Source organism: Gastrolobium bilobum, unplaced genomic scaffold (assembly GCF_033153095.1).
Source record: "Gastrolobium bilobum isolate Gb01-03AN ecotype WA unplaced genomic scaffold, APGP_CSIRO_Gbil_v1 utg694, whole genome shotgun sequence".
Lineage (NCBI taxonomy): Eukaryota > Viridiplantae > Streptophyta > Magnoliopsida > Fabales > Fabaceae > Gastrolobium > Gastrolobium bilobum.
The window spans coordinates 88,946-161,034 of NW_026895750.1; the positions used below are offsets into that span (position 1 = coordinate 88,946).

At 33.0% G+C, this 72,089-nt stretch overlaps 7 protein-coding genes across 8 annotated transcripts in view; 2 read left to right on the forward strand and 5 right to left on the reverse strand.

The window, feature by feature from the left end:
- Positions 1-6,669: 6,669 nt before the first annotated feature.
- Positions 6,670-8,419, forward strand: LOC133295627 (CBS domain-containing protein CBSX5-like). Its single transcript, XM_061494472.1, has 2 exons — positions 6,670-7,022; positions 7,472-8,419. Exons 1-2 carry the CDS (start codon positions 6,682-6,684, stop codon positions 8,328-8,330), a joined length of 1,200 nt encoding a protein of 399 aa, XP_061350456.1. The 5' UTR covers positions 6,670-6,681; the 3' UTR covers positions 8,331-8,419.
- Positions 8,420-12,995: 4,576 nt separating this feature from the next.
- Positions 12,996-19,860, reverse strand: LOC133295626 (PH, RCC1 and FYVE domains-containing protein 1). Its single transcript, XM_061494471.1, has 7 exons — positions 19,516-19,860; positions 18,579-19,263; positions 17,875-18,084; positions 15,464-15,574; positions 13,920-14,288; positions 13,720-13,827; positions 12,996-13,538 (listed from the first exon to the last, which is right to left on the reverse strand). The coding sequence occupies exons 2-7, from the start codon at positions 18,915-18,917 to the stop codon at positions 13,206-13,208; spliced, it is 1,470 nt and encodes a 489-aa protein (XP_061350455.1). The 5' UTR covers positions 18,918-19,263; positions 19,516-19,860; the 3' UTR covers positions 12,996-13,205.
- A 1,023-nt stretch (positions 19,861-20,883) lies between these two features.
- Positions 20,884-24,523, reverse strand: LOC133295628 (uncharacterized). Of its 2 annotated transcripts, XM_061494473.1 has the most exons (5): positions 24,248-24,523; positions 22,778-22,895; positions 22,331-22,381; positions 21,960-22,011; positions 20,884-21,349 (listed from the first exon to the last, which is right to left on the reverse strand). In XM_061494473.1, exons 2-5 carry the CDS (start codon positions 22,889-22,891, stop codon positions 21,162-21,164), a joined length of 405 nt encoding a protein of 134 aa, XP_061350457.1. In that variant the 5' UTR covers positions 22,892-22,895; positions 24,248-24,523; the 3' UTR covers positions 20,884-21,161. The 2 variants fall into 2 exon arrangements, with proteins under 2 accessions (XP_061350457.1, XP_061350458.1); XM_061494474.1 differs by lacking the exon at positions 22,331-22,381.
- Positions 24,524-27,358: 2,835 nt separating this feature from the next.
- On the reverse strand, positions 27,359-38,871 carry LOC133295625 (plant intracellular Ras-group-related LRR protein 6). The gene is made up of 21 exons (XM_061494470.1): positions 38,807-38,871; positions 38,633-38,696; positions 38,380-38,516; positions 38,178-38,264; positions 37,983-38,058; positions 36,465-36,539; positions 36,293-36,362; positions 36,103-36,180; positions 35,957-36,017; positions 35,751-35,829; positions 35,105-35,195; positions 33,551-33,611; positions 33,404-33,471; positions 33,242-33,312; positions 31,899-32,036; positions 30,111-30,215; positions 29,334-29,458; positions 29,115-29,211; positions 28,473-28,547; positions 28,139-28,194; positions 27,359-27,637 (listed from the first exon to the last, which is right to left on the reverse strand). The coding sequence occupies exons 1-21, from the start codon at positions 38,869-38,871 to the stop codon at positions 27,562-27,564; spliced, it is 1,755 nt and encodes a 584-aa protein (XP_061350454.1). The 3' UTR covers positions 27,359-27,561.
- Positions 38,872-52,145: 13,274 nt separating this feature from the next.
- Positions 52,146-52,346, reverse strand: LOC133295624 (uncharacterized). Its single transcript, XM_061494469.1, has 2 exons — positions 52,300-52,346; positions 52,146-52,227 (listed from the first exon to the last, which is right to left on the reverse strand). Exons 1-2 carry the CDS (start codon positions 52,344-52,346, stop codon positions 52,146-52,148), a joined length of 129 nt encoding a protein of 42 aa, XP_061350453.1.
- Positions 52,347-61,882: 9,536 nt separating this feature from the next.
- LOC133295618 (heavy metal-associated isoprenylated plant protein 3-like) lies at positions 61,883-67,157 on the reverse strand (the record flags this gene model as incomplete). The annotated part of the gene is made up of 5 exons (XM_061494464.1): positions 61,883-62,277; positions 62,373-62,456; positions 62,643-62,696; positions 66,542-66,583; positions 67,133-67,157. Coding segments are annotated over 5 exons (600 nt in total), but the record flags the coding sequence as incomplete, so codon positions are not given.
- Positions 67,158-71,773: 4,616 nt separating this feature from the next.
- The window catches only part of LOC133295617 (beta-glucosidase 18-like), a 3,882-nt gene continuing 3,566 nt past the window's right edge, over positions 71,774-72,089 (forward strand). The window contains exon 1 of the mRNA XM_061494463.1: positions 71,774-72,005. Within this exon, the coding sequence (XP_061350447.1) occupies positions 71,850-72,005 (156 nt within the window). The 5' untranslated portion in view covers positions 71,774-71,849. The remainder of the gene's footprint in view (positions 72,006-72,089) is intronic.

A 72,089-nucleotide genomic window follows, 5' to 3' on the forward strand; every position in this document is an offset into this window, starting at 1 on the left:
GTCAAACGATGATTTAATGCATGTATTTAAAAAAAACTTTGAGCTTCATTCTTGTAAAGAATCAATTTACAAATAATCCTAAGTCCTACAGTGTATTACTCTGAGTTTGGACTTAGTGACGTCTCTTGAAGCTTGAGTCTTGATCTTGTTTAGACTTCTTTTTGATGGTTGCTCCTTGAAGCTTTCTTTCCATGCTTGTTTGTTATCATCGAAATCGTTGAACCTTTATATTCTTTTCATGGAGTGCATTGGTTCCACAGTAACTGTATTCAAAAAAAAAGAAAGATGTAACTTATGTCCTTTTAGCAATTTATAATTATGTATTAAGGGTATATGATTATAGTATTAAATTCATATTTTTTTTCCTCTCTCCGAACACTGTTTGTTTGCTGGTGTAAAATATGAAAAAAAGTACTACTTTAGTATTATAATTATATACTACTTACAGTAAATAGTTATAAATTGTTAAAAGAATGTAAGTTCAATCTTTTAAAAGGATAAACTTTACCCAATGGGTGCAGCTCAGTTGGTAACTTGGCGCTGAGTTAGTGGGGTTGGATATGTGTTCGATTCCCGCTGAATGCATTCTTGGGGAGGGGGCTGAACCTTTAGCCATCACTGTTCCCCCGCACTCCGGATTAGTTCCATAGCCAGCTCAAAGAGTCGAAGCTCGTGGGGATACCGGAGGGAGCCAACTCGTCTCAAAGAGATAATTAGGGTTGGGTAACTCCAAAAAAAAAAAAAAAAAGATAAACTTTTAGAGACAATGACCTTTTTGGCAGAAACTTATCGGATTGTCACGCTAGGAAAATTCTTTGCCAAAATGCCACGTCACCAAACTCGCTGCACTGTGCAACGAGATTACGTGGCACCATATCAGCAAGTTTAAGGCCACGTAATCTCGCTGCATTGTATAGCGAGATTACGGGATAGGGCCTAATTCGCTGTATTGTGCAGCATTTTATGTGGCACCAGTAACAATTTGACACGTGGATTAAGAGGACCAATAAAAAAATCAGCATTTATTGGACATTAAATCATCTTTATCATTTTTCATGGATACTCCATTTGACACTACACCGTCTTTATTATATATTATACTAGTTGATTACCCGTGCGATGCACAGAGAAAAAAAAAATCGGTTTGTTTGTCCCGTAAACGAATTAATAAGAAAATCGGTTTGTTCGTATGACATAAACGTGTAACTTTTAAGGTAGGAACAAAAAAAAGAATATAATAATTTAAACACAGTAAAATCCATGGTTGACAGCAAAATCTCCATTAAAAAAATATAAATGTCATGTTGACAGCAATATAATAAGAAATATGCCCAACCGATACTCACAACAGTTGTAAAATATCGTCCGCCATGCACTATTGGTATTTGCTGCTGTTCGAAATGAATAATAAACAATATATAAACAACATTTGGAAAAGAATAAATTATTGAAGGGAATTATATAGTTTAGGCAGATGAATAATTCAGAATTACAATGAAAAACCTTTGACTTTGAAAAACCTTTCCCACCATCCATATTTAAATTTAAAATTTTAAACCATTTCAAATTTCAGATCAGACGATCAATTCCAACATAAAAAGCAATTAAAACACCTGATTATCCAATTAAAAATTCAAATTTCAAAACCATATTTATTTATTAATTATTCTTTTATGTTTGCCACCACAAATAGTCATTTAATTATTCGATTTAAATTTTAAAATTCAATTTTTAAAAGAAATTCATTTCCCACCATCCATATTTAAATTCAAAATTTCAAACCATTTCAAGTTTTGAATTTCAGATCAGACAACCAATTCCAACATAAAAAGCAATTAAAACACATATTTATACAATTAAAATTTCGAAATTCAAAACAATATTTATTAATTAATTATTGTTTTATGTCTGCCACCACAAATGGTCATTTAATTATTCGATTTACAAATTAAAATTGGATTTTTAAAAGAAATTCTTTTCCCACCATCCATATTTAAATTCAAAATTTTAAACCATTTCAAATTTCGAATTTTAGATCGGATGACCAATTCCAACATAAAAAGCAATTAAAACAGCTGATTTCTTTTTGAATACCAATGTGATGGGCAGTGGGACATTTAATGCCTTGTCTGCCACCACAAATGGTCATTAAATTCTTCGATTTAAAAAATTAAAATTCGATTTTTAAATTTTTTTTTTTCCCACCATCCATATTTAAATTCAAAATTTTTAACCATTTCAAATTTCGAATTTTACACAGATGACACATTCCAACATAAAAAGTAATTAAATCAGCTGATTTCTTTTTGGATACCAATGTGATGGGCAGTGAGACATTCAATGTCTTGTCTGCCACCACAAATGGTCATTTAATTATTCGATTTAAAGATTAAAATTCGATTTTTAAAACAATTTCTTTTCCCACCATCCATATTTAAATTCAAAATTTTAAACCATTTCAAATTTTGAATTTCAGATCAGACGACCAATTCCAACATAAAAAGCAATTAAAACACTTGATTATCCAATTAAAATTTCGAATTTCAGAATCATATTTATTAATTAATTATTCTTTTATATCTGCCACCACAAACAGTCATTAAATTATTCAATTTAAAAATTAAAATTTTATTTTTAAAAGAAATTCTTTTCCCACCATCCATATTTAAATTCAAAATTTTAAACCATTTCAAATTTCGAATTTCAGATCAGACGACAAATTCCAACATAAAAAGCAATTAAAATACCTGATTATCTAATTTATTTTGTCTGTCAGCTCTCTTCATTCTTGATTGTTATGATATTTGAATCAAATATATAACAAAGATAATATCTTTGTTATATCATTATTGTGTATATATTATTTAAAAAATAACCATAACGAAATTGTGAATTGAATGACAATCAGGTCTTCAACAATTGTGAAATTTGTTTTTGTTTCTATTGGTCTCCATGAATAGAGATCATGAATGCATGTCCGTGAAAAGAGTTTTCTTTTTATTGAATTTAAAATTTCGAATTTCAGATTGCGCAAAATAAATACATAATTTTGAAATTTAATTGATAAACCATTTAAAATTTCGAATTTCAGATGAGATGACGCACTCCAACATAAAAAGCAATTAAAACAGCTGTTTTCTTTTTGGACACCAATGTGATGGGCTGTGGGACATTCCATGTCTTGTCTGCCACCACAAATGGTCATTTAATTATTCGATTTAAAGATTAAAATTTGATTTTTAAAAGAATTTATTTTTCCACAATCCATATTTGAATTCAAAATTTTAAACTATTCCAAATTTCGAATTTCAGATCAGACGACCAATTCCAACATAAAAAGCAATTAAAACACTTGATTATCAAATTAAAATTTTGAATTTCAAAACCAAATTTATTAATTAATTATTCTTTTATGTCTGCCACCACAAACGGTCATTTAATTATTCAATTACAAAATTAAAATTCAATTTTTAAAAGAAATTATTTTTCCACCATCCATATTTAAATTCAAAATATTAAACAATTTGAAATTTCGAATTTTAGATCAGATGACGCATTTCAACATAAAAAGCAATTAAATCAGCTGATTTCTTTTTGGATACCAATGTGATGGGCAGTGGGACATTCAATGTCTTGTCTGCCACCACAAATGTTTATTTAATTATTCGATTTAAAGATTAAAATTCGATTTTTAAAAGAATTTATTTTCCCACCATCCATATTTAAATTCAAAATTTTAAACCATTTCAAAATTCAGATCTGACGACCAATTCCAACATAAAAAGCAATTAAAACACTTGATTATCCAATTAAAATTTCAAATTTCAAAACTATATTTATTAATTAATTATTCTTTTATGTCTGCCACCACAAACGGTCATTTAATTATTCAATTACAAAATTAAATTTTGATTTTTAAAAGAAATTCTTTTCCCACCATCCATATTTAAATTCAAAATTTTAAACCATTTTAAATTTTGAATTTTAGATCAGATGACGCATTCCAACATAAAAAGCAATTAAATCAGATGATTTCTTTTTGGATACCAATGTGATGGGCAGTGTGACATTCAATGTCTTGTCTGCCACCACAAATGGTCATTTAATTATTCGATTTAAAGATTAAAATTCGATTTTTAAAAGAATTTCTTTTCCCACCATCCATATTTAAATTCAAAATTTTAAACCATTTCAAATTTCGAATTTCATATCAGACGACCAATTCCAACATAAAAAGCAATTAAAACACTTGATTATCCAATTAAAATTTCGAATTTCAAAATCATATTTATTAATTAATTATTCTTTTATGTCTGCCACCATAAACGGTCATTTAATTATTCAATTACAAAATTAAAATTCGATTTTTAAAAGAAATTCTTTCCCACCATCCATATTTAATTTCAAAATTTTAAACCATTTCAAATTTTGAATTTCAGATCAAACGACCAATTCGAACATAAAAAGCAATTAAAACACCTGATTATCTAATTTATTTTGTCTGTCAGCTCTCTTGATTCTTGATTGTTATGATATTTGAATCAATTATATAATAAAGATAATGTCTTATTCTGTTTTTATTGAATTTAAAATTTCGAATTTCAGATTATGCAAAATAAATACATAATTTCGAAATTTAATTGATAAACCATTTAAAATTTCGAAAATTCAATTTTTTTTTTTTTTGGAGGTTACAAGGAATTGAACACAACACCCTACACTACACACACTCTTAACACACACACCCCACACCACTAGGCTAACCCTAGTGGTGCGGAAATTCAATTTTTAAAAGAATATTGGTATGATAGTTTATCTGATATGATAGTTTTGGTTTTGGGATTTAATTTATTTTGTCTGTCAGCTCTCTTGATTCTTGATTGTTATGATATTTGAATCAAATCTATAACAAAGATAATGTCTATATAACAAAGATAATGTCTTTGTTATATCATTATTGTATATATTTTTTTTTAAAAATAACTATAACGAAATTGTGAATTGAATGACGATCAGGTCTTCAACAATTGTGAAATTTGTTTTTGTTTCTATTGATCTCCATGAATAGAGATTGTGAATGCATGTCCGTGAAAAGAGTTTTCTTTTTATTGAATTTAAAATTTCAAATTTCAGATTGCGCAAAATAAATACATAATTTCGAAATTTAATTGATAAACCATTTAAAATTTCGAATTTCAGATGAGATAACCAATTCCAACATAAAAAGCAATTAAAACACCTGATTTTTTTGGATACCAATGTGATGGGCAGTGGGACATTCAATGCCTTGTTTGCAACTACTATTCGATTTAAAAATTAAAATTCAATTTTTAAAAGAGTTTTTTTTTTCAAATTTACCCAATAAAGAAAGTTCGTATATAACCAAATTGTAGAATTAACCAGGGAGTGACACTTGGCAAAACTTTTCAGCAGTGAACTCTCCTTTATATATATATAGATTTTTCTAAAAGAAAACAAAAACAAATCAGCATTTATTGGATATTAAATCATCTTTATCATTTTTCTATGAATACTCCATTTGGCATTTATCATCTTTATTGTGTATTATATTTTCCAAAAGGAAAACAAAAAACAAATTAGCATTTATTGGACATTAAATCGTCTTTATCATTTTCCCATTGACACTCCATCGTATTTATTGTGTATTACATTTTTCAAAAAGAAAACAAAAAAACAAATCAGCATTTATTGGACATTAAATCGTCTTTATCGTTTTTCCATTGGGTAGTCATTCATCTTTATTGTGTATTATATTTTCGAAAAAGAAAACAAAAACAAAAATCAGCGTTTTTTGGTCATTAAATCGTCTTTATCATTTTTTCATGGGTAGTCCATCGTCTTTATTGTGTATTATATTTTATAAAAAGAAAATAAAAAACAAATCAGTATTCATTGGACATTAATTTGTCTCTATCATTTTTCCATGGACACTTCATCATCTTTACTGTGTATTATATTTTTTAAAATGAAAATAAAAAAAAGAAATCAGCATTTATTCATCCTTTTAATCGACATGTCAAATTATTACTAGCGCTAGATAAAATGCTAGGCTCTGTCACATAATCTCGCTTCACAATGCAACGAGATTACATGGTCTTAAACTCGCTGACATGGTACCTAATAATCTCATTGCAAAGTGTAATGAATTTGGTGACGTGATATTTTGACAAATTTTTTTCCTAATTTGACAATCCAATAATTTTTTTTGCCAAAAAATGACAAAATAATCATTGTGCCAGACTTTTAACTCTATTACATATATCCCTTTTAAAAAATAAAAAAGAATAGAATTAAGCTATTTTACTTTTCTTTAAATATGTGGTAGATTCATTTTAAAAATAGCATAAAATAAGATTAGATAAATTTTTAAATTAGATTAATTAATTTTCCCAAATAAGATAATGAACACCAATTGTACCAAAAAAAGGACAAAACAATAGTGAGTCACACAACTTTGTTGTACCTAAGTACCGTACCCCAATTGCCTTTCAGTTCACACTTCACAATCACACAACTATTTTGTACTTTATAAATACTACCCTTTGCTTTCCTGTCTTCAAACACACACCCTCTCACCAATTCCCCTGCCACCGCCAACGCCACCGCAACAACCACCGCAGCCGCAGCCGCATTCTCTTTCACCGGAGCTTTACCCTTTGCATGGAAGTGAATTTTCTGGCGCGTGAGGTATCTGACCTCTGCCTTGGGAAGCCACCGTTGAGGTCGCTCTCTGCTTCAGTCACCGTCGCGGAGGCCTTGGCCGCAATTAAGAGCTCCGACGACAGCTTCATAAGCGTGTGGAGATGCGACCACTCGCGTGGAATCGAAAACAAGGAACTGGGTTGTTGTGAATGTGTTGGGAAACTGTGTATGGTTGATGTTATTTGCTACCTTTGCAAAGAGGAGAGCCTCTTGTCTCCTTCCTCTGCTCTCAAAGCACCCGTTTCTTCAATTCTACCTAAGGTTCCAAATCTCGTTGTGCATCTCGAACCTTCTTCAAGGTGGTTAACACTTAACACATCTCTCTCTCTCTCTCTATTTCTTTATTTCCTTCTTTTTTTTTAATCATTATAATGGCGACGTTGATTTATTCTTTTTATTTCATGGGTTTTTTCCGAAAAATATTTCTCCCTCACATTCACATAAAAATGAATGAATTGGATTCTCTTGTGAAAAGAAAAGAGATAAAAAAGCAAAATCAAAAATATTTTTCCTTGTTTCATTGCTTAATTGTTGTTTAAGTTTTTATTCATTAAAACATGGATTGAATTAGCTGAATCTAAAGTTTGTTTTTTTTTTTGTTTTTTTCTATTTTGGGGTGTTTCATTTACATGGTTAAAAAAAAGTCTAATTATAAAAATTTTGAAGGTGAAACTTGAAATTCTGTTTTTGTTTGTGTTTTAAGAATTAAGTTGATTAACCCCTTCATTTTGTTATTTTGATGTTTCAGTTTGTTGGAAGCAATTGATCTCATACTCCAAGGAGCACAGAATCTTGTGGTGCCAATATTGCAAACAAAGAGGAGTGGCATTTCAAGGAGAAAACAGCCTCAGAAGGCCTCTACAATAAACAGCCATAATGGTCGTGAGTTTTGTTGGTTAACACAAGAGGATGTGATTCGGTTCTTGATTGGTTCAATTGGCCTATTCACTCCACTACCTGCAATTTCCATTGATGCTCTTGAGATTATAAACTCTGATGTGCTTGCCATTGATTACTACTCCCCTGCATCTTCTGCAATCGGAGCAATCTCAAAGTCCCTTATTCAACAAACTTCTGTTGCTATTGTTGATAGTGATGGTACTTTCATTGGTGAGATTTCACCCTTCACACTTGCTTGCTGTGATGAGGCTGTTGCAGCTGCTATCACCACTTTATCTGCAGGGGACTTGATGGCCTACATTGATTGTGGTGGTCCTCCAGAAGATCTAGTGAGAGTTGTGAAGGCAAGGTTGAAGGAGAAAAATTTGGAGAAAATGTTACAAGAGTTTACAATTTTGTCATCTTTGGTCAGTGACACATCATCAGCATTATCATTATCTTCATCTTCTTCTGATGAGGAATCATCAAAAAGGACAATGATGAGATCAGGAAGGTACACAAGGTCATATAGCTACTCAGCTAGGATGGTGAGGAAGGCAGAAGCTATAGTGTGTCATCCCAAGAGTTCTTTGGTTGCTGTGATGATTCAGGCAATTGCTCACAGAGTGAACTACTTGTGGGTTATTGAGGATGATTGTAGCTTAGTTGGCATTGTAACTTTTTCTAATATGTTGAAGGTGTTCAGAGAAAATGTAGAGACTATTTAGATGACTAGGAAGCTGTGACAAAAGTTTTGGCTTTGGATTCTCATAGAGAAGCATGAACTAAGGTCTATGAACATGAGCCTTCTGTTATGAATATTCGGTTGTGGCTTGTGTTGTTTGATTTATTTCAGTGTATTTACTTTCTAATAAAATTCCCTTTAATGCCTTTCTGTGTTAAGCACCAGTTTTTCCCGTGTAAGTTTTCTTAGAAGTACTTAAATTTTCCCATCTCCATGAAAATGCTTTTTATGTTAATAAAATAAAATGAGATTGATGCATAGTAGGAAAGCAACCAGACTTGTACACCATTTTGGCTTCAGATCTTTTGTGGTAAAGGTTAGAAGCATTAAGTTTATTTTCAGCGGTTTATTTGATAACCCACAAATCCTCTTAAAACAAAAATATTTTCTAAAAATGCGTATATGCCATGTTGTTTGGTTCTAAGTGTCACGAGAGATGAAGACAGCACACACTAAATCAATGTTATTAAATTGGATTTATATGGATTTATATAATAAATATCGGGGAAAAAATATATTTAATGTTACTTTAAAAGTATAATGTTCGTTTGTTTTGAGTTGAAAAATTAAAAAATCAAAATGATAAAGATTATTATAATTCCGAAATAAATTAAAATTACAAACACATCATGATTTTCGACTACAATGACATCATTTCGGTGAACATTAGATAAACTTATCTAAAGTAACTGTGACAACCAAGTTGTGTTACTACCAAGTGACTACAAATCAATCTCACCGTTAGATCGATTATATTGATCCAACGGTTATATTTATTTCCATCTTTGTATGATCATGATTCCCCATATTTAATACTTTATATTTATTTTCACCTTTATATGGTCATGATTTCCCATATTTAATGCTTTCACTTTAAATATGGGGAATCATGACCATACAAAGATGGAAATAAATATAACCGTTGGATCAACATAATCGATCTAACGGTGATATTGATTGGTAGTCACTTGGTAGTAACACAACTTGGTTGTCACAATATCTTTCCCCATGAATTTTATCGAAACACTTTTCGTTCATTCCCCTAAGATTACGGAAATACCCTACATTAATTCTAAACGACGTAATTTTATCATTTTGAATTAACGAAAGGTCTTTTTGTAATTTTGTCTATTTTTTAATCATATGAATTTTATCGAAACACTTTTCGTTCATTCCCCTAAGATTACAGAAATACCCTACATTAATTTTAAACGACGTAATTTTGGGAGTCATTGGAAATAATTTACCCATTATATTTAGGGGAAAGATATTGTGACAACTAAGTTGTGTTACTACCAAGTGACTACTAATCAATCTCACAGTTAGATCGATTATGTTGATCCAACGGTTATATTTATTTTCATCTTTGTATGGTCATGATTCCCCATATTTAAAGTGAAAGCATTAAATATAGGAAATCATAATCATACAAAGGTGAAAATAAATATAAAGTATTAAATACGGGGAATCATAACCATACAAAGATGGAAATAAATATAACTGTTAGATCAACATAATCGATCTAACGGTGAGATTGATTGGTAGTCACTTGATAGTAACACAACTTGGTTGTTACAATATCATTCCCCATATAATATTAGAAATCTTTTAACAACGGAAAAAAATTTGGTGCTCTTGATCCCATATTCCCATGTGGTCTTCTATTCAGGGAGTGACAACAAATTTTTTTTCCCCTTTCTTCTAAGAGGGTGTTTGGTAAAAGTTATTTTTTAGGATTTTCGGGAAATTGAGATTGATAACCTTATTTACCAATGTTTGGTATGAAATTTCTAAAATTTTATCAGGAATCTAATTTTTCAGGGATTTTATTTTGTGTGTAAAATTTTCTGAAAAGATCATCCAAGAATACCACATAAGAGGTGGTATTCTAGGATTTCCATGGAAAGAAAACATTTAACACAGCCAAACATAACATCAAAAAAATTAACTCAACATTTCATGGATATTTTGGCCTACCAAATAACTGTTTGGTAATATTTTTGAAAAACTCATTTTCCCACCATATTATTGAAAATCGTGACTTTCGGGTAAAAAAATTTCTCTTCTACCAAATGCGTCCCCTTAATTTCTCATATCTCTCTCTTGGAGCCCATCGAGGGGGGATGTGCTCCGGGAGCAAAAAATAATAAAGCTCTTTAACAACAAAGTTCTAGTGCTAAGTCTTATTGGTAACCATCAATAGGACTTGAACTGTAATTTATAACCAGTACACTGGTTTGATATCAAGTTAATTGAACAACTAATTTGCTGACTGAACCAGATAAGGGTCCAGTTCGATTTTGATAACAATGAAATATATTACCTTCCGAGTGAAATAAGTCTAATTTTAATACATTTAGGAATTGAAAGAAACTATTGAAGAACTGAGTTTGTACTAGAGGTGCCCCCTTAAATAACAGATTATTAAAGTCCCTTTTCTCATACAAACTTGTAGACAAGTTTAGATTTGGATAGATGGACACCATTCTGTCATTGGCATTGAAGTACTTCATTGAAATTAACAGTGTCTGGCTAAATTTAGCCTTAGCTGAAATTTTAAATCAATGCCAACATTTGAGTGACAAACAATGTGGTGTGGTTCATAGGAAACAACGAACACATTTTCTTTGACGGATTTAAGTTTAGAAAAAATCTAGACAAGGAGTTTCGCTAGAATAAGTCAACAATATTTGTTTGAGTGTGAGATAATTGAAACTCAGTTGAACATGGACACGCCATTCCATTTTGACGTCGTGTTCACGTGCTAAACATGGGCATGACATGACACGACCCTTGTCCAATACGAACGACATAAATTACTTACGTGTATTTTTTCTTTTTCTTTTTATTTACTCCAACACGGGAAGACAAGGTATAGGCATAATCATTTAATTCTTTTTAGAAAAAAATATTAGAGACGCGGACTGTTTTAAACTGTAAGCAAATTTTGATAATAAAAAAGGAAATAGGGCAAGGGTGCTTCTGTTACTCTAGTTAATATTTTTTTGGAAAATCATGCTCTCCTATGACACGAAGCAAAAAAATTTCTTGCAAAGAGATCGTTCCCTGTGCTAATCAATTTTTATTTTTTTTTAGTAAATATCTTTTTTGGTCCTCAACAAATTTTACGAAGCCCGCTTTAGTCCCTAACAAATAAAAAAGTCCATTGTGATCCCTAAGAAATTCAAAATGGACTCATTTAGTTGAAATCGAGGTCCCTCACAAATTTAAAAAAGACTCATATTAGTCCTCAAAAAGACTAAAATAGGTCCATTTTAAATTTCTTAGGGACCACGATGGGCCTTTTTATTTGCTAGAGACTAAAATGAATTTCGTAAAATTAGCTGAAGACCAAAAAGAGTATTTTACTCTATTTTTTTTTTGTAAAGTGTAAGATCCATATTTGATTTGTCTCTGTTTTTTTTTTATTTCTTTCTCTTTATGTTGTCTTGTAACATAAGAAAATATGGATCCTTTTTTTTTTTTTACATATATGGTTTTTTTTATAAAATTATTTGAAAAATATCAATAAAAATGATTCTCTATATTAGTATTTCTGCTGCGAGAGATAAAAGTTATCCCATATAACTTAAAATGATGCTATTTTTAAGTTTCAAAAAAAATTTCATATTGCAAGCAAATTTTCAAAATGTCTGACATAATTTTTTTTTTTTAATTTCAAAATCCAAAATCTGAGTCGTTTTGAAGTTGCAAAGATAATTTTAAGCTTAAACTGAATATAATGTTACAGGAATAAAGAAAAGTTATCCTGCTGAAACATCGATAACTGTGCTTGATTTTTAATTTTATTTTTTTAAAAAAATATGTGGGCCCAAGTTGTTGTGTCAACAGGATAACTTTATTTTTTTACTGTGATAGGATGCTTGTTTAACCCATAATTTTATCCTTAAACACTTCATTTTTAAAATGTGTTTCCAAAATAAAAATTAATATATATGCAGATATTATATGAAGATATAATTTATAAAATTTGATGTATTTTCAAATAGATGTCTATATCACTTAATGACAGAACATAAAAAAATAATCCTAATAGTTGCTAACAATTTTTGTTTTAATCTTTAGTTTTTTTAAAAAAAAAATTCAATCTCTATCTTTATCCGAATTTAAATTTTTAATTCCTACTATTAAAGCATCAACCGGCTATATATTTTTTTCTCATTTAATTTTTAATCCCTAATTATTAAGATATTAGTATTTTTATGAAAAACTGATTATTATGATTCCACTTATCAAGGCATTGGTCTCGAAAGACCAAAACTCAAATAAATAAAAAATCAACTTAAAAAAACTATAAATATCACAAACCCAAATGAATAGAAATTATAGAAACAAAAATATTATCAAAAAAGTACCTGAAAGGAAATTAAATCTGACATGACACTGCATTCATTATCCATTAATAAAATGTTGCAGGAAAAAAAAAGATTAATATTTTTCATATTATAAGAAATAATTTTATCTCCTAATATACATAAAAGTGTAAAAAAATCCATAATTTTTTCTCTCTCTTATTTTCACATGGCCCATACACTTTTTTTTTTTTTTTTTGATAACAGGCCCATACACTTTTAGGTATGTATAGAAGATAATCTCCTACTAATCACAAAAAAGAAAGAAAGAAAGATCCAGGATTTTCATAGCAAAATGAAATCACACCCTATAGCATATTGAAAAATGGGGACAATGTAACCTGTTATTATAATTACTTTTTTAAAAACTATAATACAATATAAAACAGAAAAAGTTACCAGTATTTATCATAGTAGAAAAGTCAGGGAACTGATATGCCAGAACCATACATAAAAAGAGGTGATTTGCTTTTGAAGTATCTCACTCAGATGCTTTCTATATCTTCAGATGTATCTTTTAAGAAAATTTGAATGGGCTCAAGACAGCTTCTTAATGTGTCATGACCAAGTTGTGCTCTCTCATTATCTCCAAAGCCAAAAATTTGTCCACGGCTAGTGATTGCTACAGTGTGGTACAAGCCAGTGCTAATTTGAGAAACATGGTGACTTCTCAAGGTATCTAATATTCGAGGTTTCAAGACTTTATTATCAGATATCCTTCTATCCAGGAATCCCAGGCTACCAAATCCCATTGAGCCAAAGCCATAGACTGAACCAGAATCAACAAGAACAAATGTTTTCCTCTTTCTTGCACACACCTACAAGTAACAAATAAGCATTTAAAGTATGAATATTATAGGACTAAGCAATCTCATCACAATAAAAGGATGAAAAACACTTGATTTTCAGAAAACCAAATTGCAAAGAATAGATTTTCTTATTGTAAACCATTTTATCTCAATACAAATTGAACAAATTTAAGGATATAAATTATAATACCTGAACAGCCAAGTGACTCTTGAGACTAGTCAAGATCTCTGGAGTTGTCTTCTCAATCTCATCTCCATGGCCTAAAGCACCACAGTATCCCATGCCCCATGTATATACCTGGACCATCAGTAACAGAAACATTGGAGCAAACAATCCAAACCAAGTATAACAAATAAAGTTGAAAATTTATCTAGTCCAATGAAACTCACAAATCCATTTGAATCAAGTGCCACTGCATGCTCATCCCCAGCAGATACACGGACAACATGAATACCTTTCCTTCTAAATTTCTGAATAGCACGTGGCTGAAACTCGTCGTGTGGATCGCCATGGCCAAGACAGAAATTAGCACCTGATCCAAAGGAGTACACTGCTCCATTTTCCATGACAGATAAGATATAGCTTGGTCCGGCAGCAATCTGAACAACTGAGCCAACATTACCAAGGAATTCAATCATTTTGGGGGTTGGTCTGTCCTGAGTGTCACCATGACCAAGTTGGCCATGTGTGTTGGTTCCACACGTATAAACATGACCTTGTCTAGTGAGGAAGACTGTGAAGTTAAGCCCTGCTGCAACCTGATAGACATTCATGTACTTCAATATCTTAAAAAGGAGACCTTAGAAAAACACAATTCGTGCAACAAATAAAAAAAAATAAAATAGAATTGAAAAGCTCGTCCCTTAATGGACATGCAATAAAATTGGAAGAGTATGATGAGAAAACAGCACATCACAGCAAACTGGTGTAACATCTTATGCCTATCAGCATGGACAGTTGTTTGGACTCAACACAGGATTTGCAATTGAAACAACACAATGTCTCGAATATATGACAAACCACTTTTATCAAAGAGATAAGAACCCCCTTAAAATAACTTAGTAAGAAACTAAAACCATACTTGTGAATAGCCCCGCTATAGCGCGCTAAAGCAGAGTTGCATTGCGGTGCAGTGGCCGCCCACCACAAACAGCGCCACGGCGGTCAGGCGAAGTGTAGCAGATGTAGTGACCGCTATTACAGCTGAATCGCAGTGCTATTGCGCCACTACAGTAGTTTCTACAAAAGTGTTCTCGTCGTAGAAGGAAGAGATTTACAACTTAGATACAAGTGGAAGTGAAGATGAGATTTGGATATTCATGATTTCAATTATGATTAGTTCCTTAAGTTCTTTAATTTTGACATTTTAATTAAGTGACAGTTTGAATTTTGACTAATTTTACCACTTTATTTTGTTGTCTTACATTATTTGAGACTTTAATTCCTTCAATTTGCTTATGATTTGAATTTTAATGTTTGAAATCATTTATGTTTGAGTTTGAGATCCTTCAAATTTGTTTTTTATGTCACATTTTCATATTTTAAGTTTTATATTTGTGAAGTACAATTTAGTGTATCACTTAGATATACTTTGCACAGTAGTGTTGTAGCTCTACCCGCTATAGTGCTATAGCAGTTTGGAGGGTCAGTCGCTACGCACCGCTATCCAAGATTAATAAGTATGACTAAAACAAGTAACCAACCTTGAAATATATCAGACTAAGATCTAAACATATTGCAAGGCAGAAAAAATTATAAATAATAGAAGCAAAGTGAGCTTTGGAATGAGCTATTTATTCCGTAGACAAAAGTCAGATTAGCCACCCCATGAGATTAATATTAACATATAATACGCTACCAACCATTAACTTTAAACTCAGCCAAACATTCTCATCTATAAATAATATTTTGATGGTGATGAGTGGCAGTTTACCTGCTTGCAAGGAATCCCCTTCAGGGATTCAACAAGACGTGGCCTAAAAATTGGCCGGCTTGTATCTCTATGCCCACAGCAAGAAGATGAATTATCTCCGCATGTGAATACCTGCACCAGTCAAAGGTGAAGTCGTGAGCTTATGAGGGAAACAATTATTAATCATTTTACAATCTGAAACCATCCTTTTCAATTCCAGGAAAAATAAACAACAATAGATATGAGTTGTCACTATGGAACATGCAGAAAAATCTATACAACTAGCAGTATATATAGAGCTTTTATGAATCATAATAAATTTGCAGCTAAGTTGAACCAATTAAACCACACAGTTATTCTTGAACATTAATGAGTGAAGGTACTGCATACATCATTTCCAAATCATTTGCATTATCCCTCCAGACTCTTGATATAAAACTGAACCCCAGAGGAAGAAACTGATACGATACTACCTTTGAGGGCATTTAGGGAAAGCAATTTGGATGAGTCAGCAAATGAGTTGTTAGGTGTGACTAAAACAGAAAACGGTAGGGAAGAAATGGAGGGAAAAGCTAAATAAGTAGTGGAGGGACGGGAGCATGAGAAACATCTTGGATATTGCTTGGACATGGGACTTGGGAGAGAGTAGAGCCTCTCTAATTGCTCTACACTATCTTTCTTTTTACTGTAATTTTCCCTTTTCTGCATTACAGTTTCACAAGTAATTGTAGACTCTTTCGTCACTGTAATTCTGTTTCTTTCAAGCCTGAACCATATCTTGTAATTTTCTGTCATTGAAATTTGAAATACAAGATTCCAGAATTTATTTCCCAATTTCTGTGTTATTGTGAGTTGAATTGTTTGGACTTGGAAGGGTTCTATCAGAAAAATCTTAATTGATAGACAAAAATTACAAAATTTTAATATGATGTTGCTCATACTAAGAGACATTAGAAATAGTAAAACCACCTATTAATACCTGTCTTTTAATCATTTTCACAAAACTACAAAGTCAAATCTGTTCCAATCCTAGGAACAAGATAATGTTAAGTGCAGGGTGCACTTTACAGAGTCAAGTGGACCACTGTTAAAGGAAAAAGTGTAAATAAATCTACACCCTGCATTTTAGAGAGCAAAGTGGAAAACATTTAAAATAGAAGTTTCATATTTTGGGAGCAGAAGATTTTCATAAAGATTCTACCAGCAGCCCAATCACTGTTTATTTGTAATAGAAGAAGGATTGCAGTTTTATCTCAATTACTAAAAATTTTCAGAAAATTTATATTCAAGCCTTTAACAATTACTGCAAAAAAGAAGTTTGAAAACAAGCGTGGATGAGTCATTAAATTAATAGACTTCATACTGTTCACCCATTTAACCCAATTCATGTAATGGCACTATAACATTTTTTAATCTTTAGACAACAAAGAATATATTGAAGGACAGAAGTAAAACAGGGGAAAGACAGATGAAAGAAATAATATTGAGACTTGAACCTGCCCTAATGGTTCCCCCTTCTTCTGACCTTACTTCTGCCAACTTATTCTATCCTAGTCCCCAGAGAAAAAATCTTCTTTCTCTTTTCCCATAAAGCTTCTTTACCCGAACCTCATGTATTCATTTTCTTTTTAGTCAATTCAGGAGAAATTTTGCGACTTGACTTCATAATTTGTCCAAATTGGACTCATGCTAGTGTCTACAATGTGTACTTCAAAACATGAGTAAAATTAACACCCTCCTTTAAAAGGAATTACATAAAAGCTCTCCGGCGACAAAGTCAATCAAACTCTAAATTGCAACCTGGATGCAGAGTATGTTGAATTGAACAACCACAACGTAAAATGTTCTGAGCTACTGATGTCTCTCTCTAGTTTGCCAGTACAAAATGACACTGAACAAGCTCATAAATACAAGGACTGGAATGGCACAGGAGTGACAAGAAAGAAACATTTCCCATATCCTATTCCTAGCTTCAAGTAAAAATCTTTAATTTAAGAAGAAAAAACACATTTCTTAGAAAAGCACAATTGTTTCTTTGTCAAGAAATATGTAAAGCACTAAAGCTTTTAGTACTAAACCCCAAAGTGGCTTTAATTATATCTTCTAATATGTTCCCCCACCATCCAAAAGCCTTTCGGGCTTGAAGCATGATAAAGGAGAAGCCTTACCTTATTCCAGGAGAGTGAGGGTGGTAGGTATCAAACTCTTGATTCTAGAATTCTTGGTTCAGAGATTATGTCAAAAAACCTACTTTCTCATAAGCTTAAAAATGTAACATACAAGATTAATAATGGTTGGTTTATTTATATCTCCATTCTTAAAGCTGCTGCATCAGTTGACACCACAACCAGACCAACATATATTTTATGTTCCGGACTAATGACTTACTCATGAGTCATAACTAATTGAGTAAATGTTAAGCCGCTGCATACCTCACCAGATTGCATCACGAAAGCTGCATGGTTATAGGAGGCTGAAACATGAACCACACGTGCCAAAGGTGGTAAATCAATCCGGGTAAACGCTACACACTGTGTTGTTTCAGGCCCTTGACCAAGTACACCACACAAACAAGAACCACAGGAGTAGACAGAGGAATTGCTGATCAACAAGGTGTGATACTTTCCAGTTGTAATTTGCATCTACGAATAAATTTTTTTTTTCATCATCATTTACAACTCCACAACTTTTCTTAAAAAAAAAAAAGGCAGTAAGAAGACTAAAAGAAACGCAAGTGAAAAAATAATAATAAAATTATCCAAAGTATGAGGATTTTTCTTAAAAAATCATTATATAATACGGTGCTATGAAACATATTTTCGTCACATTTAAAAATCCAACTTCATTTATTTTTCTTTTTCTTTTCTGATCATTTCACAGATGCACTATTACATCGCTTATTACATAAGAGACAGAGAGAGAAAGAGAAAGATATGGTGCCAAACCATGCAATATAAGTTCTGTTCAAAAAACCTAGGGTTGAAAAGCAAAGAGGAAACATCCCCACCCATTAGGAACTTACTTCTTATAGGATCAAAATAGAAAATAGCAACTCTTGATTCAAGTAAGAAAATAGTTCCATTTTTTCCCCTCAAAAAGCTAACAAAAGTAATTGATTGATATAATGAAATAGTACATTGCCTGATAATGTCTCCACCATCTCAGAGGATTGTTCCACAGCCTGCAGGAACCTCAAAACTCGCTTCCAGTTTCCTCCACATCGATCATATAGCTCCCTCTGAGAATTCAAACCCATCCTAGAATAGATAACATGGGAGGTACATAATTGAAAAGCAGCAAAGTCCATCAAGGACTTAAACTTGAAAGGGTATAAGCCATGGCTACCACCAAAAGTTTTGGAAGTCAACTCTAAACAAACAAGGTCTGTTGCACTGAGCCTACCGGAGCACAGAATTTCTAAAACCAAATGTGAAGGCAATTCCTCAATGGAAACAGGTCTATAACGATCTCCCATCCTTAAAAGCCTCTTATCTTTTTTTTAGTCCCACCAAAGAAAACTAAATGTGATTCAAAGAACCTGCAGATAGATTCACAGTGACAGCAACCACCTACTCCCCCTTTCCGGAACAAAGCATCAGATTTTGAGACGAAATCTCAGGCAATTGAAGCAGCATATGAAAAACACATCGGAGGGAAGAAAAATATGGGAAATTGAGTAGGAGAAAGGAGGTTTAGATGATGGATAATTAGCGGGTAATGATTGAAACAGTGATTGGAAATAAAACATCAGAAGAGAACTAATCAAACTCCCCACTAAATCACCACGAAAAATAGAAGATCAAAGAGGAACCTTTCTTCACCTGCAAATTGATAAAACAGAAATAGATCCTTATAAAAAAAAAAAAAGAGTGAACTTTTGCAAGCAAACAAACAACAACAACAACCACGAATTAGTATAAATCCAAATCAAACACTGATCTAATGAATTCAATGTGTAACTGCTGAAGAAATTCCAAAAAACAAAAAGGTGGGTGTTTGAGATCGGAATGGACGAGCTTGAATTCAATCAAGGAGCTTAAAATAAAGCAAGTGAATAAGCACTGAAGCCCTACCCAGGAGAGAGAGAAAAAGTGAAAGGAACTAGCTTTTGCAGAAAACCGAAGAATAAAAAAATAAAAATAAAGGTGCAAGATCGGAAATAAGAATCGAAGGTAGTGCGATTGGTTTGGTGGGTCTTTAACGAAAGCACAAAAAGTTAGGGTTTTGCTAGGTGTGTTTGTGTATGGGGCATTTTCCCATTTCTACGCCTAGCTTTCTCTCTATCTAATATTTGTGTGTAGAGTGTGGACTTTGGATCATTAGAGAGAGGAGAGAGAAAACTTGGGGAATCTGAGGGCGTGGAATTTTATGGAATTCTGGAAGCGTGAAAAGGAATGAAAAAAAACAAAAACAAATAATAATGGCAGTTCAATTGACATATGAAACCTGAAAATGTGAGCGTATGTGTGTGTTAAATCATCTTTGAAAGGATTTAAAGTCTTAATAACGTAAATTGCTCTGAATTACACTGATACGAAGCGATAACCAATTGGATTATTAAAAAAAAAAAAAAAAAACATGGTGGCGTTGGTGGTACCTGCGTAGATTCCTTCTTGTTTTGTTCTCGAGGTTGTTCCCGCATGGTGCTCTGTAATGTCGCCACGTCAACAAAAACTGCGTCACCGACAGGGCATTCTGGTTTTGCTATAGTCGCGCAAGTATCCAGTATCCACTAATGAAGCTCGCTTTTCTGTGACGCCAAGTGTCACTTTCTTTTATGTAAATAAAGGGAAATGAAGCATTGTAATAAGAATTTCTTTGCACTATTCATACTTTTCTTTGAGAGGTTTGAAGCTCTTGCATAATTGATGAATTCAAGTTGATTTATTTTATGATATATATATTGTTGGGTCGATTTTTTTATTTTTTTTATACATAGGTCATTTTTTTTTTAATTGGATCACAATCCCTTATACAAAGGGTGGGAATGAATCATCTCATTTTAATTCCACCTTACTAAATCATGTGAATTTTTATACAATAGAGTGTTTCAACCACAAAAATTTTGTTACGTTGTAAATAAGGGATAGGATATTGTTACTATCAAATAATATTACTATCAATATCACTACCATATCTTAACCGTTAATTTTCGTCAATCAATAGTTATTATTTCCATATATCAAACTTATTAATTCACAATAAATGATAATCATTGATTGGCAGAAATCAACGGTTAAAATATGATAGTAATATTGATAGTGACATTATTTAATAGTAACACTATCTTGTCCCTATAAAAAAAATCAAGGTTTTATTCATTTATTTAAACATCAATGGTTAATAATAAAAGTGAAAAATTTCATTTATTTAAACACAGATAGATTTTAAAATAAAAATTACAATTAAAAGTATAAATATAAAAGTAATTTACTATGAAATAAAATACTACTTATATTACGAGATTTTTTTTATCACCAAATAAAATAATAATAATAATAATAATAATAATAAATAATTGAATAAGGCATGTTCCTTAAACATGTATCAAAGAACAATGTGCCCCCTATTGAAAAAGGTTCTCTGTACATATCTAGAATAAAATCCAATGGAAAAAGCTCTCCGCACTGCTGCCACTGTACTACACAAATCACCAGCAAGACATTGCCCACCAAAGTACACAAAATTGCCATCAATTCCCATGTTAATGTTTCGAGTTTCATTTGGCTTTCTTTGCTGTGGCACTCTGAATTTCAGAATCAGGTGATATTTTAAACTTGAGAACCTTATGAAGCTGACACACAGGTCTCACTTGCTTTGTAGGAGGTTGACTTGAATCAATTACTCTTGTTCCTGAGAAAAGGTTCACTTCAGATGGTCCTGTCTCTTCATGAACCACAGGGGTATCTGCACAAAGGGTGTTTTATCAAACAACTTATTTTGGGCAGTTCTCACAAGTGTGAAGCAAATGAAATTAAAATAGTTTCACAGAAGCATGTCTTCCATATAATAATGAGTATCTTAACTGTAAAATTTGAAAGGCATCATTATCAAGCAATTAAAGTCTAGCTATTCTTCTGCCAAAAATTCAAATTCACCAATTGATTGGCAGCTAGAAAAACATTGAAGATACAAAGCAGAGATGTTCCTCATACGATGAAACTTCTGTAAGTTTATTTTTGGGTCTGCTATTACAGATATACTAAATCATTAAGATGGAGTAAATAGTGCATATGACTACAGGAGGTGAGATTCAGCATCAACTGACAGGTGCTACTAAATAAGCTTAAAGAGTGGCTGCGAGAAATTAATTGACCGCGTCACTAAATTGCGCAAATTCTTTACTAGGATAAGTACCAATAACAATTAAAAAACAATGATTCTTCATTGTCAATGAAAACAGGAATCCAGACATTGCAAATCTGTCACTTGGAGGAAATATGGAAGAAGAATCGGCTTTTGGAAATCAGTTCTCTCTTAGAAGGAAGCGAGTATGAAAACATGAAATGTAACTCACCTTGTTCTGTAAAGGCAATACACGTGCCAATTGTCTCCTCATATTCCCCAATCTGTAGTTAACAAGGAACCATAACAATGCTTAAAAGTAATTTGAACTTGTGAAAAGGGAAAAGCAAAAAAAAGTAATTTCAACCCCCAGTTTTAATTCAAATTATCAAATGCAAAATAATAACTTTAACTTGCTGGAACTTCTAGCTGAAATTCAACATTATAATTATCTGCCTATATATAACATTAAAGAAACATGCATTTAAACAAATGGACAGATTTTATAACTACGTCTAAATAGCTTCAACAGATTCATATGAGAGCATCAAAATATTACTTAAAATTCTACATGGCCAAGGAATTTTAAAGCAGGTAACTTACCAGCTTGAATTTGTCATCAATGATCAATACTGGGTTTAATGTATCAAGGCCCTATAATTAACAATAAATATACTTCACTATGGTTGAATATAATAAATGAATAAGGTAACTCATGGATCAACAATTACAAGAACAATACAAGTAACAAAGAAGAAAAAAAAAAAAAAACCCTGTAATGAAAGTACAAGTTTGGTGTTTATCTAGCAGGTAGTATATATCCAAAGAAGTTCTAGAAAAAGTTCATTTATAAACACACAGTTCGATCACTCCAGAAGTCAAACATGTTTAGAAAGCTGAAATGGTAAATGCTGTATGAATCAAGATAAATAATCCTTTTTATCCAAGAAAAGAATAACGGTCTAGTGTTAAAAATTTACAACGTTGATAATTTGATAAACATTCGATGAAAAACATGAAGAAAGTATGTGTAGCAGATTGGGAACTTACAGTTAGAACATACTTTGCATTTGGTGGAAGATCAATTAGGCCAGAAACACCATCCAAATCAAGCAAAATATATTCCTCTTGATCCTCATGATCATGCGGTGGATTTGCCTCCATATTCCTGTGCATCGATTGGAATTAAAAACAAACAGACCATAGCAAATCTAAAAATGAAGGAAGAAAGAGACTTTAAATACATGATTAAATTAAATTTAAAAAAAAAAAAAAAAACCACATTGAAGGGTATTCCAAAACAATTAAAAAATAAATTGCTTTACAATAAAAAATAAAAAAAAAACAGAACCACAGGAAAATGTTCGACTAGTTTCAAAGTACAAAAACCGGAATTTAGATTAGTTCAACTAGGAGCACAAATAAACTTACAAAACAAATTGAATTGGAGTTGGAGATTGTAACACCCCATAGCTAGCTTGAAAAAAAATAAATTAACAAAGACAGAAGGAAGCTTTGCTACCAAAAAGGGGAATCTGAACACATACAAGCATGGTGATATCTCTATAGGGAGACAAACTGTTCAGCAATCTGTATTACATCAGTATGGGTTCACACCCTTAATTACAGACCAAAAACTATCCATCCTATCACCTGTACACATGGTAGTACAACTGCTCATCAAGTTATACATCTCTCCTCTAGGTGATAAGATGAATAATTAACTCAAAATTATCAATGAAGCATAAACTTAGATTAATCTAATACAAAAACAAGCATGTTCTCTGCATCCAGTGGAGATCTTAAATCATCCACCTCACATGCTAAAAAAGTACCATAAGCTAAGGGTCATACAATTTACAAAGAACTTATAATGAAAATTTTATTTCTAAGTAATATATATATATATATATGGGTCATTTTTCAACTTATATATATATATATGGGTCATTTTTCAACGGTATAAGTTGCACTCTTAATCTTGGTTGTTGATCCCATTTATATCTTACTATTCTGAATTATTAGATATTTAAGCCGTTAGATGGAAGCAAATCAATGACTGAGATTTGGAGTAAGATTTTTTATTCTTACACCAATGTAAGAATATCTTGCACACACACACACACACGTTTCAAGCGTGCACTTTTCCACACAGTTCAATACTCAATCATATAATAATACACTAATAAGTTCTGGGAATTACGCAACATGTATGTACCAAAAAAAGTAGCCTTTTTCTAAAATATGGGCTGGTATTCGAATACAGAGCAACAGCAGAAATTTCTACACGATTCTACTGCAAAATACAATCATTAGATCACCTTAATTTACTTCCTTACAAATCCCCACATGCAAACAGTAATAGTACCCACATTAACCACTTCCAAATAATTTCACAACCTACAGTTTAGTTAGTCAAAATTACAAACATGTTCCTAAACTCGAAATTTCAAGATTTTCAGCGACCTACAAGATAAAGCTTTTATTGAACAGAAAGGGATTTAAGTCACTCAAAATTACCTGATACCCTTTGAGATTGCTGAAGATTTCCTCTTACGAAATGTGGAAGGAACAACCTTCAACACCTATTGCTCCAATTTTTAAACAACAAGCCCTTTTATTCAACAGTAGAAAGCTTCCACTTTTCACAAACCCTTCTCTTTTCTTCCCCCAAATTTGCTTCCTTCTCTTTCTTCTCCCTTCTGTTTGCGTCAATTCTTAAGTCATGAATTTGTGTGAGTGAGTTCCAATTTCTGCAGAATTTGGAATGTGTTTGTGTTCTTTGAGAGCTGTGTAGTGTGTGGGTGCATGGTTGAAGGACTTAGTTTTTTTTTTTTTTTTTTAATATAATCTTTCTGGATTTTTTAAACGGATAAATTCAATTAAGATTTTAGAAGATGTTAATGAATTATTTTTGAATAAAAAATCTATTAAGATTCAATTAGCATTTTTTTTTGTTTATTCAATTAGTATTTTTAAATTATCCACAAAATTTATATGATATCTATTTAGGATTTTAAAAATTAGAGAATATCCAAATTCAATAATATTTAATCACGATTTTAAAATTTAAATCAAGAATAAAAAAATTAATATTTAAAAATTTAATGATTTAAATGAATTTTTTTATTAGTATGAATTTTGAAAGTTAAAAACTTGATTATTTTAATAAATTTTTTATTAATGTGAATTTTATGTGACTTTTAAACAAATATATTAAAATTAGGGATGTAAATGAGCTGGGTTAGACTTTGACTTAAATAGGTTGGGTCTAAGTAAAATACTTTCAGCCTGACCTAGCATGTTAGCCTTGTATATACCCAAATTATAAGTATGACCTGATCTATATTTAAAAAACAAAAGTCTTGATCTAAGCTCGTTAGCCTGTTTTTTTTTTTTTTTTGATAAACAACTTGTTATCCTGTTTGACCTTATTAGGTATTCAATAATTAAAATAATATTACTTTGTTAATCAAAATCATTAAAATAATAGTTTTATTTATTTTAAATAAAATAAATAATATGATATAGACCTGACATGTAAAAAAAAGCTATTGATCTGTTTCTAAATAAATTATTTTAAAAGACTGAAATTTTTCTATTTAACTATATGTAATAGATTAAATTTGACCTGATATAAGCTGAGTCGTAGACCCCTATTAGGCCATCCACCCATGTACACCCCTAATTAATATTGTATCGCAATGACCGTGACCCTGAGTTGGACTGTGTTTTCTATACATTAGTGTACTCTTAGAAAAGATTAACCAAAATTCAGATGCAAACTCATCATCAATGTAGTCAAAATCGAGTTTTTACGTAGAAATGAAAAGGGATGGTAGAAACGTAAATCAAAAAAACGAGACGAAACGTAAAGTATTTACTAATTAAGGTTAAGATACAAAATTATATATATATATATATATGTAAGTAAAAAAAAGTTCACGTAAGTCATTACTCAAAATTTAATAAATAACTTTGTATTTATAAAATATAAGTCATATAACTATGGGATAATAGTTTGTCATGTAACATGACACCATTTGTGTCATGTTACAGACACAAAAACACTGTGGGCCCCGTTGTATAGTAAAAAAGCAAAAAAAGTTGAAGTGGGTCCCATGCTATATTGAGTGTGTAGGTAAATGGAGATTTTTCATGTAACATAACACTTGTATTTCCCTATAACCATATAAGTCCAAAATATTAAGAGAGAAATTTTAATTTAAAAAAATGGAAAATAGATTTTTTTTTAATTGAGTTTAAGAAAAAATGGTAAAAAAACATAAAAACTTACGTTTCTACACGGTGTTTTTACCCGTTTCTACTAAGGGCCGTTTCTACTTATGTTTTTACATTGCGTTTCTACCATTTCTACATTTTTATGTTTTCAGACTAGTTTTTGATATCAATGCTCGTTATAATCTTCACCATAAAGTCTTGAAAATCTTCTAAATCAAGTCTTATAAAATCTTAATTATAAAAAAATTTAAAATCATTATATTCCTAAATAACCTTCCAAAATTTACCGGAATTTTTTTTCAATATAATCTTTTAAAATCTTCGATAAATATACAGCCCTAAATTTTTGTTTTATTATACAAACCCATTCAAAACTTCCTTATCTAATGCCGTTTTCCACGTATCCTTGAGGTTAATGCTTATAAAAGATTATATTCCTTTCATGTAATAATGAGAAATAAGCACAAGAATCGATGAGTCTTTTGGAAATTATATTACTCTCATATAACATGAAAGTGATATAATCCATAAAAGATTGGGATGTTAAAAGAAACTCAAAAAGTTGAAACTTTTCTCAAGATTATGAATATAAAGATAATATTATACGAATAATATTTAAAAAGATAATAAATGACAACGCAATTAAACATCTGAACACTTTGGAATTTTGTTGACCTTGTACAGTTTTATACTTTTTAAATAAAAGAAAAAAAATGTTCCTCTGGCAATTTGCCCTTTCAAATATCTTAGAACAGCTTTAGCTTTAGTTCCTTAATCCAAGGCAATCCTCCGAACGCTGAAACAAATAAAGAAGCAAAAATTATAATAAGACATGATCGGCAAATATTAATACACATTGATAATATGCTTTGTTCTTTCGTTGGGTCGTAAACTTTATTTAGCATCTTTCCGAAGGTCACTGGCGAAACTTCAAATGGCGTAAAGATTTTCGTTTTGACTTTTGAAGAACCAACAATGGTTTCCTCTTTCCATCATCAGAGAGGGAGAGTGCATGGTTATCAAGGTGCATATCTCTTCTCTCAAGAGATAACTACCACAATGACACTCACGACAAGATAAATTGATCTCAGACGAAAGCTCACAAGCACAGAAGGTCGTGCTCATATTAAGCTTCAAAGCAATAGATCCTTTTCGAAATGACAACGTAGATGAACAGCAGAACAATTCAACTCACAATTCCAAAACGATCCGATTATAATGTAAAATCCAGTTAAAGTATCTTCCCTCGAGTGGAACCTCAACATAGAGGTGGCTGAGGGTGTGAGGATTGGGATTGAAGCAGTGTAAGAGCGGAGAGAAGATTACAGTGAAACTAATATAATACAAGCGCAGCAAATTACTTTGTAATGTTAAATATACAAATAGTGGAGTTACATGAAATAACACAAATAAAAGCAGAAGTGCCATATGCGGGAAAAAAATGAACAAAATGAAGCACGCGGACACTTAGCTAGGCACACTTAGCTAGGCGTCACTGAAAGAATGTGACACAAAAAAATAAAATAAAAATGAACACTTTAAATTTTGTTGTTCATGTCCAGGATAATACTTCCGTAAATGAAAAATATTAGCTAGTGCTCTGGCAATTTGTCCCTCAAATATTTCAGAACAGCTTTAGTTCCTTTGTCCAAGACAGTCCTCCGAATGCTGAAACAAATGAAGAAAAATTATTAAGATTTAATCGATCAAGGTTATCCGTTCAATTTGGACACCTAGCTTTCATCATGTCGTAAAGATCTAACTGATCTCTATATTTTGTTTCTGCTTTGTTATGAACTTAGGACGCATTGCATTTTACTTTTGAAGGAGTTCAGTTGGTCAAGTAAACCTTTCAACTAGTCAGGTAGTAGCACAATGATAGACATACAAAAACATAATAAAATTGATGAGTCAGTGAAGCATTGAGGCTCCATCCACTTCAAGGGGTACAAAGTTGACAATGTGAGTTAGAAGAAAGGGGGAATAACTTGAAAAATGTATTTCTTGACAGTGATTTTTTGTGTTAATCGTTCTGCATTTGAAAATTTAACCTTAAAGCACAAATATAACAGAGATGCACAAAGCATTTATACTTATCCAGATTATTGTAAGAAAAAGGAGGTCCATTTTGAGAAAGCAAATGGAAAGGTCGGGGCAGGAGGAAGTTACCTTCTGAGTGGATTGCCATCAAGTCTCAATGCCTGAAGGCTTGGTTCCAGCAAACCCTGATCAAATCAATTTCTTAAAATAAATGTAATGAATTGAAGTTATAAAAACAAGCCACGGGTTTTACATATGCAAATGATCAAAATGATGGCATGGAGACTCGGTCAAAATAATTTCCATCTATTTTTCTTTTCTATCTATAGCACCACCTATTTCTCATAGTTTAAGTTTGTAATTTGTATGAAACACAATAATTGCAATAAAGTAATGAAATTACGTTAAAATGAACACTCCTCCCACTTCTCTTTTGGGGGAAGGGGCAATGTGCGTTTCTCACCAGCTCAGATGGAAGGGCTGAGATGTTGTTATCCGATAGGTCAAGCTCCATGAGAGAAGTAAGATTTCTTAACCCCTGAAAGCAAGTTCATAGGTAAGCAATGGCAAAAAAATAATAATAAAATTTCCTATTTTTTAAATAGATCATTGTGTCTATTAGGCAGGTTTTATGTGATGAGTTTGCGTGTCTGCATGCATGTGTATAACTTACCCCAATGTCAAATTGTCAATACATGCAAGAATGATAAGGAATTCAACTGAGGGAAAGATCGGACTGTGACATCTTTCTTCAATTATCAATCAATCGTAGACAGAAATTGGATTTTATGAACGTGCAACTGTAAAAATACATTATCTATCATAGAAAATAACATGAAATGAACAAAATTTGACATGAAGAAACTCCAAAAATTGGCAAGCCATTATTCAAAATTGAGAGAAAAATTAGTGGACTCTAACTTAATAGTGACTGTCAAGCCAATATGAACTTTGATGAGATCTAAATCAAAGAGGCATTGTCAAACCAATATGTTGTTCAAAGATATTATCATAACTTTTCACAGGACCTGAATGAAAAAGAGGCAAATAAACAAACCTAATCCCTTGTTTCTAGCAACCCCACCCTCCCGAAAAAAAATGTTACCACTGGAATTGATTGAAGGGAATTCTGACTCAAGTCCAGAATCCGTAGTTGATGCAACCCCAATATATCTGATGGAATTTCCCCGAGCTGCATTCTTCTGTTATGTTGTGAAGCAAAACTTAAGTACAAGATCCCAAGAAGATAAAGGTATATGAAAGTTAAATCTGTGAGTGTGTGATTGTGTCTTCTCAAGAACGCCATAGCTTTCAACTAACCAACCTCAGGTAAAGTTCTTGCAGGTATGGCAAACTAGAAAATGCAGGACCATCACGTAATGAAGCTGGATTACCACTTAGATCCAGGATCTGAAGCTTAGGCACGGCTTCAAAACCATCTGAAGGTATCTATTATTCAAATGACAGATAAGGTCAGTCATATCACACTTTATAGCAGAGAACAAAGCATATGGACACAGAAAATTTATATTACGGTTGGGATCTCTGCACAATAATTTCTGGTACAAACTGAGAAGAAAATATTTCTAAAAATGTTTAATTAAATACAGCATAGTACATGGCTTTTGCAAAAAATATAACCGAAGAAGTTATAAGAAGTAACAACTAACAGTTTGGACATTAATTAACTTTTCAATTCCTCATTTTTCTTGTTTCGCGGGTAGAGGATGGTGGAAGACCGGAGTTAAGACTCACCACCATACAGTAAGTGTTATTTATGTCATTGAAAACTAAATAGTGATAGACTTTAGTACAAAGAAAGAAAGACTTCTTGTCAATGATACATCCATAAAGGAACAAAAACATACAGTCTTTTCTGTTTAATTTATCTTAAGATAACTCTTTAAGCCATAATAACAGCAATGACCACCAATGAGAAAGGACATGAATTATTTATATGGATTTTATAATGGAAAAAACCATATTAACTACTTATAAAATATTATGTCTTGCAATGGTTCTATATACATGTTGATACCATTATTCATTTATTTTTACAAGAACAAGAACAGAGAGAAGCTCGTAAATCATTAGTCATTACCTGTCGCAGGGGATTGTTGTCCAGCTTCAAACATGAAAGACTCGAAAGTGATTTAAGAATCGAACCTGGCCAGTCTTTAATTTGATTCTTAGATAAAATCAATGTCTGGAAAGTGCAAAACATAAGAATGAATTATAGAACAGTTTCAGATAAGCAGCAGGTCAATTAATGACCAGTGTATCGAAGTACTCTTCCCCGGCCTAAATCAATAAATTATTATAAGTTAAAGCTGGAAACGTATTACCATTAACACATCCGGAAATTGGTTTGAGCATGAATATGTTCACGAAGACATGAAGTAATCACTCAACAGAGAGAAAAGGGTTTACCATATAAGAAATATTTTACTTTATTCAAAGAAAATCTGAAAATGACGAAGAAAACACATTTTCCTTCTTCAGACTTACAGGGAAATTGAGGATTCTTACCATTATTTTTGTTGTAAAATATCAGTGTGTTGAGATATATAAAAACATTAATGTAGCCTCACCCAACAGCTTAAGCTTTTAGGTTGAATTGGTTCTTTACATGGTATCAGAGCCTCGGTGTACCGGGTTCGATCCTCACCGCCCCCCACTTTCTTTCTAGTGAAATTTCTTTCTTCGCACAGGTAGGTGGGCCTGTGTATTGTCCACTCTTCAAGCTCAGTGGGCTCTTATGTGAGGGGGGGCGTGTTGAGATATATAAAATCATTAATGTAGCCTCACCCAACTGCTTAAACTTTTGGGTTGAATTGGTTATTTACACAGTGTAAGAACAAAAACTAGCACAGATAGAACTTACAAAGAAAAAATTGTAAGCAAATAATACTATAGTACACAGAATAATATGAAACCCAAAAGAGAAAATGGTTGAAAAAAATTACAGTCAGTTCACATGAATATATATATGGCAAAACTAATGCAGCTCGGGCTCTTAAAGTACAAGGTAAGTAAAATTAATTACCAAAAAGTATGCCACAAAATCAAGCAACTATTTGTTTTTGTTTTTAATGGAAAAGTAATGCTTTCATAAGATTTTCTGAAAGGTTTCTGTTCATTCAGGGTGTGTTTGGGAGTTAGGAGGGAAGGAAAAGAAAGGAATCAAGGGGGAAGGAAAATGAAGGGTAATCCCTTACCCTTGTTTGGTATGTTAAAAAATCATTGGGGGAAGAAAATAGGAGGGTAGTTAAATTAAAATGATTAATTATATTAAATTTATTATTTTACATTTATTTTATAAAATAACAATATACTTTTTCTTTGGTAAAATTAAAAAAAGAAAAATCTCACAATAAAAGATTTTCTCTCTCTGATGCAAAAATGAAGATATGTAATAAATTGGAATATGGGTAAATAAGTAAATTATGTTGTTATTCCTCCAAATCCCCCCAATTGGAGGAATTATGAAAAAGCCACATTCCCTTCCCCTCTTTTTACAAGACTCCCAAACAAGGGAAAGGCTAACCATTACCCTTTCCCTTCCCTCCATTTCCCCCTTAAAATCCCATCCAAACATACAAGATCACAGGCGAAGGGGTCCTTTGTCACAAACAATAAGAAACATATATTAATTAAACTGCAAAATCATAATAGCTCTTTTTATGGCCTTACTGCAGTGTTTATATCTTCAAAATTTCAATAACTCAAACTACTTATATCATTATCAGTCAACCAACATGCTGATTCAAATTCTTGTTAGTGAGTGACTCATATTAAGATGATGACAGTATCCATCAGAACCTGGAGAAAACTGTATTAACTTGCAACAGCATCTTACAGGAAATAAAATCAGAAGATAAGGTTTAACCTGGAGGGAAACACAGGAAGAAAGTTCAGTTGGCAACTCCTGGATGGAGTTTTTGGAAAGATTAAGTTTTATGATCTCCGCTGATTCCCATACTTCTGATGGAACAGCAGTCAATCCCAGCCCTTCCATAGAAAGTTCCTGAACACAATTAAAAACAGAACTGCAACTGGTTAGGAAATGAGTTCATGCAAAATAAATTGAACAGGAAAATAAAAACAAAAAATAGAGAAGTGCCAGCATCTAATGAATCTCAAACTCAAGTTATCAAAGGTATATGGGTACGCTTGTTAGTCTATTATGTGATTGTGCAAGGCAGAACAAAATAATATCTTTAATGATCCCATTTGTCATACTCACTATGTAATCAACTTAGATGTTAAAAGCAATGATTGATAGATAACAAACATACTCAATTATTTTATATTTTTATCCCAAAAGGATCTTAAATAAACCAATTTTTCTTACCAAAAAAAAAAAAACTACTTGAGTTTGTTCCTTGTCTATTATAAGCTATGATGCACCGACACTGACACGGGACACGACACAACATGCTGACACGTTAATTCTAAAAAATGTCATATTTTGACACGTTGGGACACGTTTTGATATTAAATAATAATTTTAATATACATAATATAATTCATATTTAATACATATAACAACTCATAATAAGTCATATAAACAATCAAATATTCAAATTTCATAACATAAATATAAACAAAAATAATTTTTTCGTACCTTGTTAATTTTTCATGTCAAATTTCATAACAGAAAAAATTGATTTATAAATTATTTTTTTATGTTTAGTTAATAAAATAAAATTGGATACCAATAAATAAATAAAATTTAGACCTAAAAAAAAAATGTGTCGGAACGTTGACCGCGTGCCGGAAAAAGCTGACTGCGCGTCAGAAAAGCGTGTCGGAGCATCGACCGCGTGTCCCAAAATGTTGACCACGTTTCGGAGCGTGTCGGTGTCTGACACCCATTTTTTAAAAAATTTGTGCGTGTCCGTGCTTGTTAGATTATAAGTATTATGGCGTATGCCTGATTTTGATAGTCAAACTTGCACCAGAATATTAAGTACCATCTATTCTCTATTAGCAGAAGAATATACACACAATGAGTTATATGGAAATGCCGTGTAATTTCAAGCAACTAATTGGTACTAATACTATTATTATTGTATATGCAATTACACATATTGGCTTTCTGATCGCATTGAAGAAACTAATGCACATAGTTATACCAACATTCTGACACAGACTATAAACAAATAATGATCAAGAAGAAATCTATGCAATCTATGGAATGAATATTTTCCTTTTCAAGAGAAACAATACCTTTGAAGTGATAGACAATCGGGTAGCCATGGCAATCACGTTCTCCTTTGTGGTTGTTATAGCTTCAGAATCTGCAGAAGAATTTTAAAATATTATAATCTAAAATAATTAACAGACTCAAGCTTAAGTCATATGCAGAATGCATCTACCATTGTAACATACCTTCACCTTCAGAAAGTCTACTTTGGAGAAATTTCAGTAATGCTGGCGTAGGTCCAGATACTAATGAGCTGGTAAGGAAAAAACATTAGTCAAAAACACTTATAAATACAAATAATGACTGCAGAAAGGAGCAAACATTCATTGTACCTTCGAAGTGTCCGCAAAGGATTTCCACTGAGCAGAAGTTTCCTCAAGGTAGTCATCTTGCCTAAACAAGATAAAATACTAACGTATTTATTTCTTCATGTTAAATTATTCCATATTACTTTTTACACATAAATACCATCATATTAAGGAAGTTGATATGTGTTCTGGCCGCCCATTTACTAAATGTTCATATATAACATATAATTGGACATAGTGGTAATGGCATTCATTGACTATATGAAATTGCTGGAGAGATTACCCTAAGACACTTAAAGAGACCTTAAAATTGGTTCGGAAGCAGAATGAACAACTCTCTTGACAACTCCGTGAATCAAAGGTAACAAATTCCTCTTGAGAATGAAAAGAATTTTTTATATTGTGAAGAATAAATCATGCACAGACACAAATGCTAGCAACTAAAATTATTGTTTATTTAGAACAACCGGTGGCTGAGAAGATGAGAGAACATAGATTGAGGTGGTTTGGGCACGTAATGAGAAGGTCTCTGGATGCTCCCGTAAGAACAGAAGTTTGTTACCAAGAGCTCAACACAATAAGAGGTAGAGGTAGACCGAAACTTACTTGGGGGAAGGTAGTAAAATAAGATTTAATAGAGTGAGATATAGATTGGCGGGCGGTATGCCTTAGAACGGAATGGAGAAAAGCTATAAGCATGGTGGAAGGTTAGACTCGTTGTTATTCCTATGTTCCAGATGGTCCCTTTGTAGTCCTTTTCCCCTTCATTTCCCCCTCTTCTTCTTTTCCCTTTCTTTTTTACTTTTATTTTTATATATATATATGGGGAAGGATATTGTGACAACCAAGTTGTGTTACTACGAAGTGACTACCAATCAATCTCACCGTTAGATCGATTATATTGATCCAACGGTTATATTTATTTTCATCTTTGTATGGTCATGATTTCCCAAATTTAATATTTTATATTTATTTTCACCTTTGTATGGTTATGATTTCCCATATTTAATGCTTTCACTTTAAATATGAGGAATCATGACCATACAAAGATGGAAATAAATATAACCGTTGGATCAACATAATCTATTTAACGGTGAGATTGATTGGTAGTCACTTGGTAGTAACACAACTTGGTTGTCACAATATCCTTCCCCTATATATATATATATATATATATATATATATATATATATATATATAATTACTATTTTATTTTTTTATTTTTATTTTTATTTTTATTTTTTTATGTTTCTTTTTTTACAACCTTTTTGTATCTTTCATTTGGGCTCATCTACCACCGACCCCAATTAATTTGGGATAAAGGTGTTGTTGATGTTGATTTAGAACAACTCTTTTATCACAGGGAATGTTGTTTTTACAATTTTATCGCTTATCAGTTTTTTTGCAATTCTTCTAGATACTGAAATTAGTATAAAGAGGGAGTACCCGCTTGTTGAGGTAGAAAATTAGTATTTTATATTTTCTGCTCCTATCCTGTTCTCATTACATGCAACTGTTCGCTCTTCAAAATAAGGCAAACTAGACCAATATCATAGTACGAAAACTTGCTGACCTTACCCATTTCAGGGGGTAACCCACTCAATGAATTATTTGAAAGATCCAAGACTAAAAGAGTCAAATTGCATGCCTCTACTGGAAATTCCTTCAGCTGTGAATGCACAAAATAATAACCAATTAAATTAATAATCTACTGCAAGATAACAAAAGCATCAGAAGACAAAAATGGCAATATACTTAGCCACTATTTCAGCAAAATTATACAAGCAAACGCTCTATTTTAAAATAATAGAAGTCAAACCACTCCCCATGGAACCCCGACTTACAAGGACCGGTAAGGGAAATCTTTATACATAGCCTTACCTTTGCATTTTTACAAAGAGATTATTTCTTAGATTCGAGCATGTGACCATTCAAGGAGCAGCTTTACCATTATTTCAACAAAATAATATAACGAGAGCTCTTTTATGAAATAATAGAAGTCAAATCACTCCCTATTAAACCCCAACTTACAAGGGCTCGGGTAAGGAAATCCTTATACGTAGCCTCACCTTTGCATTTTTGCAAGAGGTTGTTTTCTATATTCGAGCATGTGACCATTCGGTCACCAAGGGGCAGTTTTACCATTTTTCTAGGCTTGCCCTCTCTTTTTATGAATAATATAAGTAATTATGGAAAAGTAAAAATAAAAATCAGTCCGAGCTACCTGGTTGGAATGAAGATCGAAAGTCCCTAGTCGAGAAAGGGCCCCTATCTCCCCTGGTACTGTGGAAATATTGTTATTCCTAAATTTAGAAGGGCAAAAAGCACAATATGTATCAGAAGAGCAAAAGTTTTAATTAGAAGAAACCCAAATGCATAGTATGTTTTAAATAATATGAAGACTTGCATCGGAATAGGTTAGAATTTGACCCCAAATAAAACTCCGTAAGTGAATGACAACCGATGATTGATGAAGGGATTGATGAGATTCCTGCACAGATACACACATACAAACTCTAAGTCCAGATGACAAAGGGAGACACAAAAAATAATTGAACCTTTGTTTAAAAGCTCACTGTTCTGATGGAGGTCAAGACGAATTAAACGTGAAAGGCCTCCAATGCTGACTGGTATGCCATTCAGCAAATTTTTTGCTGCAGCAGTGGTAACAATGGAAAGAAGTTTACCAAATCAAAGGATTTACAAATAGGAATGAAATAATTAATTGAGATCATTTATGCGTATTTATAGAAGAAAGGCCCTTACATGCGTTTAATTCAGTAAGCATGGTCCATGATGAAATGAGACTTTCAGGCATCACAGTTAGCTTGTTTCCCTGATAAAAGACAAAAAGACAATATAATGAGAGCACTGGTTAATAAAACCATAACTTCTCAAAAGTCTAAGGAGTAAGGAGGTGTTTGTTGCCAATTAATACCTCCAAATCTAGCTTAGACAATTTGGAACAATTTGCTAAATCTTCTGGCAAGCTTGCAATAAGATTGTTTGATCCCTGCAAAAAGAGTATCATAAGGCCCTCAAGTAGCATGTACATGACCATATGAATACAGACAAAAAAAATAGCAAACTTTTATAAGATTTCATTTCAATTGCAAAGGCAGGTAGAGTCTACAAGGAAAATCCCACAGCCCCACATTTAAAGTAAGCACAATCTTCATCAATAGATTTAATTATGTCGTATAACCTAAAGCAAGGACCAATTAAATCAAAATATATATTCGAAAAGGTAAAATATAGAATCTATGCAAGGGTAAAGCTCATACAAGAATGGGGAGTGGTTTTTTAACTATCAAGATCATCCAATGAAGTCAAAGGGTCACAAGATGAACAATATCACTGTCCAATCAAATTAAAAATTTTAGAGGCAACGGGAAACTGTAGCTGAAATGAAAAAGATGATAGACAGTCTGCGTAGCATCAGCTTAAATTCATACAAGTCATGTTACAAAAACAGTTTCAAGCTCACTTTCCTTTTTAAGAAATCTGCCACTTTTGTGGTTGTTATGACTCTGGATTCATTAATGCTAGAAATTACTGTAATGGGGATAAGGGAAAAAGGAAAGGAAAATGAAAGAAAAGGAATATATCAAGAAATGAGTACAAGAGGCAATCTTCTTCACAAGGGAATTATTCCTTCCTACTGAGAATATCTCAGTCAACAATCAAATCTTTAAAAAGTGCCTAAACAACAGGGAGGCCCTGCCTTATATACTGGCAACACTTCCCACATATAGGACTAACTAACTAACCATTCAATCCAGCAGTTGCTAACTAGTCTAGCTTACTAACCAATGTTCATAACTAACATAACAGCTATTTGGGTATATTCCTTCAGGAATATTTTTTTCTAAACAGTGGGCTGTCATCCCCTTGTAATGCTAGTCATATCAGTGGTCTATAGCAGAAATGGATTGCACATTATGAAAGAAGGAACTTAAGAAATGGCAGAGTAACTTATATGTCAAAAGTAAGAAGTAGACTGAATTAGAGAAATGCTACACGCATATGTACAGTTAAGTAACAAGAAAGCAGGTTCTTAGGAAGTAATGGGAATTGATCAAATCCTTTGGGAACAAGGAAATATTTAAGACAACAAAATTTTGATACACTACTGTTGTTATCGCTACGGAAACTCCTTCCCAAAAAACATATGATTTTCCATTCATTGAATTGCAGTTTGGATACTGACCTATAAGTATCTATCTCACTGTTACTAATCAGTACGTGCTTTATAACATAGACACAAAAGTATGCCCCCGCAACCAAAATCTATTTATACTCATCCAAAAAGATAAACTTCCTAACATTCCAAGCTTGAATTCACAATAATCACAAGCATAATTTGAGCAAGCCACTTTTATGTCAGATAAGCAGCATAAGCCAACCACACTAACAAAATCTACACCTGGCAGTTTCTGCAACATGAAGTTATTACCTTTAAGTCTGACAATTCTAAGCATCTGCCAAGAGAGCTTGGAAGTTCCTTGAGCCGGTTGTTTGAACAATCAAGCCTAAAAGAATAATGCAAAAGCCGAGTGATTTGTGCAATGCAAATATGCAAATAGGGTACAAACAAATGTCAACTTTCTCATATCAGCCTATCCAAAATGAACATGGAAATACAGCATACTTAACAAGCGATGCAGCCAATCCGATTTCCTCCGGTATTCTAAGTATTGAATTGAATGAAACATCCAACAACTTCAACTGAGGTAGCCTGTGAATAACAAACAACAACGAAAATCCAGCAGGAAATTCAAAAATTGAAAAAAAAAAAAAAAAAACGCGAGACAAGTTAACATAAGCAAAATCCAAACGTTCTAAAAACTCACTCTCCTATAGCAGCGGGAAGTTCAGAAAGACTGTTGTGGCTAAGATTCAACACAGCCAGAAAAGCTAAATTTCTCAGATCTTCCTTTAACGATTCGATACTATTGTGAGCCAAAATGAGCTTCTGAAGCTCCACAGCCTGTAACCACATAACATAAACTACATTTCATTTCATTTCCTTTAATTTCAAAACTTCATTTCATTTCATTTCCATCTTCCTAATCAAATCAAACAAAGCATAGATAGGTACAGTACCTCCCACCACTTATCGTCGCCACCAAGCCCCTCCAGATTCCGGTAAACCTCATCGGGAACTTCTCTGCAAATCGAAACAGTAACACAACAACAACAACAACAATGCGTGAGAGAAGAGAGAGAAGAGAGAATCGATGTAGCTTAGAAATCGATTATAGAGAGAGTGTGCCTTGCCTGAGGGAGCGATTCGAGAGGTTCAGAGAACCAGAGGCTCTTGCCGCTTTCAGCACCCGATCCATAGCACCTTGTTCAGATCAGATCCGAGATCGTGCAATGCGAGGGGAGAAGAGGATTGGCATAGAGATTTCAAATTTTCAAAAGGTTAAAGTCTACTCAAGTATCACAGGTATAAACACATAACATAGTTGAAGAAATTTGAAAACCTATTGTTGGATTCGATAATAGATATAGAATAATTAACTTCTTTTTTGATTTGGTACAATTTCAATTCAGATTGGTGACTCATCTTTTCAACTACGATATTACGAGTAATGACTAAACTAAAGTTTTCACTAAGGCTTGCATTTTTTTTAGTTTTGTTGAAATCATTAGAACTTTAGAACACTCTTTTATTTAAGTCATTATGAGTTGTATCATTCACGCTGATCAATGTATTAGAACTCGCACTTTCAATTCAAGAGGAGTATTCGACCATTTCAAATCGATTCAAATCACACTCATCCAATCGAAAAATCGGTAACCGAATAAATTGAAAATCGAAAAATCGAAAATCGAAAAAAAACTGCAAATTTTAATTGGATTGAATCGGTTTTCGGATGGGTTAATGAAAATCGATCCAATCCAAACTGATCCAATATATTAATTCTCATCTACCTACCTGGGTTTTTCTTCAATCATAACCCAAAAATTTCTAAACGTAAGACTCATTAACCCATCAACTAAACCCAAGAAAAAATCTAGTCACATCTCATCAACAAAATTTTATTTGTGTAGTATTAGATATAGTATCTTACTGTATTGTACCTTTATCCAATGTATCTGCATGTAGCTGATAACTTCCTTTTAGTCAGTTACAATTCTGTATTGGCTTACTGTATATATATCAGGATGCCTTGTATCACATACACAACTGTAATATACAATCTCAGATATTCACTCTTCTCTCTCTCTCTTCTTCTCTCATCTATGGTTTCTGCACTGTATTCGAATATGGTATCAGAGCTCTCATCCTGAGGGCCTGATCCATTTTTCGAGCTACACTATGGCTTCCGCTTCAGCATCAATGGAGAATCGCGCTTCAGCATCAATGGAGAATCACGCGCCTCTTCTCTTCAATCACCAAATCACCGTCAAACTCACAGAAGACAATTATCTGTTCTAGAACCAGATAATTGAACCGATTATTACTTCTCACCAGTTGCATCGCCATCTAGTAAATCCAAAAATTCCTGTTCAGTACAAGACCGTGGAAGATCGCGAAAATGAAATTCAGAATCCAGAGTATGTTCAATGGATTACACAGGACTCGATGCTTCTATCGTAGCTTTTGTCTACTATCTCAGAGTCAGTTGTAAATGAAATCCTTGGAGTCAAGTATGCTCATGAAGCTTGGGATAAAATTCACAAGCTCTTCCATGGCGTGATGAAATCCAGATCTCGTCACCTACGTTCTGAGCTCAGATCTATCAAGAAAGGTAACAGATCTGCTAAAGAATACTTAACTCGAATTAAAACCTTGTGTGATTCGCTCAAAGCCATAGGCAATCCAGTCACAAATGAGGATCGAACTAATTATATACTGGAAGGACTTCCAGTTGATTACAATGCATTTGTTACTACTGTTCATGGACGGGAAAATCCATATTCTATTGAGGATCTAGCTATTGAGTTAATGACGCATGAACAAATGCTTCTAAAACAGAATGAAGCTCTTCTTGAATCAGTCAATGTGAATATGGCTCAGAAACAAAGTAACACTTCTGTTTTCGAGAACCAGAAACAAAGCACTGGTCAATTTACGCAACAATCAGGATTTGATGATTTTTCTCGTTCCAATGGTTCAGGTAGAGGCCAAGGACGTTTTAATGGAAGGTTTAACAGAGGTAGAGGGCGTGGTGCCAGATTACAAGTTTATTGCCAACTATGTCACAAGTACGGTAATGATGTGAAGACCTGTTGGCATCGTTTTGATGCAGACTTCGTACCCAACCTTCCACCTCCTGAAGCTTTATCAAATAGTCAGTTCTTTCCTCAGAGACAGCAACTGCATCAACAACGTTCCTATCAGTATATTAGGCCTATCTCTACTGCACCACAGGCCATGATAGCAGCTCAACCTGGCTTGTTGCCAACTCCTCCTATTCGTCCTGCTCTTGAGTGGTTCCCTGACTCAGGTGCCTCCCATCATGTCACTGGAAATTCAATGAACTTACTCCAGAGCCAGCAGCTAAGTGGCTCTGATCAAGTCATCATTGGCAATGGGTAAGGTTTGGCAATTAAAGCAATTGGCTCTTCAAATTTTGTGTCTCCTTATGACTCTAATAAACATTTGCATCTTAAAAATCTTCTATTGGTTCCTTCCATAATGAAAAACCTCATGAGTGTTAGTCTACTTTGAGTTTCATCCAAATGTTTGTTTTGTTAAATCTCAGGAGTCTCATCAGATTCTGCTTCGAGGAGCTCTTGGCAGTGATGGTCTGTATTACTTCTCAGACATCACGCTTCCTTAGCAGTCTGCCTCTTCAGCTTTGTCATCACCTATTTCAAGTCAAAACACTATCAGTTCTACTGTTTTTCCTCTCTGTAATAGTATACAAAGTAGCAATAATAATGTTGATTAGAATGTTGTTGGTCAATCTTGTAATTCTGTTGATTCTTGTATTCCTACTCAATCTACATATTTTCTCTGGCATTGTCGTTTAGGACATCCCAATCATGCCACAATGACAAATGTGCTTCACTCTTGTAATATACCCACTTCAAATAAAAATGTCAGTGATTTTTGTTCCTCTTGTTGTATTGGTAAGGCACATAGACTTCACTCATCCACTTCATTAACTGAATATGCTAAACCTTTTGAATTAATCTACTGTGATCTTTGGGGACCTGCACCCTTTAAGTCCACCTTGGGTTACTCCTATTACATTTCCTTTGTTGATGCCTATACTCGTTACACTTGGATATATCCTTTAAAACAAAAATCTGATGCCCTCATTATTTTTAAACAATTTCACTCCCTGATATCTACACAGTTTCAGCTTCCTATTAAAGCTTTGCAGACAGATTGGGGTGGGGAATTCCGTTCATTTACTGATTACCTCAAACTTCATGGCATTAACCATAGACTTGCTTGTCCTCACACCCATCATCAAAATGGGGTTGTTGAGCGCAAACATCATCACATTGTTGAGTTGGGACTCATTCTTCTATCTCATGCATCTTTGCCATTAAGATTTTGGGACTATGCATTCACCTCAGCTGTGTATCTAATTAATAGACTCCCTACTGCCTCTCTCGATTTTGGTGTCCCTTTCACCAAACTGTTTAAACAGAATCCTGACTATCAACTTCTCAAGATTTTTGGGTGTGCTTGTTTTCCTTTTTTGAGACCCTATAATAGATACAAACTTGAGTTTCGCTCTCAAGAATGCCTATTCCTTGGCTATTCCACCAGCCACAAAGGTTATGTCTGCTTGAATAAAGAAGGCAGAATTTACATCTCGAAAGATGTTTTATTCAATGAATATCGTTTTCCTTACTCATCCTGGACAACCACTGAGCCTGCCTCTCCACCTATCAGTTCTGTTTCTGCTCATATCCCAATTTTCCCACCTCTCCTCATGCAAGAGAACTTCCTTTATTCTCTCCACCTCATCCTTCCCATTCTGACACTTCACCTAATCCTCCCTTAGAGTCTATTCCCCATTCGGTGCAGTCCTCTCCTGCCACATCAGTTCAGTCTTCCTTTTCTTCTGATCATATTTCAGAATTTTTATCTCCCATTTCCTCCTCCTCTACCACCTCTTCACCTACTTCCTCTTCTTCTGCTTCTGAATATGTGCCATCCGATACAGCTAGGGATGTGTCACCACCTAGATCTATTATTACCAGATCAAAGTCTCGAGCCATGTCTATTGCTTTACTTGCTCACTTTGAACCAACTACTGTGAAACAAGCTTTATGCAGCCTACCTTGGCTGGAAGCCATGAAACTTGAGTACAATGCTTTAATGTCTAACAACACTTGGAACCTGGTTGCTCTGCCCACAAACAGAAAGGCTGTTGGATGTAAATGGGTTTTTAAAGTCAAGGAGAATCCGGATGGTACTATTAATAAATACAAGGCAAGACTTATGGCAAAGGGTTTTCATCAACAACAAGGGTTTGATTACAATGAAACCTTCTCTCCTGTGGTTAAACCAGTCACTGTGCGGATCATGCTCACCTTAGCTCTCACTCATTCCTGGTCTATTAGACAATTGGATATCAATAATGCCTTTTTAAATGGTGATTTACAAGAAGTTGTGTACATGAGTCAACCTCCAGGCTTTGAAAATATAGACAAGAGTTTGGTTTGCAAGCTTAACAAGGCTCTATATGGTCTAAAACAATCACCAAGGGCCTGGTTTGACAAGCTGAAAAATGCTCTAATGGTGTTGGGGTTTAAATCCAGCTGCTGCGACCCATCCTTATTCATCTCCAAGACTTCATCTCACTGTATATATATTCTGGTGTATGTAGATGATATTATAGTGACTGGTACCAACTCTTCCTATATACAGCAGCTCATCACTCAATTACATTCTCAGTTTGCACTTAAAGACCTTGGCTCTCTTGACTATTTTCTTGGTATAGAGGTGAAACCTTATTCTTCAGGTGACTTAATACTGTCTCAAGCTAAATACATCTGTGAATTACTTACTAGAGCTGATATGCATGAAGCAAAAGGAATCTCATCTCCCATGCCTTCCAGCTGCAAGCTGTCCAGATTTGGGTCCAATTATTTTTCTGATCCTCATCTTTACAGATCAGTTGTGGGAGCTCTTTAATATGCAATAATAACTCGCCCTGAAATCAGTTATGCTGTCAACAAGGTTTGCCAATTTATGGGTCAACCTTTGGACGATCACTGGAAGATAGTGAAGAGAATTTTAAGATATCTCAAGGGTACCATCACCTTTGGCCTTGTTCTTCACCGTGCAGATGTTCAGCACCCATTCTCTCTCACTGCTTTCTGTGACTCGGATTGGGCCAATGACCCTGATGATAGACGGTCCACATCAGGAGCTGCTGTCTTCTTTGGTCCCATTCTTGTTTCTTGGTGGTCTAAGAAACAGACATTGGTAGCAAGGTCCACCGCAGAGGCAGAGTACCGTAGTCTCGCTCTCACTTGTGCTGAATTGCTTTGGATCCAGTCACTCCTTAGGGAATTGCAAGTTCTTTTTGCTACTCCTCATGTGTTCTGTGATAATTTAAGCACTGTCTCTTTATCTCACAACCCTGTTCTACATGCTAGAACAAAACATATGGAGCTGGATATATTTTTTGTTAGGGAAAAAGTCCTTGCTGGTGCTCTTACAGTGTCCCACATTCCTGCTTCTGCCCAGATTGCAGATACTCTCACCAAAGCTCTATCTCCTGCCCGTTTTGTAGAATTGCGAACCAAACTCAGAGTTCTTGATTACATGCCTCAAGATCCCTGAGTTTGCGGGGGTGTATTAGATATAGTATCTTACTGTATTGTACCTTTATCCAATGTATCTGCATGTAGCTGATAACTTCCTTTTAGTCAGTTACAATTCTGTTTTGGCTTACTATATATATATCAGGATGCCTTGTATCACATACACAACTGTAATATACAATCTCAGATATTCACTCTTCTCTCTCTCTCTCTCTCTCTCTCTCTCTCTCTCTCTCTCTCTCTCTCTCTCTCTCTTCTTCTCTCATCTATGGTTTCTGCACTGTATTCGAATATGTAGAGCTTCATTTCTCATTGCAAAAAAAAAAATTATATTATATCGTTTATTGATGTTTTTGTATTTCAAAAAAAATAAATTTATAATGTCAATATATACAAAAGATGTTATTTGCACAATAATTATGAAACTAATTTTAGGATTTTCAAAAAATCGAAAATCGATCCAATCCAATCCGAAAAAAATTGGATTGGATCGGATCAGATTTGAAAAAAAATTCAAACCGAATGGATGATTACATGATCAAACTGAAGAGATTGGATCAGATGATTTTTGTTTCCAAAACCGATCAAATCCAGACCGCGAACACCCCTAACTTTCACTTACTTTTTGTCGTTACCAAAAACATTTATAAAAGTAACTGTTACTTTATTTGTTATTCATGGCCCAAATTGTAGCTATTGATAAATATTTGAGAATAAAGATGACTCTCAACCCGTATAAGGTGCAAGGACTTTTATGTATAAGTTCCCATAATATAAGCTATTGATTTGTTTATCTTGTAAAAATTAACACAATTTGCAAAAGTATTTCACTATAATTTATTTAAATCAATATTATGAGGTACCTAACTCCAATTTTTTGTACATGTAGTATGTAACAATGGCCAATCAAATTCAGATAATCATACAATACATGAAGAAGAAAATTTTAAAAGTTGTGCTTGACATCAAGGTAATAATGAAGATGGCCCAACCTGCACTTGCAAAAGTGATAAAAACTCATTACGCGATGCACTTTTGATCCTTGCTCTTGCGGAAAATAAATGATAAAAAATCTATAAATAAAAGCGTAAAACAAATAAGCATGTATATACCATGCATAAGTGTGCAGTCATGCCGTATAACTACAAACTGCAATCAATAGTGTGCTATTTGATTTTACACAATACACATAAATGCATAGCAACTGCATATTGATTTTACATGGATGACTATCAAAGGGAGGACAATACCTTTAGCATGTGTAAATATGTTATCTCACCATATTTCTCAAAATAATTATGCGGGGAAAAAAATTGTTTAGATGCTTGTTTCTGAGATATTTATAGCAGTAAATCCAATGATCTTACCCCACAAAGACGAGGTTACTAGACAGTAAATATATATATATATAAACATGTTGGCGAGTGGGGAAGGCCGTCCCGTCAGATTGAACCCATTTTTCCATCTCTAACTGTCAACATTTAATATCGGTGTTTTCAATCATATTAATATTATATAACTGTGTTTTCAAATTAAAATTATTTTTTTATCAACTATGCATATATTTTTATAGGGTTCGCTTTTTCTACAGTCAATGTAGATAACTTATCTACATTGAGCCCAAAATGACGTTATTTTAAGGCGGAAATCAAGGTAATTTTGTAATTATAGTTTATTTTAGGGATATAATAGTCTTTTTCATTATAATTTTTTAATTTTTCAACGCAAAACGACATCTTTTTGGGAGCGAATTTAGATAATTTATCTACATTCACTTTAGAAACATTAAAGCCATTTTTATAATTTTAAATGTATTTTTTGTTTATTATATAATTTTACATTAAAATTAAATTTATTATATTTTTTTCTAGTTTTATAATTAATCCTAATAGGTGTTGTAATTAAGTCCGACAGACATATTAATAAATATTATTGATATGCTTAAATATTTTCCATGCAGAAAGTAGTGAGAAACATTAAATGCTGGACTATTTTTTCACCTATCAAGTTAAAAATTCAAATTTAAAAAGTTTAAATTATAAATATTAAATCTTTTCCCACCCAATATTAAATATTAAAAAAAGGGATAGGATATTGTTACAACCAATGTTACTACCAATCAATCTCACCGTTAGATTGATAGTAACGATCCGACGGTCCTCATTGAATTCTTAAATAGCCCTTTGTATTTGTTTCTCTCTCTCCCCCTTCTCTCTCTTCCCTTCTCTCTCTTTCAATATACACTCTGCCGCCCGCCGCTGCCGTTTGTGTTTTTCTGACACTCTTATCAAATATCTAAGCAAAAGCTGTAAGTCTATTATGATCCAAGCATCTTTGAGAATGAAACTAAAGATTCAAAAGTTGGCACACAGAATTTAAGTTAATTAATTATCACAATTAAGCTTTTCGGGTTACAAAACCCTTTTTAACAGAATTGGAGAAACCACAAAAGAGATGTTCCGCGATAAAGGTTCACCATCTGTATTCAAATATTAATCGAACTAGAATCGCAATAATTGATCTGCTCAAAAAATCAAATCTGGTAAAAATCGAACCCTAACTCGTGTAAAAATCGAACTAAATATTAGTCGCTTCCATTTGATCAAGTATAAAAAAAAACAAAATTCATTGATCGGATTTTTTTCTCTTAAACATACAACAAATTTCATATGGAAGGAAAAAAACAAATCAAAGTAATATTAGAGTTAGGGATTTAAAATTAGAAGTAATCTGCATCAATCTCAATGGGATAGGGGCCAACATTTTTATTTTTTTGTATTGTGTCGATTTCGGCACTGACGCCGCTAGCGGTGTTGATAGCTTTTTGTTATTATGCACGAGGAAGATGGATACATCTTCTTTATTGTAGGAGTGCTTTATTTGTTGATTGATTTTATATTTTATTGGCCCTCTCTGAGTTGTTCGTCGTTGATAGAGAGAGAAGGGGGAGAGAGAGGGATGACTATATAAGGATCAAATCAGGACCGTCGGATCAAAAAACTAATCTAACGGCGAGATTGATTGGTAGTAACATTGGTTGTAACTTTACTTGGTTGTCACAATATACTATCCCTTAAAAAAAGTTTTTATAGTTTCATCTAGATTATTGTCTATATATAGAAAAATCTATCTATGTTTTCTATAGTTAGACTGTAATTATAAGAAAAAAAATGTGTTGACGGGTTAACCCACCCGTTTAGTGGGCGGGGTGGATCGGCCCTCCGGGCAGAACCCACTTTGTTACATCTGACTATCAGTATTTTACATAAGCATATAATAGATTTTTATATATTCATAAAAAAAGGTTCTTATAGTTGTGTCTAAATTACTATCTATCTATGTTTTCCATAATTAGACAGTAATATAAGAAGAAAAAATGTGTTGACGAGCGGGATGGGACGACCCTTCTGGTTAAGCGCATTTTGCCACCTCTTATCAGCATTTTGTATAAGCATGTAATAACATTAAATATTACTACTTTTTTCAAACGATTATGAGTTAAAAATTAGAAGTTATTTTTTATACTTTTTAGAAAATATTAAAGCTACTTTTTTTAGGTAGAGAAATTAATTAATCCTAATAGGTATAATAATTAAGTTCAATGACATAATATTAATAAATATTATATAACTGTGTTTTCAAATTAAAATTATTTTTTATCAATTATTAATATATTTTTATAATTTTAATTTTTCGTTTATTATATAATTTTTATTAAAATTAAATTTATTATATTTTTTTTCAGTTTTATAATTAATCCTAATAGGTATTATAATTAAGTCCAACAGATAAAACAATAAATATTATTCATATGCTTAACAATTTTTCATGCAGAAAGTAGTGAGAAACATTAAATGTTGAACTCTTTTTTCACTTATCAAGTTTAAAATTTAAATTTAAAAAATTTAAAATTTAAAAAATTTAAAATTTAAAAAATTTAAAATTTAAAAATTAAATAATTCCTCAACAAATATACATAATAATAAATATTATTAATAGGCGTAACAATTTTTCATACAGAAAGTAGTGGAAAACATACATAGAAGGCTGCACATTCTTCAACTAATAGCTTCTAGTTATTCATTCACGACATAAGAAATTGTGTTAATTATACTCTTACATCCAAAGAATGAAAGTTCAATTTCTTTCTTATATATTAAATTAAAAGTTACATTTTATAGTGATTAAATTTTTATAATTAGTTTTTTATAGAATGATAAATGTCAATTTTAAATTTTTTATTTAAGTTTAAAACTTAAATTATTTTTTTTTTTTTGCTATGCAAATTCTTTTTTTTAATTATACATATTTAAAAAAAAAGATAATTCTTTTCTTTTTTAATTTATAATATATATTAAATTGGTTATACATATATATTTAAAATATTTATGTTAATTTTAAAAAAAAATTGTATGGAAAACTATCTTCTTTTGTATTATTTTTTAAGTTAAATTTTTGAATTTATTTTCTTTTAAAGTATAAATATGTCATTTGTTATTTTTCAATTAAATTTCAAATTTAAATTATTTTTTATCAATTATACAAATATTTTTATAATTTTAAATATGTTTTTGTTTAATCCATAATTTAATATTAAATTTAATTTTATTATATATACCAATTTTATAATTAATCCTAATAGGTATAATAATTACGCCCAATAGACATAATAATCAATATTATTAATGAGCTTAACAATTTCAGGTGCAGAAAATAGTTGTATTATTAATATACTTAACCATTACAGATGCATAAAATAATGTGATATTAATACAGTTGTCTGCCTCCGAAGAATGTTGAACTCGTTTCCCATAGATTCTTCGAATATGAATGATAAGTCAGTGGGGGTAAATATAAGTAAGGGTTTTGATATTATAGATCATTTATTGATGCTTGGATCTTGCTTGCTCCGAAGATATGATTTACAGCTAACATGGCCAATTGATACCTGTTAGCTTTTAATTAAGGGAAAAATGTTTCTGCAGTTAATGCAGATAACTTATCTGCATTTATTCCCAAAACGACGTCGTTTTGGTATTGAAATTTTTAAAAATTATAAATATAAAGACTATTATAACCCTGAAATAAATTAAAATTACAAAAATACCATGATTTCCGTCCCAAAACGACGTCGTATTGACTTAAGTAACTGCAGAAAAAATGAACCCTTTAATTAAACTTAAATTAATAACTTAACTTCATGATAATTGGGCTGATATAGCACAAATTGCAGGTGAAAAGTGGGCCAATGTCTAAGAAAACAATCCATGATGGTAAAGTGGTAAAAAATTGGAATTAAGTAATTTTACTCACAATTTTTTTATCACTTGTTTGCAGTGAAAAAGACACATGGATCAACTCTTGGAAAATGAGAACAAATCTATACCATTGGATTAAGCTTTGATGGATGGCACAACTAGCACTTAGGATATATTTCTTTAGTTTTTTTTAGTTAGTGGATATATTAGTTATGTACAGAAGAAAGAGACGAGATTTAGATTTTGGAAGTCTTCGTTATTGCTTTTGAAAAGATTCTGAGTACTGTGGGAGTTTTTGAAAGCTGAGTGCATATGTTCTTCCAATTCTTGACTTCGAAGAATGCTGACAACAAAGCTTCGTGGGAGGAATCAAGGACCTAGCTGCATGCAAGCTTGGATCTGCATTTTATAATTAGTTCTAATTTTTAGAACCTTTGTTAATTCTGGATAATTGGTTTGTACCTTTACCCTTGTTCTTCTTATTTTGGTAATTCTTGTAGAAGTAATTTCATAACCTTTGGTTTGTTATTTTTTTTGGGTAACCCAAGGGTGTCCCCACTCCTTCGGGGTGGAACTAATCTCTTTCGCGGATTGATGGGAATGATTAATAAGCTTTCTCTGCTACCCAAGAAGTGTGTCTCGCAGGATTCAAACCCCAAGCCCTTTAGACTCACGAGCCCGACTTCTGGAACCCAGCCCCCACACCAGTTGAGCTACACCTCTTGGGTTATCTTAAGTTTGTTCCTTGTTAATATGGCTAGCTAATTTCCTCTTTTATAGAATTCAAGATGAGTGGACAACCTCTCTTTTTATAGAACAATGTTATGCATCTTTTTATTTCATTTGATTAGCAATTCTCTTAGCTTCAAGAAATCTTGAGAAAGATTCTTGAACATTCTTGCATGAACTATGATTGAGAAATCAAGTGAATGCATTCTTGCTAATTGAAACCTTTAGGTTAGGGATAACCAGAGGTGAAATTGACATTTTTGTATAAAGAATCAGAAGACTTTCGGAAAAGACCCTTTTGAGGAACAATTATGGAACTGGGAAGTTCCAGATAAACGTGCTTTAGTCGTTCAAATTTTGTGATAAAAGTGCCTTAGTAGTGGAAAAATGCAGGAATGCGAATTGCTTTAGGAAAGTTCATAAATTGAGAATTCCAAAATTTTGTAATTGTTGTTCCAATATATATCTCACTAATTCTGTTAATACAAATCTGAATCCAAATTAGCATCTTTTAGTCTTTTCTTTGTTTGAAAGATTGGTCACTTAAAACTCAAGAATTTAAGAATAGAACCAAGAAAGGAAACTAAAACAACCATTCCTAGAGAACGATTCTAATCTTCGGATTTTACTACCCAACAATACCATGTCTGGGACATTATAAGAGCATCATGGGAACTCGATCTACTTTAACTGTTGTTTCATTAATTTGTGAGCAACTCTTCTCTTTCTTCTTTCAAATGCTGACGTTCAAAGCAAACAAACACAGTGACATAAATTGCTTAAAATTCAGTTTCTTAGACATATTTAATGGTATTCAACAAATTTGAAATAAAATTTTTAGCATTTGATTTACATTTTTATTTAAGGTTATATATTATTACTATTATTTTTATTGTTTTTTTTTTGGAAATTATTATTATTATTGTTATTAACTGGTTAAGTGTGAAAAAAAATTCTGGTTCATGGGGTTTAAAGCAAACACGTGATATTTTTGTTCTTTAGTGGCTTCTCTCTTCTAGCAATAATATTACTCTCTATAATTTTTACTTATTGAAACATTAAATTATGAGGGTTTAGAATGCAAATGAATAAAAATTTGTAAAGACCAAAACTATATATATATATATATATATATATATATATATATATATATATAATAAAAATAAGATGATGAAAATATGTATTAAAAAAAGAAAATATTGGTTTACGGAAAAAAAATTGTACATAATTTTTTATATCGTGCCAAATAGCAACGATATATATATATATATATATATATATATATATATATATATATATATATGAAAAATTATTTCTATAGCTACTTTAGATTAGGTTATCTACAGCTATCCCAAAAACTCGTCGTTTTGATTAATAAAGGATATTTCTGTAATTTTAGGTGAATTAATAAAGAGTGTTTCAATAAAATGTATATGATAAAAAAATATAAAAAATTACGGAAACACCCTTCATTAATTCACCTAAAATTAATAAACACCCTTCATTAATCAAAATGACGTAGTTTTTGAGTAGCTGTATATAACCTTATCTAAAGTGGTTGTAGAAATATTTATCCCATATATATATATATATATATATATATATATATATATATATATATATATATATATATATATATATATTAAACAGGTCGCGGATATGATTTGAATTGATTCGCATTTTCATTTATCGTGACAAATACTAAATAAATTCATTTAACCCCAAAACAAACACATTGTAACGTAGTGCCCTACATGTAAAAATGCATGTTTTATTTTCTTATCTTCATAATTAATAGTATTCGCTGATTATGTACACAGAATTGGAGAAAAAGATTTGCAAAAAAGAAACAGATCTTGCATGATGCACCTATGATCACTATTTTACAGAACTTCTAGCCGCATGTTACACATGGTGCAGTAGTATCTGCGCTTGATCTTATAGCACAATGGTAGAAAACAAAACCTCTAATGGATCTCTACGTCAATGGTTTGCACCATCCCTCTACAGTAACGACACAAGTCTGGTGCGGGTTGCCTCGCCACCACCCTTTCATCTTCGTCGCACACAAACACCAAACACATCTCCTACAAACACAATCAACTCATGCTTACTTCTTCCAAGGACTTTTTACAGCACAACATCTTCATTAGTCACAGATTTCTTTTGTCTAGCAAGGTGTCTCTGACTTCAACATCAAAACTAATTCAAAAAAAAAACTTGCTGTTGTCAGTATACTATATTAACGTTGAATAGAGAAATAATATAAATAATTCACCCAATAAAGTACAAAACAATAAACATGGAATATGAACAAACATGAAGTAGAAAACTTAAACACACATATAATGGGTAAGATTATCCAGAAGAACAGCTAGAGAAGATGAAGCACATAAACAGACAAAAATAGAAGAAATATGTGCACAGAAGCTTATTACCAATGAAAAATATGCACTAACACATATCCTATTTATACACAAATTAAGGAGGTTTTTTAAACTCATTTTTTGTATACCCAAAAAATAATTAATCCTAATAAACATAATAATAAATATTATTAATAGGTTTAAAAATTTTCTATGCAGAAAATAGTGATATTATTAATAGGCTTAACCATTACCCATGCAAAAGTGGTGGGATATTAATACAGATATTTGCCACCAATCTCTTTCCAACTATTTTCCCACCTATGTAGCTTAAAATTCGAATTTTAAAAAGTTGCTAAAAGAAGAAACATTTCAAATTGGTTTCATGTGTGAACACAAAGCTGAAATTGAAGGAGAGAACGACATGTCAGCAAAGTTTTCATGGGTGGGATATTAAGATACTATATATTATGATATTTTTAGTTGTTTGATGTGATCATCGTATAATATAAGCTTATATAGTAGGATGCTTTTATACATCAAAATGATATATAACTTAATCATACCTAGGGGGTGAGATTAGACCTGATAAATGATTAATGTATTAATCAGTGCAATTCTCAAAAGTAATATATTATTTTAATATTAATATATTAAAATAAAAGATAATTTTTCAGTATATAATTCTTTAAAATATTGGATATTTTTATTTTTATAAAAAATAATATATTTTTTGGACACATTGATCAATAGATTTCTATAAAATTAATATCCTATGATATATTTGGAAGAATTATATAAATTCTTTATTAAAAGGTATTTTTGTCAAAAATATTTATTTTTATTTTATTTTATCTAGTATTATACCGTGCATTACTAAGCACTGGATGATATTATCTTGTACAATATTATGTCAAACACTAGATTGTATTAAAATTTAATCAGATATTATATAATCAAGCCTTATACTATCAAATCTTAGAAAAAAGGAAAACTTAGTTCTCAGTGCATTGGAATTTTTAGAATAAAAATAGCCACAAATTTCAGCCCAAACAACTGTTTTGAGAGCTAACCAAAATTGTGACTAGCTCCTCAGAACCATCATCGTGTTTATAGAAGTTAAAAGTAGCTCAATAAGCATAACACTGAGTTAAAAACACAAATAGCTAAGCTACATACCATACTACATATGTAAAAGACATTATAAGATGATTTTAAAATAATTAAAACTTGAGTTCCTTATTATAAATATCAAACCAGTCTATATATAAACAAATTTTTTCAAAATATATTAACTTGAAATATAAAGTTTTCAATTAAAAAATTAAAATGATTTTTTTTTAATATAAAAAATGCATGTTACAGTGAATGCAAATTGACTAATTCATAACTCTGAACATTAGACTTCTTTCTAAGTTAATGGGTTGCTTCCTCTAGCATCAAAACCTGGACAATGTTCAACCTCACCACCTTTCTGCAACTCCAAATGAAAGAAGGCATAAATACAAACACCTTATAGTCAAAAAAGAAAGAGGGAACCATTAAAGAAAAGCAGCGATTTTTACATCTTGGAGAGCTTGTTGGGAGTACCGCCTATGACCTTAGCAACGTAGAGCAAGGCAAATTCGATTTACCACAACGGTACAGCGGTGTTCCTTAGCAAAGGCGTTCGGGTGCAAATCTTGTTGGGTTTTAAACTTTATTTAGAATAAATGAAAATAGAAAATGAAGAGTTTGTGGTGAAGGGTTAAGAATTTGTTAGTGGACATTAATGAGTTTAATGTTTTTAAGAAGTAGTCATTATTATGTTTGGATTTCCTAAGTTGGTCATTAGTATTCATAATCATTTGCTATTGTTTATAAATAGCTCATTGTAAATCTTGTAAAGTGGCTTGGTAGAATCAGTAATTCAAAGAGGTATATTCAGAGACTTGTTTGTGCGTTCGAGTGTTGGAGAGAAACACCAGTATAGGACCTCTGAATTACAAAGAGGTATCAGAGCTATGGAGAGTGTGACCACTTCCAGTATGCCATTTCCCCGCCTGACAAAGGCGAATTATGTGAATTGGAACATTCAGATGAAGGCGTTGCTCGGATCCCAAGATACTTGGGATGTTATTCATGATGGTTTTGCTGAACCTGCAACTACCGCAGGATACTCAGCAGCTCAAACCAAGGCGTTGAAAGAGACGCGTGCGAAGGACAATGCGGCCTTATACATGTTATTCCGAGCTGTAGATGAGTCCGGATTTGAGAAGATTGCAAGTGCGACGACGTCAAAGGAAGCGTGGGACATCTTGGAGAATGTCTATAAAGGAGCTGACTGAGTTAAGCAGGTCCGACTTCAGAATCTGCGTGGCGAGTTGGAAAGAATGAAGATGAAAGATTCAGAGGGTGTATCCGAGTTCATCACCCGAGTTCAAGCCGTGGTGAATAAGTTAAAGCAGAATGGTGAGGAATTATCTGAGACTAGAGTTGTTGAAAAGATTATGAGGTCGCTGACAGACGACTTCAAAAACGTGGTATGTGCAATTGAGGAGTCTAAGGACTTGGCTATGCTCTCTGTTGAAGAGCTAGTGGGTTCTCTTGAGGCGCATGAACAACGCAAGAAAAAGAAGAAGGAAGAGACACTGGAGCAAGCACTCCAGTCAAAAGCAAATATCAAGGAAGAGAAGGCGCTGTATTCTTAGAACGTCCGAGGTAGAGGTCATGGCCGAGCTGGACGTGGAAATGGCCGAGGTGGTCGTGGCCGAGGTCATGAGATGAGAAATGAAGAAAAAACTGAGCTGAGTCAGCAAAACTGGAGAGGTAGAGGATGTGGCCGAGGTGGAAGAGGCCGGTGGTCGAATCAAAATAATGTAGAATGTCATAAGTGTGGGAAGTTTGGTTACTACGCAAGAGATTGCAACTCGGACAGGTGCTACAACTGTGGCCGAGTTGGGCATTTCGCGAAGGATTGCCGAGATGAAAGGAGAGTTGACGGGACGTCAAACTTTGCTGCAGAAGGAGAGATAAGAGATGAAGGAGTTTTGATGTTAGCACATGGTGAAATGAGTTCGAAGAGTGAGACAGAGTGGTACTTGGATACTGGTGCCAGTAATCACATGTGTGGTTACAAACATCTGTTCAAGGAGTTGAAAACGGTGGAAGCCGGACATGTCTCTTTTGGAGACGCGTCCAAAATTGATGTAAAAGGTCGAGGTACGATCTGTTTCTTGCAAAAGGATGGACGAGTTGCTACAATTCGGGACGTGTATTACGTGCCCGAGCTCAAAAGCAATATTCTGAGCATTGGACAGTTGATGGAAAAGGGCTACTCGGTTCTAATGAAAGACCGAGTTCTACTACTGAAAGACAAACAAGGGTGTTTGATAGCCCGAGTTCAGATGGAGAAAACCAGAATGTACAAGTTGAGTTTGAGGAGCACGGAGGTCGGCTGTCTGCAAGCCGGGGTAGAAGATAAGATGGATTTGTGGCATCGACGGTTTGGACACCTTCACTACGGTGGTCTGACCGAGATGATGAAGAAAAACATGGTAGTGGGACTACCAAAGATTAACTCTGAAGGAAAATTTTGTAAGGACTGCGTATTGGGAAAACATGCGAGGAGCCCGTTCCAAAAGATGGTGAGATACCGAGCTAGGCAGCCTCTGGATTTGATACATACCGACCTGTGTGGACCCATTACTCCGGGGTCCTTCAGTGGTAAGAAGTATTTTGTAACTTTTATTGATGATTTCAGTCGAAAGACTTGGGTGTATTTTTTGAAGGAAAAATCCGAGGTGCTAGAGGCATTTAGGAGTTTTAAAGTAATGATAGAGAATGGTACTGGGAGGTACATCAAATCGGTCCGTTCAGACCAAGGTGGGGAGTACGTGTCAACAACTTTCAAGAAGTATTGTGAAGAACATGGGATAAGGCGGTTCCTGATCGCTCCGTACTCGCCCAACAAAATAGAGTAGCTGAGAGGAAGAATCGGAATATCCTGGATATGGTGTGATCTATGTTGAAAACGAAGAACATGCCGAAAGAGTTCTGGGGAGAGGCCGTACAATGTGCAGTGTACGTGCAGAACCGACGTCCGCACTCAAGTGTGAATGATAAAACTCCACAAGAAGCATGGAGCGGTCTAAAGCCATCAGTGGCTCATTTCAAGATTTTTGGTAGTGTTGCATATGCACACATACCGGATCAGTTGAGAACGAAACTTGAAGATAAGAGTAAGAAGTTTGTATTCATTGGTTATGATGAGAAGACAAAGGGGTACAAGTTGTTGGATCCCGTCAATAAAAAGGTGTTGATAAGCCGATATGTGAAGGTGAATGAAGAAGATGCTTGGGACTGGGGTTGTCCATCCGGGGTGAATGTTGAACCCGGGAAAATGACAAGCTCCCTTTCCCCCTTACATCTTCCATATTGGGACTTCATCTGCCTCACAAATACGCATGTCAAATGCATTAATTTTGCGTTCGGGAATTCTATTTTTGTCCTGTAAATTAAGCTTCACTGAAGGTCGTCGACTGATCTTTGGACGCAGACGAAATAGAAATTATGGTTTGTTGAGCGTTAGTTTTAGTGATATATTTTGCACTATGGTAGAAATTTTGTTTTATGTAATTGCAAATTGGTCCTAAGTTGTAAACGAGGATATAAGTAACATTTTTCTTAATTAATGCCATTACTTTGTCATCCATGTTATGGTGATTTTGGTGATTTGGAGAAGTTTGGATTGATTGCTGTCATCTCGAACATGATATATTTAATTTAAGAGCATGCATTTGGAGGTTTTATTTTCAATTCATTTTCAAGTTAATATATATATATATATATATTAAATTCAACTTACCTTGTTGAAGAAAAAGTTATTTTTTTTAAAAAATAAGTTAATTTAAACAATCTTAATATTTAAGGGTTTAGTGTTTAGTGTTTGTCTTTTTAAAGGATATGAAGTTATGTCATTTTAAGTGAGAGAAAGATATAAGTAATTGAAATTATGGGAGAGAGAGTGAATTTTTTTTTTAAAATTTAAATAAAAAAATATTAGATTATATTTTTATCTCTTTTAAAATAATATAATTATATCTTTCAAAAAGATAAATATTTTTTTCAATATTTAAATGGTCAAACAATCTTTTAACTCATAAGGACCTCTGATCCAATGAATCGTAGGCCGAAGCTTTAAACAGCCTGGCCACTACCATTATCATAGATGGACAACGTTAGATTTCAAGTTGCTGTTATATATTAGTCTCTATATTGACGAATCTCGAATCCATCAATGGTGAATCTTGGAAGCATTTGATTGTTTTTTTTTTAAGCAAAAAGCATTTGATTGTTGTTCAAAAAACACGGGAAAAATCTTTGAATTACGTACATAATGAATATGTTAATCCTTTTTTTTATAAGAAGATTATACGCACAATTTATTTTCGTTTATAACCTCTCATAACTATATTTTAACAGATTTTCGCCAATCAACAATTGTCATTTATTGCGAATTAATAAATTTGATTTCTGAAAATAATAATCTTTAATTGATGGAAATTAACGGTTAAAATATAATTGTAAGAGATTATAAATAAAAATAGGTTATATGTATAATCTTTCTCTTCTTTTTTTAATCTTTTCTTATTTTTTGCGGCTTGTTTCTGATTTGGTTGATAAAAGTAAATTATGTCAAAACATTATGTTAGAAGTCAAGAATAATTTCTAAAATGAATTTTCTCATCTTCTTGAGTTCATCATATATTTCAGCTGATATTATGAGATCATGCTTCTCAACAGAAAATTGAAAATGAAATTAATAGTAAATAACAATAATAATAGCATAGGTTGTAAAGTTTATATTATATGCTGGAGATTCCAAAGCATAGAATAGTGTAACAATATTATTTACGATAAAACCATTGAACCGGCACCACCTACGACAAACATAGTATAAACCTATAAACCAAACGTGGTATTAGGTATCCTCATCTTCAGGGGGAGAATCTTTCACCAGAAATCTCATCACCTCCCTTCTTTGAGTTTGAATCTTCAGTGTCTACTACTTTACCTGTGTCTACTCCTTTACCTGTGTCAATGTATCCTCCTCTTGGTCCTGTTCCTCCTGTGTCTGTTTTTCCTGTGTCTGATCCTCCTGTGAGTAATCCTTCTGTGACTGATCCTCCTGTGAGTAATCCTCCTGTGACTGATCCTCCTGTGATTGATTCCTCAAGTACACCAGAGATACGAAAGATTATGACACATGAGTTGGTATATCAAAGAAGGAAACAGCCCACATTGCCTCAGCAGCAACCTTAATCGTCTGAACCACTGGTAAGTCCTGAATCTCATATTTCTGATCATGATGTTAATACTTCTGATGACTTATCCATTACTACTGATTCTGATGATTTACCCATTGCTCTTAGAAAAGGAAAAAGAGCTTGTCCCAAGAAATCTTGTCCATCCTGTCCCTCTTATACTCAATACCCTATCTCCCATTTTGTTTCCTCTGCTAATCTTTCTGTGCAGCACAAAAGCTTTGTTTCAGAACTAGACTCTATTGCAATCCCAAAATCAGTACATGAAGCCTTGAAAGATGGGAATTGGGCTCAAGCCATGCAAGAGGAAATGAATGCGTTGGAGAAAAATAAAACATGGGAGGTTATTGATAGACCTAATGGAAAGAAAGCAGTAAGGTGCAGATGGATTTATGCCCTTAAATATAATTCTGATGGAACTCTTGAGAGATACAAGGCTCGATTAGTTGCCAAAGGTTACACTCAAACCTATGGCATTGATTATGAAGAAACATTTGCTCCAGTTGCAAAGATGGATACGGTGAGAGTCTTGTTATCCCTTGCTGCCCATTACAATTGGGATATAAATCAATTTGATGTGAAAAATGTTTTCCTCAATGGTGAGTTAGAAGAAGAAGTCTACATGGAAATCCCGCCTGGTTTTGATTCTGTGAAGGGAGAAAATAAAGTTTGTAGATTAAAAAAGGCCTTGTATGGATTGAAGCAGTCACCTCGTGCCTGGTTTGGAAGGTTTACTAAGGTTATGATGACCTTAGGATACAGACAGAGTCAAGGAGATCACACTCTTTTCTTCAAGCACTCCCATAATGGGAAGCTTACTGTGCTCCTTGTATATGTTGATGATATTATTATCAGAGGTGATGATTTTGTGGAGAAACAGATTCTGCAAACACGGCTTGCCTCTGAGTTTGAAGTCAAAGACCTTGGGAAACTGAGATATTTCCTAGGGATAGAGTAGCTCATTCAAGGAAAGGAATTTTTATTAGCCAGAGGAAATATGTTCTTGATCTTCTCAAAGAAGCAGGAAAGCTCGGGTGTAAACCCTCTAATACTCCTATTGAGCAGAATCACAAGATAGGCTATGAAGAAGAGAGTCCTCCAGTTGATAAAGGACAATATCAACGGCTAGTTGGGAAATTGATATATCTGGCTCATACTAGACCAGACCTAGCTTATGTTGTTAGTGTTGTCAGTCAGTTTATGCACGATCCAAAGGAGAAACACATGCAGGAAGTAGAGAGAATTCTGCAGTATCTTAAAGCTACTCCTGATAAAGAATTGTTATTCCGACGTGATGGCAATCTCTCTTTAGAAGTTTACACTGATGCTGATTATGCTAGATCCGTGACTGGTAGAGAATTCTGCAGTATCTTAAAGCTACTCCTGGTGAGGACTGTTATACAATATTTTTTTAATGTTTTTTTGTATTTTTAATGCAGCATTAATAGAGCTAACAATTATCCATGCAAAAAATAGTGGGATATATAACAAAAGAAAAGTAGAGGTCTTTTTTACTCATAATATACGACAAAAGAAAAGTAGTGGGACATTAAATGAGTTGTCTGTCACAAAAAATTTTCCAAAAGTTTTCCCACCATTACAAAGTTAAAAATTCAAATTCAAAATTCAAATTTAAACATAAATTCAAATTTTAGAAGAGTTGAGGTATTATTAATTTGGAAATTCCAATGTAGAATGCAGTGGGACATTGAATGAGTTGTCTGCCACAAAAAATTATTCACATAATTTTTCATTTAATTTATTTCCAAATCTTGAAATTTTTTTACAATATAAATAATTTTTTTATTTTACAATATTTTTTTAATGTTTTTGTTTTTTTATGCAACATTAATAGGGCTAACAATTACCCATAAAGAAATAGTGAGATATACAACAAAAGAAAAGTAAAAGTATTTTTTACTCATAATATACAACAACAAAAAAGTAGTGGGACATTAAATGAGTATACTAATAATAAAAATTTTCCAAAAGTTTTCCAACCATTACAAAGTTAAAAATTCAAATTTAAACATAAATTCGAAATTTAGAAGAGTTGAGTTATTATTAATTTCGAATTTATTTTACAATATAAATAATTTTTTTATTTTACAATATTTTTTTAATGTTTTTTTTTTAAGTAACATTAATAGGGCTAACAATTACCCATGAAAAAAATAATGGGATATACAACAAAAGAAAAGTACAGGTCTTTTTTACTCATAATATACAACAACAAAAAAAGTAGTGGGACATTAAATGAGTTGTCTACCACAAAAAAATTTCCAAAAGTTTTCCCACCATTACAAAGTTAAAAATTCAAATTCAAAATTCAAATTTAAACATAAATTCGAAATTTAGAAGAGTTGAGTTATTCCAATGTAGAATGCAGTGAGACATTGAATGAGTTGTCTGCCACAAAAAATTATTCACATAATTTTCCATTTAATTTATTTCCAAATTTCAAATTTATTTTACAATATAAATAATTTTGTTATTTTACAATATTTTTTAATGTTTTTGTTTTTTTATGCAACATTAATAGGGCTAACAATTACCCATGAAAAAATGGACAGATATAACATCATAGAAAAAAAGAAGAAATTTCATAATATACAATCATTAAATTATTGGAAGATTTGCAGCAACAGCTTCGTTCCACAACAACATACAAATTAGACCAAAGTGGGAGAGAGTTTTTATATTATCATTAACATTATGCCCTTAGCCATATGATGTCAAGAGTAATGGCTATTATTTATTAGTTAATCCCATCAAAACCCTTCCTTACTAAGAGCACAAACTCATTTTAAAGTTTCCATTGAATTAATTAAAAAAGAAAAAAGAAAAGCTAAAAAGAATAGAAAGATTCTACTTTCTATTATGTTTCCCCTGCCATCAAATTAGCCAAAGACCATCATCAAGACCCAGTTGAATGAAACCACGGACACCTCACATGACAGAGCAAGCATTTGGGTTCTCATCACTAAACATCTGTGGTGGGTGTGCATTAAACTGATAGTAGAACTGTTCTGGGTGGACTTGCCCATAGTTATAGCCGCCAATATTACCATACCCATAACCAAAGCCAGTTGCAGGTGCCAAATACTTCATCCTACCCTGCTCTATTCTTCCTCCTTCCTCCTCATTCTTCTCATTATTATCTCCTCCACCATCACCCTTCTTCTTCTTCTCGCCACCAGCACCTTCCTTGTCTTTCTTGGGAGGGACCACCTCAACCTTCCTCTTAAGCTTCTCCATCAAATTTGCCATAAGAGCTTTCATGTCCATTGTCCCCTTCATAGTTACAGTGTCCTTTTCCTTGTCTATGGCCATCTCTTGAACACCTACACCCCCGTTAAAATCACATTCTTGCCAAATTAGCCAAATCACAAAGAGAATTAAACCCCAAAAAAATCATTAAAAAAAAAAACACACACACCTTTGGTTTTCAACACAATCTTGCGAATCTTGTCCACACATCCCTGGCAATGCAGAGCCATTTTCAGAACAACAGACGACACATGTTACATTAATCCAACAAATAAATAAGAAGAAAAGAGGAAATAAATTTGTTTAAAAAAAAGGATCAGCATGTTGTGCATTAATTTAATAGAAACAAATTAGGGGGAAAAAAAGAAAAAAAAATACCAGGTTGGCAGTGGCAGAACATATGAAATAAATAATAGAACCGGTTTGGGGGACCAGTGATGAACCTCTTCGTCTTTAGTTTTTTGGTTTTCTGTTTGTTTCTCGGATTTGTTGTCGATCAGAATTGCTCCCTTCTGTTAGGAATGTGGCTTCCATACTCAAGAAGGGGGTGAATTGAGTATTACAAGATTTTCGCAAAAGCCCCCTTCTAGTTTATAAATAATTATTTCTACCAAACTTTGATATGTGGAAAACTAATCAATACATTCAAACAATCTACAATATATAATATGTCACAATTATAGAGCTTATTCTAGCACATACAATATATCAAAGAAGCAATTAAAGTGCTAGAAATAAAGAGTTTAGAGTTTAAAGAATTGCAAACACGATATATCCTGGTTCGGTCACCACCACTTGTGACCTACGTCCAGACTGAAGTCGCTCGATCAACTCTTTCACTAATGGTCAAGCTTCACGGGTGCTTGACAAACCGTTACAATCTTCCAAAATTTCGGGTTCTTAGATACCTTTCAATCTCCAAGTTTACGAGTACTTTGTAACCTTACAATTCACTCCAAATTTACTTAGGTATTCGGTGACCTTTCAAGTGTATAGGGTTCACTCCCCTAACTACTCAATAAACCAAAGGAATGTGTTTAATAATGGCTAAGTACTCTCAAAGTACAAATAACACAAGTTGAAGAACAATAGTTGTTGACACTCTTACTATAATAAAGCTCAAAGAGAATTTATGATCAAGAAGACAAGAATAATGCAAATAGGATGAGAATTAATGAGTAATAATGATTAAGAAGTGTGTCTTATCAATGGGAACAATAGTCTCTATTTATAGAGGGCCCCCATGACCTTTTTCCTACTCATTTTCGCAAACTAGCAGTTTTATAGCCGTTATTTTTGTCTTCTGTACAGTAGGTAATGGATTACCATCGAGTGGGTAATCGATTACCATGAAGGGTAATCGATTACCATTGTTGGGTAATCGATTACCAACCTGTTGACAGGTTGGATTTCTCCCTAAAATGGTTTTCTCTTGATTCATATCACTTTCAAATATTGTTTAAACATTTTATGAACATTGAAAATTGTATTTTCATGCTAGGAATGTATTTGAATGTCAATTGATGATTTAGTGCATGTATTTAAAAATACTTTGAGCTTCGTTCTTGTAAGGAATCAATTTACAAATAATCCTAAGTCCTATAGTATATTACTCTGAGTTTGGATTTAGAGACTTCTCTTGAAGCTTGAGTCTTAATCTTGTTTAGACTTCTTTTTTATGGTTGCACCTTGAAGCTTTCTTTCCATGCTTGTTTGTTATCATCAAAATCTTTGAACCTTTATGTTCTTTTCGTAGAGTGCATTGGTTCCACACCTTCACTGCGAGTTTGTATACGCTTCTGCATCAAACCTATTTAAAAAGATGTAACAAAATAAAAAAATCAATAATTTGAACCTGCGTCAACAAATGAAATGGTTTTGACATCATTTGCAAGAAAAAAAAAAAAAAAATACCCCAACAAAGATGACAACAACGAACCCTTTTTTTCTTCTTATGAATCAAAATCTATATATATGTTGAAAGTTAGGAACCTTCCAAGATCGAACCACCTTAACCTTAATCTTCCAGTCCTCCTTGGTAGGATCAAGATCCTTTATAAAATCATATGTTGAAAACATTTCGCTTGGGAGTACGAAAAAAGAAGGAAAGAAAGAAGCTATTCCTCTAAAAGAAACAGTCAGCAAGAATAAAATACCTGAGGGAAGAACGAAATATCAACTGCGACAGATCTTCAACATCATCGCCCAACGAATCAAAAGGGTTCATCGTCGCCATTTCCAAACACAACCACCGACACAAAACCTCAACTAAACCACTCGTTCCTCTTCTTAACAGATACACACACAAAATCTTAACTCCACAATGAATCCATCGTGTCAAAGAAACAAAAAAACACACACAAGACAGGGATTCACACTAACGAAGAGAACGAAAACGATGAAGGGTAAGTAAGGGAGTGAAGAAGAGTGAAAGGAAAAACCCTAGCAGCAATAAGAGAGAGAAAAGAGAAATAGACAGAACAATATTCCAGTCCAACGTTCCTTCTTATAGACGCAAGCAACAAAAGAAAAGCAGTCAGAGATTAAATCAGTTGTCTGCCACAAAGTATTATTCAATTCAATTTTTTTCCCAACATCACAATTTCAAATTCAAAATTGAAATCCAAATTTTGAAATCAAAACATAATTTGAATTTTAAAAAAGCTGATCATTCCAATGTAGAAATCAACATAAATTTGAATTTTAAAAGAGCTGATTTGAATTTTAAAAGAGCTGATCAATTCCAATGTAGAAGTGGGACAATGGGTCATTGAATGATGAGTAGGACAGTGAGGCATTTAATGAGGTGTCTGCCACCACAACTTAATTGAATAAAAACTTAATTTTTCATTTTTTTTTCGTTTTGTGATTGAAAATATAATTTTTTTAATATTTAATAATTCGAATTTGCCAAAGAAGGAAAGTTTTTAAGTGGGTAGTGGTGTGAACAGAAATTTGAGATGCAAGGAGGGAGTGACATATGGCAAAACTTTCCAACAAATGGGTTTCCTTTATATATATATAGATTACAAAAATGCTTTCATTTTCGTCTCAAAACAACGTCGTTTTGGACACACCAGAGATAACTTATCTCCATTGATGGGAGAAATCCTTTACCCATCATTATATTAGATTAATTGGCAATTTTTTATGGGTTCGCTTTTTCTAAAGTCAATGTAGATAACTTATCTACATTGAGCCCAAAACGACATTGTTTTGAGGCGAAAATCAGGCTTTTTGACCGTTTTGCCCCTAATTAATTAATTAATAACCAATTTGCCCCTGATCCAGAACTATGCACCAACCTGCCCCCTTTTAGTCGACTACCTTGCTTTTTTAGTCGAGCAAATGGTCAAAATTCAGAATGTGGACTACACCAAATTTAGTCGACTAAAAAATCATCTTGATCGACTAAATTTTTGGGATATTTAGTCGACTAAGGCACGATATTTAGTCGACTAAATATCGACGGATTTGTTTTTTAAAAACCCCCCATTCGGCAGAGGGGGTAGTAAACCTAATCGACTAAGGAGGCGGCCCAAACCCCAAATCCGCAAGAGCAGCTGAAGAACGCCCCAAACCCTTCCCTCAGGCGTGTGGATTGCACCAAAATACGGTCCAAATCGTGAAATCTCAAGGATATGTAAGGTTTCTTAACTTGCATTGTGTTATAGGTTTTGGAATTTTTTTTATTTGTTTGTTTTCCGAATTTTTGAACCTTAATCAAAGTGTTTGTTTTAGGTTTTGTAACCCTAATCTACTAAGGTTTATTTTTTTGCATTGTGTGAATTTTTTTGTTTGAAAAGTTTGTATGTGGGAAAAGTTTGCTTTTGGTTTACAACCCTTATGTTGCAAGTTTTCATTACCATCATGACATGTTTCATATAGTTAAATGCTGACATGTTTCATTGTAGGTACCCTAAACAAATGACGAGCCGCAGAAGACCAAGCGATGAGGGCAATGAGTCACTTGAGAGACGCACCAAGCATAGGCAAGAGCGGCCTTCTTCGTCAAGGCCACAAGACGAAGAGCCTGATACTGTTGATCTCCCGTATGGGTATCTGTTTGAGGACGACCCTGCCGTCCACGCTTCATTCGTACGTGACCATTTGAACCGGCCATTATGTGCTCCAAAATCTTTGGATACAGCCTTTTTTGATAAGGAGGGATTTGAAATTGTGGGGGTGTTGGAGGCGGCACATCTGAGGGTGTTGGCCGAGACCCTATGTCCGTATTCAGAGCTTATGGTGCGGGCCTTCTACCATAACCTCAGCTACGTACAGGGCGAGCTGAAGTCGAGGGTCTGTGGAATAGAGATCATCATGACAGCACCTGCATGGTTGGAGATACTCGGCTATGATTTTGACTCTTCTCAGACTGTGGCGTATGACGCTGATAGTGGTGTAGTACTTCCAGGATATGTACGAGAGGATGCCGTGCAGGAGCAGAGAAGAGTCCGTGGGGAACACTTGCACTATACGGTGGGGTTGCTTTCTGTGGAGTCCCGTATACTACACTATGTCCTCACCCACGTTCTGTTTCCGCGATCTTTTAATCATTCCAGGGTGTTGGAACATGACATTCCCATTATGTGGGCTATCCGACATGCCCAGATGGTGAACTGGAGGCACTATATCTGTTGGTTTATGTTTAAGGCCAAACATAAGGGTCATCTTCCATACGCCTGTCTGGTACAGAGGATATTGGTTCACTTTGGTGTTCCCATGGAGACTGAGCTGTTGAAGAAGACCACATGCTATAATTGCAAGTTCGGAAAGCGTCTATTGGAGCAGTGCAAGATTACTAAGAACACAAGATCGGGTGTGTGGGAGTTTAGTGGTATGCCCCAGGTTGAGGTTCCTTATGTTGCCCCAGATGACCACATTGTTGAGCCAGAGGCGGAGGATGAGGAGGAGGAGGAGGAGGATGTGGCTGAGGTTGAGGAGATAGCTGAACCTGAAGGTGGATTTTCACTGCGTGATGTCATGAAGGGCATAAATGCAATGACAAAGAAGATAGGAAAGACGGCGCTGGCACATAAAAAATGGAGAAAGAAAGGGAATGAAAGGTTTAGACATATACAGGGAAGGTTTAAGGGTGTGGAAGACAGGCTTGCTCGTCTGGAGCTTGCAAGAGGTGGGGAGGTAGCTAAGGCAGCAGGGGATGGGGGTCATGTGTCAGATGAGGACGACTCGGAGACGGACACAGACGGGGATGAGGAGTAGATTTAGGGTTTACATCATGTTATTATGTTTTGTTCATGTATTTCCTTTAAGTTGTTGATGTCCCGTAACTTTTTTTAATGAATGCAGAATTGTTATGTTTTTTGGATCTATGTTATGTTGTGTAATGAATTGAATTCCATTTCAATATTGTATAACTTATGAATGGAACCTTTTTAGCAATTTGATCATCACGGCACAAAACAATATTAAACAGGTCACATTCGTCCATAACACATCACAACAAATCAGTATATGTGTTTAAAAAGGCTACATCTTGTATTGTTAACCGTAGACAAAAGTTATGACAACATACGACTTCGTTTTAGGAATTTAATGTCCACATCAGATTTTTGACTCGGAAATTATGCTCCCTAAGTCACACTCCCTTAGTGGATCAATGTAGAGTGGAAACCAAGGGCAAAAAATATGTGTAATTCAGATTTGGGGTCCTAAACCAACAATTTAGTCGATTAACCTGTACTGGTAGATAGTTCTGGATCAGGGACAAATTGGTTATTAATTAATTAATGAGGGACAAAAGGGTCAAAAAGCCCGGAAATCAAGTTATTTTTGTAATAATAATTTATTTCATGGTTATAATAGTCTTTTTCATTATAATTTTTTAATTTTTCAACCCAAAATGACGTCGTTTTGGAAGCAAGATGAAATTGGTTCTAACTAGGAGTAAAATTGGCAAGTTAATTCGTTCAATTATTAACAATATTAAAAATAGACTTAGATGAAAAATAAGTCCACAACCTCCGTAATAATCTCTGACAATAAAAATGTCTATTGCTAGTTTCAAACTTTATATCTTCGAAAAATATATTACAAATAAAATATAAATATATAAAAAACAAGATGAAATTAGCTACAGTTACACGATAAAAATAATGCAGGTGGGAAGTAACATATGTATGGGTTTGATGGACTTATTTCACACGGATATAATGCTCAATTCATGAATAATTTAAGAGACCCAATAGTTAAGATTTAAAGATTAAGAAAACATGTTTATCCCACAACAATGTTATCCCGCAAACATATACCTACACAATATCAACAGCTCATAACTCTACAACTACCTTAATAGCCAATAGTTATGAGATAGACACTTGGTTCTAAGTTCTAACTACACCTATAATATGCAAGAGCCACTTCTATCCATTACTAAAACAACATACAAGTGTACAACCAATCACTATTGAGCCCTGTATAATGAAAGCTTGAAGTCCAAGTATGATCAATCCATCTTGACTTAAGCTCTTAGTTCATATACTGAGTCCGCTTGGATGAACACTTTTTTTTTCTTTTAAAGCTATTTTTTTAAAGAAAAAAAAAACTTTTCAAAAAAAGTATGTTTGGATGCTTGCTTTTAAAAAAGCAGAATGCATAAAAAAAGCCAAAAATAATTTTTGAAGCTAAAAATTTTAGCTTTAAGAAAAATAGAAGTCAAATCAAATATTTTTTTCTAAAATCTAAATAACTTTAGCTTTTATAAAAAAAACATTTTTAAAGTAACAAGACATAAAAAGAACTTTTTTGTGAAAAATCCTAACGGGCTCTAAACTTGAGCATCAAAATATTTTATAGGTACCCCTTGTCCCCGTCAATCAAAACTAGGTTTATTCAAGGTCTGGTTTGGACCGATTTTGAAAGCAAAAATTATCTGATTCAATACATTCGGTTTGATTATGTAATTATCCATTCGATTTGAATTTTTTTTTAAATCCAATCTAATTTTATTCGATTTGAATTGGATCGGTTTTTGATTTTTTTAAAAACTTAAAATTTATATGATGATTTTTGTGCAAATAACATATCTTTTGTATGTATTGACTTTGTAAACTTTGTACGATGATTATTGTGTAATATAAAAGCACCAGTAAACATTAATTTAATAATTTTCAATATAGTACAACAAAAAGTTGAATTATCATCTTTTATCTCCAACAAAAATTTTACAATATGGTTGCTTGAGACACAAAGTAACCCAAATTTTATTATATAGAGAAGTTGTTGTGCAACAATAATCCATGCAATAAAAATATATGATGTATCTTACAAAAAAAAAAGCATAACATAGATCAAACACAATCCACTTTCTCCAACATGATGGGTTAATGGGTCTTGGGTTTAGAATTTTGCTATATGATTTTTGAGTTATGATGGAAATGCCCAAGTAGGTAAAGAGTAAGGTTGCAGACTACATCTTTACCCAAAATAAAAATAAAAAGGTTGCAGACTACATCGATTTGGATTGGACTGGTTTTCACCAACCAAACCGTGATGAAAACTAATTCAATTCAATTAAATTTTTCAGTTTTTTTTTTTCAGTTTTCAATTTTACGATTTTCGATTAATTCAGTTATGATTTTTTCGATTCAGTCACCATAATTTAAATTAGTTTGGATTGATTGTTGAACATCCTTAATCAAAACAAACAACGAGCATCATATTCTCCATGCTATAGAAGATTGCGCTAAAACATTCTGGGAAGGTTTCACCAAACAATACTCACTCTAAAGAAGACCCAAATAACAACTGGACCAAACTCAACTATATAGGTCTAACCTAATCTTTATTGGACTCATAAGGGTAAATATATTCCTGTAACAAAAATTGTTTTTAGACATATATAATTTCATTTAAAAAATTATAATTTTATTGTTCGACATTCTTCAGTAATTTTGACTTTTTTCCTGTGAATTTAAGTGGAGTTGAGTTAACGTCACTCTCAAAGTTTGAGGCTCAAACAATTCATATTTATTATAATTATGACTTTAAAGTTAAAACAATATGTCATATTGATAAGACCTCTAAAGCACGGACACGCCTTTTTTGAGAAAAAATGTGTGTCCGACACGTGTCGGACTCGGACACGTTCGAACACGCGTCCGACACGTGGTTGACTTTTTAGGACACGTTGACTAATGGGACACGCGAATTTGACCGTATCCGACACGCGATCAACGTTTTGGGACACGTTTTGCATTTTTTTTTTTTGTAAAAATAAAAATAAAATTACAAATAAAAAGGAGCAGAAGCAGAGGAGAAGAGACTAGTTGGATTCACGAGACTAGTTGGATTCACGACGCTGGTCGCCGAAAGTTTTCAATTGCATCTCCGCACCCACCTTAGGGTTGACCTGCATTGCACGATGTAAGAGGGTCTTTCTGCAAATCCTTGAGCTCCTTCAAGATGCGTTTTGATGCCATACTCAAACTTCAAAGGGGATTCAGATACGGAGGATTTGGAAAACGAAACAGCGAAAACCAGAGAGAGGGGTTGTAAAATTGAAGATGAATGGACAGAGAAATTATAGGGAAGGGAAAGTGAAAGAGTGAGAGAAAGAGGGTTGCGTTGGTTTCTAGAATGTTCCGTATCCGTATTCTATGTTTGCATAGGATCAAAACGTTTGAAAGGAGCAGAGAATAATAATACCCACACGGAAAAGTGAACATGGAAAATGTCCACATAATGATGTTATTAACTTATAAGGAAAAACAAAATAATAAATCATTCAAATAAATATATTTTTTTAAGTTATACTCTAAGATTTGGTTGATGTTATTTATATTTAATGATTTTTATTTACTGGATATGTGAGTCATCAGTCATCACGTACAAGCAAATCATTGATCTGATTTAATGTAAGATTGTATAAGAATATATTACAAAAAAAAAAAGATTGTATAAGAATAACATGCCACTTTTTTAAATTCATTTGCAAAATATTATTCATCAATATAAATTAATTTTTTTTAATATTAAGATTTTTAAAATCAATTATTTCAACTTTGATTTTTTTAATATTTATATTATGAAATTTAAATATTTAATTGATTATATGACTTATTATGGATTCTCATATGTATTAAATATAAATTATATTATATATTAAAAATTTTATTTAATATCAAAACGTGTCCCAACATGTCCAGATATGACATTTTTTAGAATTAACGTGTCGGCGTGTCGTGTCGTATCCCGTGTCCCGTGTTCGTGTCCGTGCATCGTAGAATAAGACCGATACGATATTGAACTTTTAAGGTGCCCACAAAAACCCATTATTGTTATGTTGCGTAAGCTGTTGCATAAAGGAGATAGTAACTCAACAATTTTTAACGATCTTATATTACTTTTTTCCACGTGTTCAGGGTGGCCTCATATATTTTTTAACTGGATGAAAGCGAAATAGGCGGGGCGGAGCAGCCCACTCTCCACCTCTACTCATAACCACATATATTTCCAAATTCCCGCAACTGGACAAATAATAAATGCAGTAGTTGCAGAATTTAAAAACAAGAAATAAAATAAAAATTAAAAATATTTTTTTTCTAGTTTAAATCGTATCGGCTTTTTCATTAACTTTGTGTTCTCCACCAATCATGAGTTTCATTTGATCAATAGAAACAAAATGGTTATGCTAGCAAGACAGAACCTGTGTGCTGTACTGACACTGTTTTGTTGTGTTCATTTTCATGTCCAAAGTTCCCATGAAGTTGAAGATGGAATCACAGGATCTCAATTCCCAGAAAACTTCCTCTTCGGAACAAGCACTTCCTCTTACCAAGTACTCGTTTACTCTCCTGCTTTTTCTGCTTTCAAATACGTTATAGTTAGTTATGTTTTTTCCCTGAAATACATAACATTTATT

What these genes read in the sequence shown, in the direction of transcription:
- LOC133295627 (XM_061494472.1), top strand. Translation starts at nt 6,682, where the DNA reads ATGGAAGTGAATTTTCTGGCGCGTGAGGTATCTGACCTCTGCCTTGGG. An exon ending in CATCTCGAACCTTCTTCAAG is followed by an intron (nt 7,023 to 7,471) that starts GTGGTTAACACT and finishes TTGATGTTTCAG; the next exon opens with TTTGTTGGAAGCAATTGATC.
- LOC133295626 (XM_061494471.1), bottom strand. Translation starts at nt 18,917, where the DNA reads ATGGGAGATCGTTATAGACCTGTTTCCATTGAGGAATTGCCTTCACAT. An exon ending in TCGTGATGCAATCTGGTGAG is followed by an intron (nt 15,575 to 17,874) that starts GTATGCAGCGGC and finishes TGACTGGTGCAG; the next exon opens with GTATTCACATGCGGAGATAA. An exon ending in AGAGTCACTTGGCTGTTCAG is followed by an intron (nt 13,539 to 13,719) that starts GTATTATAATTT and finishes TGTTACTTGTAG; the next exon opens with GTGTGTGCAAGAAAGAGGAA.
- LOC133295628 (XM_061494473.1), bottom strand. Translation starts at nt 22,891, where the DNA reads ATGGAGGCAAATCCACCGCATGATCATGAGGATCAAGAGGAATATATT. An exon ending in ATGCAAAGTATGTTCTAACT is followed by an intron (nt 22,382 to 22,777) that starts GTAAGTTCCCAA and finishes TGTTAATTATAG; the next exon opens with GGCCTTGATACATTAAACCC. An exon ending in TATTGCCTTTACAGAACAAG is followed by an intron (nt 21,350 to 21,959) that starts GTGAGTTACATT and finishes CCCTTTGTGCAG; the next exon opens with ATACCCCTGTGGTTCATGAA.
- LOC133295625 (XM_061494470.1), bottom strand. Translation starts at nt 38,871, where the DNA reads ATGGATCGGGTGCTGAAAGCGGCAAGAGCCTCTGGTTCTCTGAACCTC. An exon ending in CTCTCGAATCGCTCCCTCAG is followed by an intron (nt 38,697 to 38,806) that starts GCAAGGCACACT and finishes TTCGATTTGCAG; the next exon opens with AGAAGTTCCCGATGAGGTTT. An exon ending in TCGATCTTCATTCCAACCAG is followed by an intron (nt 35,196 to 35,750) that starts GTAGCTCGGACT and finishes GTGCATTCACAG; the next exon opens with CTGAAGGAATTTCCAGTAGA.
- LOC133295624 (XM_061494469.1), bottom strand. Translation starts at nt 52,346, where the DNA reads ATGTGTTTGGTGTTTGTGTGCGACGAAGATGAAAGGGTGGTGGCGAG. An exon ending in GATGAAAGGGTGGTGGCGAG is followed by an intron (nt 52,228 to 52,299) that starts GCAACCCGCACC and finishes GATCCATTAGAG; the next exon opens with GTTTTGTTTTCTACCATTGT.